At 41.3% G+C, this 72,089-nt stretch overlaps 1 protein-coding gene and 1 long non-coding RNA gene across 6 annotated transcripts; one reads left to right on the top strand and one right to left on the bottom strand.

Annotated features, from left to right (window-relative positions):
* Nucleotides 1–26,416: 26,416 nt before the first annotated feature.
* Nucleotides 26,417–29,465, bottom strand: LOC144295903 (uncharacterized). Its single transcript, XR_013363023.1, has 2 exons — nucleotides 28,652–29,465; nucleotides 26,417–28,268 (listed from the first exon to the last, which is right to left on the bottom strand). It is a non-coding gene; the product is annotated as an uncharacterized LOC144295903 (long non-coding RNA).
* Nucleotides 29,466–29,907: 442 nt separating this feature from the next.
* MFAP3L (microfibril associated protein 3 like) lies at nucleotides 29,908–67,975 on the top strand. Of its 5 annotated transcripts, none has more exons than XM_077868553.1 (3): nucleotides 29,908–30,040; nucleotides 50,394–50,818; nucleotides 62,239–67,975. In XM_077868553.1, the coding sequence occupies exons 2-3, from the start codon at nucleotides 50,524–50,526 to the stop codon at nucleotides 63,168–63,170; spliced, it is 1,227 nt and encodes a 408-aa protein (XP_077724679.1). In that variant the 5' UTR covers nucleotides 29,908–30,040; nucleotides 50,394–50,523; the 3' UTR covers nucleotides 63,171–67,975. The 5 variants fall into 5 exon arrangements, with proteins under 5 accessions (XP_077724679.1, XP_077724682.1, XP_077724678.1 ...); XM_077868552.1 differs by lacking the exon at nucleotides 29,908–30,040 and adding an exon at nucleotides 49,583–49,746; XM_077868556.1 differs by lacking the exon at nucleotides 50,394–50,818 and having other exon boundaries at nucleotides 30,020–30,040.
* The last annotated feature ends 4,114 nt before the right edge of the window (nucleotides 67,976–72,089 follow it).

The following is a 72,089-nucleotide window of genomic DNA, read 5'->3' as shown; positions in this document are numbered from 1 at the left end:
TTAATTTAAAAATACTTTATTTTACAACTGATGAATTACTGAACTCTACATCTGAAACTAAGGAGGCACTATATGTAGGCTAATTGAATTTAAATTTAAAAAAATACTTTATTTCTAAAAATGCTAACCACCATCAGAGTTTTCAGCAAGTAGTAATCACTAATCACAGATCCTAACAATTATAATAAAAGTTTAAAATATTACGAGATATACCAAAATGTGAGTGAGCAAATGCTGTTGGAAAAATGGTGCTGACAGACTTGCTTGATGCAGGGTTGCCACAAGCCTTCAATGTGTAAAAATGCACTATCTGCAAAGCACGCTAAAATGTATGCCTGTATAAGCGTACCCACCATAGTTACAAACGAGATGTCACATCTTCCAGCAGCTAAATTTATTGAACAAAAGTCTCACCTCAAAGCTCACCTTAGCTGGCCCAAGCCCAAGTCCTTATGTTTAAGACAACCAGTGGTAGTTATTTAGGAGAGACTGGGAAGACATGGGGCCTGGGTGAGCACTAAGATGAACCTAACAATTCCACTCCCATGAGATGAAAAGTATACATTAGATTTATAAAAGTAAAAACAAAATAAGCCTTCTGCTTACTTTATTCGATAGTTCCAGATATCAAATTTCTTTGCCATCAATGTATAAATATTGCCTTGCATTTTTTAAAAATCACTAACACAGAGTAGTTGGCTTATAGATTGATTTATAATCCCCAGCTTTCATCTTCTAACATACAGAACTTAATATACTCAGAACCAAGAGGATCACCCTCTAGAACCCGTCAGGTAGACTATTTTCTCCCTCCACTACAACTTTGTCACCACCACCATCTCCCAGTCCACCCCCTTTTTTTCTCTTCTCCTTTCTTTTCTTTTCTCTTTTTCTCTTTTTTCCTCTTTATTTATGCTTTTTTCTCTTCTTTTTTCTCTTTTTTCTCTTTTTCTCTGGGAATCTTGGCCGCCTATTATTTACTAATTTGTCTTAAAATTGTTTTTCACTTCACTGGACCTTTTGTTCTATTTCATTCTGATCTTTCTTTTCAATTTCTGGTCTCTGACCTCGACACTAGGGTAAAATTTACTTAGGTCATTGATATTCTGAAATCAGCCCACTCATACAGCCAGTCTGCACTGAGCAAAATGACTAGAAGGAAGAACCCACCACAAAAGAAAGAATCAGAAACAGTACCCTCTGCCATAGAGTTACAGAATTTGGATTACAATTCGATGTCAGAAAGCCAATTCAAAAGCACAGTTATAAAGCTACTGGTGGCTCTGGGAAAAAGCATAAAGAATTCAAGAGACTTCATTACTGCAGAATTTAGATCTAATCAGACCGAAATTAAATATCAATTAAATGCGATGTAATCCAAACTGGAGGTCCTAACGAGGATTAATGAGGTGGAAGAAAGAAAGAGTGAGCAACATAGAAGACAAGTTGATGGCAAGGAAGGAAGCTGAGGAAAAAAAAAGGAAAAAGACCATGAGGAAAGTTTAAGGGAAATAAATTATAGCCTCAGAAGGAAAAATCTACGTATAAGTGGGGTTCCAGAGGGCGCTGAGAGGGCCAGAAGGCCAGAAAACATATTTGAACAAATCATAGCTGAGAACTTCCCTAATTTGAGGAGAGAAACAGGCATTCAGATCCAGGAGATAGGGAGGTCCCCTCCCAAAAAAAAATCAATAAAAACTGTTCAACGCCTCAACATTTAATAGTGAAACATGCAAATTCCCAAAGATAAAGAGAAAATCCTTAAAGCAGCGAGAGACAAGAGATCCCTAACTTATATGGGGAGAAATATAGATTAACAGCAGACCTCTTCACAGAGACCTGGCAGGCCAGAAAGGGCTGGCAGGATATATTCAGGGTCCTAAATGAGAAGAACATGCAACCAAGAATACTTTATCCAGCAAGGCTCTCATTCAGAATAGAAGGAGAGATAAAGACCTTCCAAGATAGGCAGAAACTGAAAGAATACATGACCACCAAACCGACTCTGGAGGAAATATTAAGGAGGACTCTGTAAAAGAAAGAAGAAGCCCAAAGAAATAATCCACAAAAACAGGGACTGAATAGGTATTATGATGACACTAAATTCACATCTTTCAATAGTAGCTCTGAACGTAAATGGGCTAAATTATCCCATCAAAAGAATCAGGGTTTCAGACTGGATGAAAAGGCAAGACCCATCTATTTGCTGTCTACAAGAGCTTCACTTTAGACCTAAGGACACCTTCAGCCTGAAAATGAAAGGTTGGAGAACCATTTACCATTCATACCCCTTCCTCTAAAGAAAGGGGTAGCAATCCTCATATCAGATAAAGTTTTCACCAAAGACTGTAGTAAGAGATGAAGAGGGACACTATATCATACTTAAAGGGTCTATTCAACAAGAAGACCTAACAATCATGAATATTTATGCCCCTAATGTGGCAGCTGCCAAGTATATCAATCAATTAATAACCAAAGCAAAGTCATACTTAGATAATATACTAATAGTAGGAGACTTCAACATGGCACTTTCTGCAAATGACAGATCTGCTAAGCACAACATCACCAAAGAAACAAGAGCTTTAAATGATACAGTGGACCAGATGGATTTCACAGATATTTACAGAACTTTGCATCCGAACACTACAGAATACACATTCTTCTCAAGTGCACATGGAACTTTCTCCAGTATAGACGACATACTGGGTCACAAATCAGGTCTCAACCAATACCAAAATATTGATATTGTCCCCTGCCTACTTTCAGACCACAGTGCTTTGAAACTAGAACTCAATCACAAGAAGAAATTTGGAAGAAACTCAAAAGTGGAGGTTAAAGACACTCCTGCTAAAAGATGAAAGGGCCAACCACGAAATTAGAGAAGAATTAAGAAGATTCATGGAAACTAATAAGAATGAAGATACAACTATTCAAAATCTTTGGGATATAGCAAAAGCAGTCCTAAGAGGGAAACACAGCACAATACAAGCATCCCTCAAAAAACTGGAAAAAACTCAAATACACAAGCTAACTTTGCACCTAAAGGAATTGGAGAAAGAACAGCAAATAAAACCTACACCAAGCAGAAGAGAGTTAATAAAGATTTGAGCAGAACTCAATGAAATAGAGACCAGAAGAACTGTAGAACAGATCAACAAAACCAGGAGTTGGTTCTTTGAAAGATTCATAAGATAGATAACCCATTAGCCAGCCTTATTAAAAACAAAAGAGAAAAGACTCAATAAAATCACAAATGAAAAAGGAGAGATCACAACCAATACCAAGGAAATACAATGATTTTAAAAACGTATTATGAGCAGCTATATGCCAATAAATTAGGCAATCTAGAAGAAATAGACGCATTTCTAGAAAACCACAAACTACCAAAACTAGAACAGGAAGAAATAGAAAACCTGAATAGGCCAATAACCAGGGAGGAAATTGAAGCAGTCATCAAAAACCTCCCAAGACACAAAGACCAGGGCCAGATGGCTTCCCAGGGGAATTCTATCAAATGTTTAAAGAAGAAACAATACCTATTCTACTAAACCTGTTCCAAAAGATAGAAAGGGACAGAATACTTCCAAACTCATTTTATGAGGCCAGCATCACCTTAATTCCAAAACCAGACAAAGACCCCATCAAAAAGGAGAATTATAGACCAATCTCCCTGATGAACACATATGCAAAAATTCTCAACAAGATACTAGCCAGTAGGATCCAACAATACATTAAGAAGATTATTCACCATGACCAAGTGGGATTTATCCCAGGGATGCAAGGTTGGTTCAACACTTGTAAAACAATCAATGTGATAGATCATATCAACAAGAGAAAAAACAAGAACTCTATGATCCTCTCAATAGATGCAAAGAAGGCATTTGACAAAATACAGCATCCATTCCTGATCAAAACCCTTGAGAGTATATGGATGGAGGGAACATTACTCAGCATCTTAAAAGCCATCTATGAAAAGCCCACAGCAAATATCATTCTTAATGCGGAAACATTGGGAGCCTTCCCCCTAAGATCAGGAACACAACAGGGATGTCCACTCTCACCACTGCTATTCAACACAGTACTAAAGTCCTAGCCTCAGCAATCAGACAACAAAAAGAAATAAAAAGCATTCAAATTAGTAAAGAAGAAGTCAAACTCTCTCTCTTCACAGATAACATGATACTGTACAAAGAAAACCCAAAAGACTCCACCCCAAGATTGCTAGAACTCATACAGCAATTCGGCAGTGTGGCAGGATACAAAATCAATGCCCAGAAATCAGTGGCATTTCTGTACACTAACAATGAGACTGAAGAAAGAGAAATTAAGGAGTCAATCCCATTTACAATTTCACCCAAAAGCATAAGATCCTTGGAATAAACTGAACCAAAGAGGTAAAGGGTCTATACTCTAAAAACTACAGAACTCTTCTGAAAGAAATTGAGGAAGACACAAAAAGATGGAAAAATATTCCATGCTCATGGATTGGAAGAAATATTGGGAAAATGTCAATGTTACCCCGGGCAATTTACACATTTAATGCAATACCTATCAAAATACCATGGACTTTCTTCAGAGAGTTGGAACAAATCATCTTAAGATTTGTGTGGAATCAGAAAAAACTCAAATAGCCAGAGGAATATTGATAAAGAAAACCAGAGCCGGGGGCATCACAATGCCGGATTTCAAGTTGTACTACAGAGCTGTGGTCATCAAGATGTGGTACTGGCACAAAAAGAGACACATAGATCAATGGAATAGACTAGAGAATCCAGAAATGGGCCCTCAACTCTATGGTCAACTAATATTCGATAAAGCAGGAAAGACTATCCACTGGAAAAAGGACAGTCTCTTCAATAAATGGTGCTGGGAAAATTGGACAGCCACGTGCAGAAGAATGAAACTAGACCATTCTCGGGATCCCTGGGTGGCGCAGTGGTTTGGCGCCTGCCTTTGGCCCAGGGCGCGATCCTGGAGACCCGGGATCGAATCCCACATCGGGCTCCCGGTGCATGGAGCCTGCTTCTCCCTCTGCCTGTGTCTCTGCCTCTCTCTCTTTCTCTCTGTGTGACTATCATAAATAAATAAATAAAAATAAATAAAAAATAAAAAAAAAGAAACTAGACCATTCTCTTACACATACACAAAGATAAACTCAAAATGGATGAAAGATCTAAATATGGGACAAGAATTCATCAAAATCCTAGAGGAGAAAACAGGCAACACCCTTTTTGCACTTGGCCACAGCAACTTCTTGCAAGACACATGTATGAAGGCAAGGGAAAGAAAAGCAAAAATGAACTATTGGGACTTCATCAAGATAAAAAGCTTCTGCACAGCCAAAGAAACAGTCAACAAAACTAAAAGACAACCTAAAGAATGGGAGAAGAAGGGGTTTTATGGGGTGGTGGGGGGGGTCAGTCAAATAGATATACAGTGCCTGCATGATGGACCTCATCATGTGTACTGAAGCTGCACACCCACAGGGGAAAATCAGGTGTTCACCGTAAATCACATTGTTAGTATAAACTACCTAGAAAACAGTTACTGCTGCATGGCTCAAGACCCCAGAGATGGAATACACTCATCAGTGAGAATATTCCAAGAGCTCACTTCCCAGGAGCCAGTCAGGGGCCAGTCACAAAAACAGTGCTTTCTTGGGAATGTGCCTTCTTGGAGTGACCCAGATCTGCTGAGTTAATCCTTTCCCACCCACTAGAAACCCCACTTATGGACATTTTAGAGAATTTCCCAAAATATGGAAGAAAGTAAAAAAATAAGAAGATAGCAATTGTAATTTAAAACAGCAAAAAGCTAGGGTTAGGGGTAGAGGTTTCCTCCCATCCAAGTACTAACCAGGCCCGACCCTGCTTAGCTTCCGAGATCAGACGAGATCGGGCGCGTTCAGGGTGGTATGGCCGTAGACGGGGTAGAGGTTTCCTGACTAAAGGTCTCACAGTAAGAAAACAATTATGTCATTCACTTATGAATCATTAGGATAAAATGATTACATATAATATGGAATGAAGAATCAGGGTATGAAACTATATACTGTAGCTACAACTATATAAAAACTGAGAACACATCTACCACAAAAGTAACAACTGGGTAACTTTTTTTCTTTAATTTCAAAATATTCTGTACTAATTTACTTTCATAATTTAAAAAATTAATTTTTAATACCTCAAGCAAACTACTCATAGTTTTTGTTTTTTTTTTCAGTTGGATAAGCAGAGATTCCTAAAGGCAATGATCAGAAGATCTAGGGACAGCAAGAGGGCAATGACCATGTAATACAAAATCAAAATGAAAGTCATATCCATGCCACTGCAGTTGATTTGGATCTGGTTAGAAGTTACATAGGTTTAGTTTCCTAGTATTAGTCTACAGAGCTTCTATGTGGAAACCACGGTGTCACCAAACATTGTCCACAATGAATGGAAGCAGCTGGAACATTGGGTTTTGGTGGAAACCAATATGAGTATTTCAAGTTGACCTAAAATAGAAGTTGTCACTTTGCATGGTTTCCTTTTGATTTAAATTTGAATGTTTGTCAACTTTAGCAATTTCCTCTCCTCCATGTAAGAAGGTCTTTAATACTTTCCACATAATACTTGTAGAGCACAGTATATCTTTAAATTCCTTTTCAAATGCTAATTAAATCTCACATGGGTGGAAATTATTAATCAAAAGTAGGCTTAATTAAACTTTTTGGAGATTCTAAAAGTCTTGATAAAAATCAAATATCAATGAACTTTTAACTGGTGATGTATGTTTATTAAGGTTTTAAGTTACCTGAAATAAAAAACCACAACTCCTTTCTTCAGAACCCAATGGTAATTAGGAGAATTCCATTAAAAAAAAAAAAATGTATCTGTTGATGAGCATTCCTTTCCAGTTACCTTATTTCTACACCTCAGGATTTAAAATTTCATTTATTCATTTTATTCATTCAGGGAGCAAATATTTGTTGAGTGTCTACTATCCCAAGCATTCAACACACAGCAGTGAACAAAACACAGAGCCTACAATTGGGGCAAAAGTTGGTGAACGAAGACAGACAACAAAGAAATTTAGTAATAAAGTATTTTACATAGTGATGAGTGCTCACAGGGTAAAAGGATAGGTAAAGATAAAGTGGGGCATGCTACTTTTTAAAAAGGGCTCAGTGAAGCCCCTGAAACAGGTGATATTTGAGCAGAAAACAGACTGCAGTGAGGGGATGGGCCAGGCAGGTATCTGTGAGAAGGACTCCATGCAGAGTGAACCGGAGGCTCAGCAGCCCTGACAAGAGACCACACTTGATAAGTCTGAGGAGCTATACAGACTTCAGAGATGCTAAAAAGTAAACCAAAGTGTATTAGTCTGCTTGGCTACCATGAAAAATTGCTGCAGACATGTGGCTTAAGAGAAATTTACAGTCTCACAGTCCCAGAGGATAAATGTCCAAGACTGAGGTGTCAGCGGGGTCGGTTTCTTCTGAGACTTCTTGGCAGATAGATGGTCACCTTCCCCCTGTGTTTTCACTTGGCCTTTGCTCTATACGTGGCTGTGTCCTAATTTCTTCTTCTTATAAGACATCAGTCACACAGGTCGTATTGGATCAGGGCCCATCCTATGACCTCATTTTAATGTAATTGCCTCTATCTCCAAATACAGTCTCATTCTGAGGTACTGAGGGTTGGGACTTCAATGCATGAATTTTAGAGGGACACAATTCAGCCCAAACAATAGGAAAGTGGTAAAAGATAAAAAGTCAGAGAAGGGGCACCTGAGTGGCTCAGTCAGTTGGACAGCCAACTCTTGGTTTTGGCTCAGGTCATGATCTCAGAGTCCTGGGATGGAGCCCTGCATCAGGCTCTGTGCTCAGCATGGAATCTGCTTTGGATTCCTATCTCCCTCTCCCTCTACCCCTTCCCCTGATCACGTGTTTTCTCTCTCTCTCTCTCTCTCTCTCCTCTCTCTCTTTCGCTCTGTAAAATAAATAAATAAATCTTTAGGAAAAAGAGAGATGGGAGGGTGAGAGGAGTAGACTCAGTAGGGCCTCAAGTTTGAATTATTCTGATAAAAACAGGAAGCCACTGGAGGGTTTTAATCAGAAGAACAGCATGAGCTGTTCTTGGATTTCAAAAGGTCACTCTGACCCCAAGCACAAAAATGGATGGGAATGGAGCAAGGTTAGAAGCTGGGAGATGGCTTAGTAGTCTGGAGACAAGACTTTCTCTCTTGATTAGAACAGTCAAGAAAGAACTCCCTAATGACGGCATTGAATGGGAGTAAAAGAATAAAGTAAAGGGAAATTCATGGAGATACCTGAGGAAAGAGAGAAGCAAAACAATTTTTCAATAGAAATTGAATATACGGATGCCTGGGTGGCTCAGTGGTTCAGCATCTGCCTTTAGCTCAGTAGTGAATCCAGGGTCCTAGGATCAAGTCCTGCATCAGGCTCCCTGCAGGAAACCTGCTTCTCCCTCTGTCTGTGTCTCTGCCTCTCTCTCTGTCTCTCATGAAGAAATAAAAATTTTTTCAAAAAGAAAGAAATTGACTACAAAGAGGCTACTTTAGGTGAAATAAGTATTAAAAGATTCCTACCCTCACATGATTTGAATATGTAACTTATTTATTAATCTTATTAGTTTGACTTGGCTAATTTGCTTTTCTTTTCTATTCCTGCTATCAGAGTTTTTCATTCTCATTTTATTTCACTGCTTTTGCAAACTATTTTGTGTCTTCTTCTACTTAGAATTTACAACTGAAGTTGAAAATGTAAGTACTAACTTGAAATATGGTCATAATTTCAAGAACACTTTGTATTCAAATAGCTACATTATCCAGATACTACAACCATGTATTCATTAGAGTCATTGAAAAAGCAATCAAAATTAGAACCTACTGAATGAAGCCCTTAATAATTTTATATGTAAGGAAGAAACTACATAAAGAGAAAATAAAAACATTTCTTACTACACTCAGACATATGGGAAGCTGCTTTGAAAGTTCAGATTCAAAAAAAAAAAATGTTCAGATCATTTGATACTCTCCATGTTTGTGGCATTTCAACCTTCTGCCAACCACGGCTCCCAGACCTGCCATGGGGTTTTCTTTTCCAAGATTCCTTGAACCCCATCTGAACCTCATCTTGGGAAGAAAGCAACAAAATAACAGAGGTCCTGGAATCCCTAGACACCAAAACTTCCACCCTTCCGGCAATATAATACCTGGAAAAAATTAAGAAAGAAGAGGAAGAAGGAAGGAGGGACAGGAAGAAGGGAGGGTGAACCTGCATACATTTTGATGTAGCAATTTTAGTTCTAAGAATTTACCATAAGAAAATGTTTTAAAGATCCTCATCATAGCATATATTTGTGAAAGAATGAAACTGCCTAGAAGTCCAGCCATAACAATCTTTCTTCTAGTGCCCCCACTTGGCCCTACTTCCTTCACTTACCTAATTCCTATTCATCCTATAGGCTCAGCTCAAATTCCACTTTCTGAGAGAACTCTGCCCTGAGCCCCAAGATGAGATTAGGGCATTCTGCTAATGACTCACATAGCACCCTATCTCTTTGCCTTTGTAGCACTCACAACAGTAATTCTTTGTGCAATTCTTAGTTAATGTTTCCTGTGCCTTTCTCTTCCCAGATGATAATCTCTAGGTGGACAGAAGCTTATGCCCATTTTCTTCACAGCTCTATTCTCAGAGTATATCACTGTTCGGCAGACAATATGCTCTCAATAAATACAGCAGTCAGTATGCTCTCAATAAATAAATGCCAACACATATTTATTCCACTTTAAATGGATAAATTTTATGATATGTGAATTATATCTCAAGAAAGCTTTTTTTAAAAAGATGTCACCATCAATACATAAATTAGGGGGTGCCTGGGTGGCTCAGTCAGGTAAGTGACCAACTCTTGATTTCAGCTCAGGTCATGATCTCATGGTTATGAGACCAAGCCCAGCGTCAGGCTCCTCACTTAGTGGGGATCTGCTTGAGATTCTCTCTCTTGCCCTCTGCCCCTCCCCATTGCATGCTTGTTCTTTCTCTCTCTAAAATAAATAAATAAATCCTTTTAAAAAGAACATAATTATTTAAACAAACTAATGAAAATTGCCAGACAATGGCATACAATGTAGTTAGAAAAAAGTATTTGAGCTGTATGTCTACTGACATGGAAAAATATTCAAGAAATATTATGCCAAAGAGTTTTATAAAAGTTTATACAACATGATCTCCTTGTTTTGCTTGACAAAAGAATACCCATATGTATATTAATGTAACTAATATTTATTGAATGCCCATATTTCCAGACACGGGTCTAAGGGTTTGTGATACTAGTGAATAAAGATCTCTGTTATTGTGGAGCTTACATTCTGGCATGGGAGATTGGCTATAGTAATAAACATAACATATAAGAACATTATACAGTATGTTAGAAGGTAAAAAGGCCATGGGGTGGGGAGGATGCAGGGGCTTGGTAGATGAGGATTTGATAGTGCTGGAGAGAGGCATGCTGCAGTTGTGTTGTGTGTGTGTGGTTTTTTTTTTTTTTTAAGATTCATTTATTTATTCCAGAGAGAGTATGCAAGTGGGGAGAGAGGCAGAGGGAGAGAAAGAATCCCAAGCAGACTCTCCACAGAGCACAGAGCCCATTTGGGGCTCCTACTGCAAGATCATGACCCTGGCCCAAACCGAGAGTGGATGCTCAACTGACTGAGCCACCTAGGTGCCCCCTCCTCCACCGGGCAGCAGTCTCAAATAGGGAAGTTAGAATAATCCTTTGAGAAAGTGAACAAAGACTCAAGAAAGAATTAGCCAAGCAGGCATATGACAGAGCAGCAAGCCCTCAGCATGTTTTAGAGTCTTAGCCTCTTCTGCTCAAGGAACTGTGAGACCAGCATGGCTGTGGCAAAGCAAACAAGAGGGAGTGCCTCAGGAGAGGAGGGGGTGGTAGCTATTGTTCCTGATGCCATTGTCAGGACTTCAGCTTTCACTCCCTGAGGCATGCGGGCCATTGTGGGATTGTGACCAAGGAGAGGGATGATCCCTGTTTGAGAGGATGGCCCTGGCTGCTGAACAGGGTAGAGAGTGGAGGATGGGGCTGAGTGAGAGAAGGAGAGAGACCATTTAAAGATTAGTACAGTAATCCAGGCAAGGGAGGATGGTGGCTCAGACTCAAGAAAGAAGAGAACAGGTGGCTAGGAGAAGTTAAGTGTCCAGATTTCCAAAGATAGAGCCAACAGGATTCCCCAATGGACTGAATGTGAGGTGTGAAGAGAGGAATCAAAAACCAAAGTTTGGGATCTAAGCAACTGCAGGATGGAGTTGACAATAACGAAAATGAAGGCAGAGGATGAAGGCTAGTTTGAAAAGAAAGAATTGGAACTTAGCTTTGGATGTGTTATTTTTGAGCCGTTTACCAAACATCTGTGCTAGATTATTTTCAAATGATCATCACTGGCACGTTCTGCTAAAGTATCTGCTCAGAAAAGGCTAGGACTATATTCCTCAGAATCAGCCAATGAGAGACCTGAGCTTTGAGGCACCAGTTCTATGTGCGTGGTGCAGCCACAGTGAAGTTCCAAGTGGCTTCTGGGTGAGCTTTCTGAAAAATGCCCACATGGGGATAGGTGCTTGTGATTCACAGTAGCTTCAGGACATAACTGGATGTAGCATGAAGGAGCTGGTGGGAGGATCTTGAAATCTGCCACAGCTTCCAGACCTGTGCTTGCTGCAGGCTGAAACACAAGTGACAATTTTGTGTCTTTTCTCTAATCAATGACCTTCTATCCATTGTTTAAGCTTCCAATTCATAATCAGCATGCATAGTTTTCTGTTTTCCTGCCCAATAAACCAGGCAAATGGAGTTGTGCAGTGGGTAGTTGGAAATGTCAATGTGGAGTCTGGGGGGGGGGGGGGGGGGGCGGGGTTGGGGTTGGAGATGACATTTGCACGTCATGAGCAAATGACAGCATGTAAATCTTGAGCTTGAATGATCACCAAGCATAGAGAGAGACAAGTTGAAGGACTAAGCCTGAACAAACCAACCTGGACAGGCCACGTCAGCTGAAGAGGAACCAATAAGGCACAAACGTCCAGGCCAGCCTGGCACCCCAGAAACCAGAGGAAAAATATCAGCAAGGAGGAGAGAATGGCCACCCACGCTTGAGTGTTGCTGATCAGTCGATTAGCTGAAAGCTGAGAACTAACTGACCCATTGGATCACATAAAGTGGAAGTCATTGGTGACCTGGATAAAAGCAGTTCTGTGAGAGGGTGTTTTTTAAAGCCTGACTAGAGTGGTTTTTAGAAAGAATGGGAAGAATGGCACACAGCTGTGCTCATTGTAAGACGTCTGGTGACTTACATGAAAATTTGGACAAGCAGTATCTCTGGGTCATGTGATTATAGGTGAAGGTTTTTGTTGCTTATATCTTTTTATTGATTAGCTGAAATGAACATGGACTCCTTCTCTAATAAGTAAAAATAAAATTATTATCAACATCTATCTCTAAATGCTTCAACTACCAACCTGCCATAGCCCGGGGCTGACCCTGAGTTCCAGGGGGTTCAGATCTAAGAAAAACAAGTTCTTGGGTGTCAGTCTCAGTTCTCAGACATTGCCCCATCTTCTCTTTAGCCCCAGTGACACCAAATGATATACATACTGTCTGCTGTTCCCAAACTTCAATTACTGAGCATTTTCAAATTAAATAGTACTCTTACAACTTCAAAATTCTTTTCAATAATTAAAATAAATGTTTATGGAACACTTTGCATGTAGCCGTAACTTGCTAAAAACACTGCATTTAAAAAGATGAATGTGATTGCCAAGTGCTTAATTTACACTGTGAACACTATTTATGCAGGATAGCCAAAGACCCATCTAGCAGATACACCTGTCAACTATACTGAGGAGAGAAGGGAAATATGAGAAATTTCAGGCACGTGAAGCCTGTAAAAGAGAATCTTTGGGAAACCCAAATGTGACATTTTATAAGGAGTGTTAACCTGTTACTGGGATTAAAACAATTGAGAAATTTTTCTGAACGGCTTCTGAACGAAGGCTCTTTTCTTGATCTTCTGTACCCAGCACCTTTCCCAGTAATGCATATGGTTAGCACTGAATTAACATGCATTGAACTAATTACCTCACTTGCTCTCCTTTACTGAAATAGTCATAATGATTATCCTCTCTTTCTAGCAAATACAAAGTTAGGCTTAATGAGTGCAGGCTAATTAACATACAAGTAAAGCTAGAGAATCTTCAAATGTTTGGAGGACCCATGGGGGCATTTCTCTCCAGCCTCCAGATGATTCCTGTCATGTTAATGATGATGTGCTCAATATCTAGTCCCTGGGGTTGCAAAGTCCATCTGCCAATGAAGGGGGTCTTCAAAGTAAAAAGGGCAGAAAACAAGGATTAAAAAAATGGATATGGCAAAATAGCTCAGGTGAAAAGTCATATTGTTATATCTTCATGAATCCTCTAGCTACTGATAATAGGCATACATTAATATCTTATAAGGTTAATAATAATAATAAAGCTAAGTGCTTTCATGCATTACCTAATTTAATGCTCAAAACAACTGGAAGCAGAATTGTTAGCCCCATTTTACAAAGGAGGAAACTAAGTTTCTGGATGGCCTGAGTGATGAATGACTCCAAGTCTGGGCTCAGGGCCAGCCAGATGAATGGGGGTAGCTACAGGCTGAGGTCCCACAAGGGGACACAGAAGCATTACCTGCAATGTTTGTACAAGAGTGGTCAGGAAAAATAGCGGCAGAGGAGTGCAATTCTGCAGGATGGTTAGAAACATTTAGGGACCTTTTACCTACAGGCAGATTCTTGCACACAATGGCTCAATGGAGAAGCAAGAATCTATATCAAAGACCCAGAAATACACGGCTGTAGATTTGTTATCAATGGTCGTCAAAAGGGAAGAATTTTCACCTTTGGGGGGCAAAAATTGTTAGAATGCCCAGGCTTCAATAATTTGTGACAACCTAGGAAATCTCAAGTCGACATATAGAATTGCTTTATATTGTATTACATTCCTACGCTATAATGAAAAATGCCAAAGTTATTATGAAATGTAAAGTGAAGTGACAAACCTTGAGCAGCAGGTGGCAGGCTCACCTCATGATGATTTCTTAAAAACCTTGCAACAGGATTACGGTAAACTTTTGATTCTAATATCATTACAAAAATTCAAATATATCTCATACTTAGCAGAAATTAGGAATACAACATTATTTAATCATGCTATGTCCTGTAACTTCATGACTAATGTTGACTAAGTTTATTCATTCAACTTAGTGAATACAAGAGAATACATGTATTAAGTGAATTCATCATCAAGACATTTCTACACACTAGACACAAAGTAAAATGTCTAGACTATTCTAAATTATAATAGGGGGAAATACTATGTTTAAATATTGGTTTCTCATTAAGATATTTTATATGTTCTGTCTTCCTATGTGAGACCTGTATAATTTTATATTGCATATTCCTGTTTCACCTAATTTTTTAAAAAATGTTTAAAGTTTTCATTCATTCTACATTTAAAAGTATATTTCTCACACTATTAAAAATTAAAATGGCAAACCCCATCAGAAAACCATGGTAAATTTATGTTTACTCTTAAAATATATGTTGAGGCGAGCACAGTAAGATAATGCATTGTGCTTTATCAAAAAGAATCTTTCTTTACCTTATTTACATTAAGACAATTTCTAGCTTCACTAACTAATGTATTAAGTTCATAAGCATGCAGTCACCCAGCAGTTTTGTTGGGTGAAGGAAAAGAGAAGGTTCTTGCCCTTGAGGAGCATATAACCATATTATAGAGACAAGACCAATAGAACCGTATGTTTCTGGGAACCTTCTAAAATTTCTAAATGTATAATTGCATATACATTGCCTTCAAAAGGCTTACATTATCAAAGCGCAAAATGGGAGCTAGTTTGACTTTTGAGTAAAGAATGGTCGACTAGGCACTCATTAACTCAGTTACTCATTATCACCTCACACCACAGCCCGACCCCCTCACATTCACACATCCACACTTCCAAATTCAGGTGATTACAATTTGTATCTCAGAAAAGCTTCCAGTGTCTGGGTACCTGAGTTCCTTTTAGTTAGAGAACCAGAAAATTTTCAATCTACAAATGCCAAGCATCTAATAAACACACGGTATAATAAAAACATAAGGAAGTATATACATTCCAAATGTCATCTAATAAAAGTCAGGAGACAGAATGGACCAAGTCACTGAAGGCTAGGGGTTCAGATGACAAGTACGGAGCTGACAGTGTGCCTGTGAGAATAGCTAGGGAAGATGTCCTGATGGCGATAAAGGTGAGCTGGACCTGGGGTGATGGCAGAGACTCAGAGAAAGAAGAGAAGGGTCATTTGGGTTAGAAGAGAGACGTGAGAAAACATGAAAGAGCTTTAATTATTATAGAACATTTGGAAGACACTTCACCTAATTTAATTTTTAAAATAATGTGCTCTTTACTCCCCATTAATCTCATAAGAGGGTTGTATCTCATAATTAATCTTCTAGGATCCTACTAGTGCTAACCCTCCATAAGCTGATTTTCTTCATGCCAATCGCACTGTTATGGACTGAATTATTTCCCCCCTCCAAATTCATATGTTGAAGTCCTACCTTCAGTTAGCTCAGAATGTGACTTAATTTGGAAACTTGGTGGTTGCAGATGTAATTACTTAAGAAGAGGTCACAATGGAGTAGGGGGGGCCACTATGACTGGTGTCTTTATAAAAAGGAGACATTTGGACACTGACACACACCCAAGGAGAACACCATGTGAAGACTGGAGTTAGGCTGCCCAAGCCAATGACCCCTCCCTAACGCCTCCAGAGGGAGCATGGCCTGCTAACTCCTTGATTTTGGACTTCATGCCTCCAGAACTATGACATTAGTTTCTGTTTGAGTCACTCAGTTTGTGATACTTTGTTACAGCAACCCTTGAGCAACTTGACCACACACATCAACCAGAATTCACTACCTTGACAAATGGATATGGTGAAATCCAGCATGAGTATTCAGATGTAGCATCTGTTAGAATTGCATATCAGAAGAAAAACTATTTCCTGCAGAGGCTGTATACATCCAAACACTCTGGGTAAATCTTCCTTTGCCAATTTGAAATGAAGTGTGGCTTCTGTTTCCAGTGGAACACCAAGAGGGGCCAGAGGATGCTTCTCTCTGGGTTCCACATCATGTGGAAGGAGGGCTGTGCCCCTGCTCTATCGGTCACCAGCTTGTTTGGAACAACAGCCTGACGTGAGGCACACTGCTCTCCTTGAGTTACTCTTCTTGTTCTTGCTCTAATGGCATATCACTTGGCAGTGAACTACCTTGCATGGTAGAACTAGGCTTTCAGCTCTAATTGCCAACCTGAAAAATGATCCAGAATGCTCCTGACCATGATCTACACATCTATGACTCTCTATCTTTGGTGGCAGTACTGTGCTGATTCTGAAAACACACACACACACACACAAACTGTCTACATCTCTGCTTAATTTGGTGAGTTATTTATTAACTGACATCCCCATCTCTGAAAAGAACTTGAGGTGACTTCAAACAAAACCACCTGGCCAACATGTACATTATAAACTCTATGATCTGAAATGGACAGGGTAGCCACCCATTCTATAGTCTATTTTTATGGAATTGTCTGGGCTTCCCAGATACCTGATGGAAACACATGGCTGTGCTATTAGAATGATGTGTGCTTTCATATTATTCTGAAATAAGTTTTATCTGCTATCATGTTACCTTTTACCCATAACAGATAATCAAAGGTAAATGGATCAGTGTAAATCATAGAAGTAGGCGGAATTCCCATTTCTCATTCTTATTATCTGCTGATTACATTTCCCTCTAATAGGCTCAGTAACACAATAAACTCCTCATGCAGCAATATTCCCTTTGTGGAAAATGTTGCGTGTGTGTTTCTAACTTGTTCTTGTATATACTCTAAAGGTGACAGAACTTCTAACAGAGACAGAAAAAAACTATGGTAAGAGCCAAATATATAACAGAAGGGTGTAAAAAATAGGAGAAATAAAAATGACTTGAATCATTTTTTCTAAAGAAATAAACATTCAAGCACTACAACTCCTTACAAATCTTTTTACACAGAGAACTGCAGCTCCAGAAAAAAGGCAGGGGTGGGAAATGACTGACAACACTTAAAACTTTGTAACAAATTGAGTTTTTAGAAAATTTTTCAAGAAAAAAGTCAGAATCCAAGAATTTTAGTAAGAACAAAAGACCTTTACTGTAAGAGATGTTTTGAATTATCCTGAAGAGTCTCAAAATAAACAAACAAAAAAGAACCATTTCTTTAGAAAACATACATATACTGCAACAATACTGTTCAGGCATTCAAAACCCAATCCCGTGCATGCCACGCTCAGACTGCATGGCAAAACAGCCACTCTCTCTTGAAAGATTAACTTAATTGCATCCTTACAAAAAAGAAAACTCAGGCGCTCATGATAGAAGCACATTGCATCAATGTGACACTAATGTTGGTCCCTTCCGAAATTGTCACTCATTTGTCCTGCTGTAAATTGATTATTCCATATAAGGAGAAATGAGTCAGCATTAAGACTATTACCCTGAAGGATAACACTATGTTCCAGACAAATGTTTTCTGGAAACACATGGCCTTAGTCAGCTCTGGCTACTACAATGAAATACAATAGGCTAGGCAATTTAAACAACAGACATTTATTGTCCACAGTTCTGGCAGCTAGAAGTCTGAGACCAGGGTGCCCACACAGGCTCTGGTAAGAGTCCTTTCCTGGCAGCAGAGGGCTGCCTTCTGGCTGTGTCCTCCCATGTCAGGGAGAAAGATCTTGTGTCTCTCTTTATAAAAGTGCTAATCCCAGCAGGACCCTACCCTCAGGACCTAACTACTTTCCAGCCTCACTCCTGACACCATCCATCATGTTGGGCATTAGGGCTTCAACATATGGATTTGGGAAGGACATAACTGAGTCCACAGCAACACACAGGATTTTTCCAGTTCTGCTCACCTTTTGAAGTCCTCTCTCACATACATGACATAACTGAGTCTACAGCAACACACAGGATTTTTCCAGTTCTGCTCACCTTTTGAAGTCCTCTCTCACATACATGACTCATCTCACATACATCACTCATCTGTACACAAACACAGCAGAACTCAAACCAATGAGTGTTGAGCCTGAAGTTTGGGCTAAGACAGGGCAGCACATGCACTCAAAAGTGCTGTGGGCTGTGGACACTTGTGTATCTACAGCTTCTTAGTAAACAGGAAAACACCATAGACAGGCATCACTTTCCCACACCAGATAACAAGCACTTGAAGAAAGGATCAGTACACACATTTTGTACATGAAGTAGAACTCAAATGGTAGGACACACGGATGAGAGGAAAGGAGCACTTGTGGCAGGCTGGCCAGAAGACGCCAGCAGGAAAGGTGGCATGTAGGACTCAGTATGTGGAGGCCCAGCCCCCATCGAATACCAGGCCTTTTGGAAAGGGGTTCATTATATTCCACTCTGGGTTGGAAATATTAAGCATAATTAAATGAGAAGAGCACAAAGATTCATGGAGCTCATGAAATCCACGCTCTCCATCATTCAGTTTTTATCAACAAGATGGCGAGTGTCAGTGTTCTTGTAACCTTCTTAAAACATTGGACACTCCTCCAAAAACCAAAACAAGGTGAAATCAAATTCCAAACATAAATGATATCTTGGTTTTTCCAGCACGCTGCAGTATGTTGTTGATCTGAGACCGGTAATCAACCAAACAGGCCTTCATCAAACAGCTCAAACTGGATCAAAACCTCTCTGTGCAACCCCATCCAGCATGGCTACAGCATGGAGCCCCAGCAACTCTCAAATAATTTGACTGAATCAAAGAACCAAAGTTTTCTTTCACACCACAAAACCGCTATTTATAGGACAAAAGGCAATGGAACCTCTGACGTCAACATCCAATCCCTGTAAGATACAGAATATACAAATCTTTGTTATGTTTAACCCTCATGGTATTTGCATTTCTTAGACATTACAGTTACAGAGATTTAATATTAAGCCAGAATGCAGACATTCCTGTGGGCAAGCAGGGGCTTTTGCATGTCTCTCCCTAGGCTCCATTCACCTGGGAATTTGATTGGTATCTTCAAAACAGATGGATATGATGCCCAGATGTTTACATAGAGACTTCTCTTTCATCCCTCTCTTTGGAAGTACATTATATACTCAAACAGGTATGTTAAATTTTATGGTTGAAGGAAGGAACTTTCTAGATTGAGTTTTACTATATACTGATTTTAGAACCTAACTCTACATGAGAAGACACCTCCCCAAATACCAACTTTTTTCTAACCAAATAATCATTCTTTTTTTTTTAAGGCAAACAACTATTCAAAATGAAGTCATTGCCTATTTTCCATATACCTCTTCTCTTAATATAGACTACTTTATTTGAAGACTATATAAATCACTATTAATCTCCTATGTTATTCAACAGACATTTAGCAAATACCTACTATGTGTCAGATAATACCCTGGATGCAGGGTCTGCAAGAACATGAGACATGGCCTCTATCCTTGGAAGTTTTAACTAGTTTGGGTGGCTAGGTAATGCATGTTAAATGTAGCTTGCACAATAAAACAGTTTTAATATTGTACTAGATAAAAATAAAATCACCACATTTGACGTTTAGGAAAATTCTTTAGACTGATTAAAAATATAAAATTCATTGTATTTTTATTGTTGCTGATATTTATTCTTGCTATAAGCCTGTCACTGAAAATTCATTCATCATGCTTAATGGTTTTATTAATCTTCCACTATAAATAACTCATGGGATAAGAGTCACTTTCCAATTTGCTTTATAGCTGACAAAAAAAAAAGGCAGCCTAGTTCTTTTGTAAATGAACTGTCACTATAAATTATGCAATGTTCCTGCACTGTAGACAAATCTGGCATACATTTATTTTATAATAAATTAAAATATATGCATTAGACTTGATTTCCCCTCTTATTGCAATATTAGTTTCACTGATCCAAAATATTACACCTAATTCATTCTAAAACTCATGAATTATATGGCTAATTTATTGTGATGACATTAAGAACCAGTCATACTGAAACTCATAAAACATTACTCAATTTACCACATCATCACAGGTGTGCTGGTGAGCCACAGTCACCTTAATATTTAATGTTTAGGACGATACTCTTGACAGTTAATGCAAAGGATAAAAAAATTATCTCACTCTAAAACAATGTGCATTTACAGATATTAAAGATCATTATTAAAGATCATTATTCCATTAAAAAGTTGCATTCAGTTGATAGGGTATGAAGGGAAGATATATATACATAACCTCTTCTTAAATCCTCATTTCTATCACTCCATGGCCCCACCTCTAGACCTTCAAAGAAACTCACAGCTCTAACCACAACTCCAGATAGAGCTGTGGCTCTGAGTCCTACTGGTATTTGAGGAGCTCTGAGGAAATCCCCAGGAGTGATCCATGGGATGCTAGATACCTTTACTAGGACTGGGTCAGGTGTAACAGTGCCTCAGCACTAAAAACTACCAGGTCATCAGCCCATGCTTGGTGAAGTGGAGATGATCAGAGCACAGGGAATCATTTCGGCCCTAACACCAGGCTTCCATCTGGTGCCACCACAAGGGATTGGGAGATGGGGGCAGGGGTAGTTAAGGGCAGTGGCAAAAGACTACTAACTACATTCTTTCATCACCCTCAACCCTGATGACAGAAGACAGGAGCCAAGAAAGAGCTGGAGCATAGCAGGGACCTACCACACTCCCCATCCAAGCTAAACCTGAGCACCTGTAAGCCTGTTTTGGCCCTTGTATTTGGACTTCAGCCTCTTGGCCCCTAAGCACTGCTGAAGAGTGGTCCACTTCTTTTTTCTTTTTTTTTAAGATTTTATTTATTTATTCATGAGAGACAAAGAGAAAGAGACACACAGGCAGAGGAAGAAGCAGGTTCCCCGCAGGGAGCCCAATGCAGGACTCAATCCCAGAACTCCAGGATCACACCTGAGCCAGAGGCAGATGCCCACCCACCATGCCACCGAAGTCACCTTGAGAGGCCCTTTCCTAAGAAAGTGAGACCCTGGAGGAGGCAGGTGTATGGGGAGCAGGGTTGGGGGAGATTTAGGGGAAGCTGGGGAAGTTAAACAAGGGAAGCCTAGGAAAGGATCTGATAAAACAGCAGCCTCTCTGAAGCTGCCTGTTAATACTACTTTCTTACTGTAGTTTCTTAACAATTTAAATGCATTCATAAGTAGGTCTCACAAACTAAACACTGGCATCAAAGAGCCAGTGATCCTTGAATTGTGTGACTTATATGTTTCTGACTTGCCTATCATATCACATTTTAAATATTTTAGGTTCAAGAACAACTACTATTTAAAGGAAACCTATGCCAGAGCCAGAATCTTATAAGAAATAAATTGATCTACCCATTTAAGCATGTGGTCTTTGGGAATGGTCCTGGAAGTCAGGCGACAGGAATGGGGTTGGAGAACTATAGCCTGGCTTGTATCCGAGAGGTCTCTCAGATTCTTCCCATAATGTCTTCGGTTCCCCATTTCCCCATTAGTTTTCTCATGAGCCTTCTCTTAATATTATAAAAGGAAGGCAAATAACACCCTCAAGAAAAATAGTGTGAGGGTAAATACAAACAAAAATAAGAGACAGAGACAGATATCCAGATTAAGACCTTTATAAGCAAACCACCCTAGTTCCAAAAAGAGTATCCAGTGACTTTAAAATACTTAACTTTAATCTATAAAATGAGCATAAGGCAGGGTGAGGGAGTGTGATTTTCCTCTGTATGCCTGTTTTGGTGCTCTTTTGTAATACTACCACCTTCAGAAATCCCTTTGGTTCTCCTGCTTTACCCTTAGGAATTGGGGCTCAGTGCCAAATGAATTATAGGCTGGTAAAGGCTAAGGGATGACAGGTAGTTCTGCTCTGAGTGAACTCATTACCTACTGTGTCTCTTATGGGCAATAAGCAATAGTGGACTTTTAATGTAATTAAATGTAATATTCACGTAACAGTAGAAGATTCCTAAAGATGGGCTGGATACTCCCCTTTCAAGCTTGATCCATTTTCAATAATTAGTCCTACAGGCCAAATCACACAGACAGAATTATAAATCACTGAAATCAATCACATCAAGACAGACATGCAGAGTGCTTTTATACTCCACTCTGTTCTCTCCCTGTCATTGCTAGCCAATGCCATTATACTTATTAATGATTCTTAGCTGTACCTCTGAGCCACCTCACCCTGCATTCTAGCCTTGTGAGTACCAAATTGTAATTTCAGCTCACTTAAAGGAAATTGGCCCATTTAGTTCATAAATATAATCACAGAATTCCTCACGTTTTAGGGTTGGTTAATTTCAAAATGAAGCCATCTTTAAAATTCCTACAAAAGCAAAAAGAAGACTTGTTGAAATTATTAGCAGAAATGCTATTACATATAATTAATAGCCGAAATTACAAGAGAGAACCCATAAACCACAATGCTGAAAAATGGCCACTAACTATTCCTCAGAAACCTTCTTCAAAATGTTTCATGCTTTTGACCCTACACTCACCCACAATTTATTAGCAGCTTTGCCTTTGTGCCAGTTGACCCAAATCGGGGAGAAACATGCTGGTAACAGATCTGAAACACTTCATCAGAAAGAAAAGCAGAATCCGAGTCATGCAGACTGAGCCCAAAGTCTGAATGACATTTCAGTCCAGCCAAGCGACTCATGGTATTTGTATTTTAAGATGCCTGCCTCTAAGACATTCCAGTGTGTAGTTCTAACACCAATACCCAGCATGTAATTCAACAAATTTATTGGCATCTATTGTATGCCAGAAACTATACTAGATTAGATTGAAATACTAAAGAGAAGCTGGGAAGCTTACACAAGCCTGAAAAGCAAGTATGGTTCAAATGGAGAGACCTATTCCCTTAGCCAGATGACCATAGGTTTTGTTTTTTTTAAGATTTTATTTATTTATTTATTTATAAATAATAATATTTATATTGTAAATATTTATTTACAGAGAGGCAGAGCCACAGGCAGAGGAAGAAGCAGGCTCCATGCAGGAAGCCTGATGCAGGACTCGATCCCAAGACTCTGGGATCACTCCGAGCCAAAGGCAGACACTCAACCGCTGAGCCACCCAGGCATCCCCAACCAGTTATATCATAACCCCACATGTCCCTAAGTGAAAATAACGATCTGTAAACACACTGAACCATGGTGGAGAATGAACTAAACACTATGGTTCCCGTAATTACATGCAGAAATTGTATTTATTATTTGGGAGAGGGAGCGCAGGGATCACACTGAAGGCTATAGGACATTGCCCTGTGTCTTTTGTGATGGGAAAGAACAGAGTTTCAATCTGTTAGAAAACTTCATTCCTAGGGTTGGCTCAAACCACCACTGTAAGATCAAGAGTACATTTCATTACCCTCTCAGCCCTCTCAATCCTCTCGAATTGTCAGTAGTGACAATTCAGTTGTTGGTGTCCAAAGCATTCACGCTCCCCACTATGAAGCCTCTCGAGGAAGCACCTGGACTTTGGACCACAGCTTTAGGGAAACCTGGCTTAGCAGAGGGGAAGGCCCCAGAAAGGAAACCAGATATCCATATAATGAGGGCCTTCTTAGCCTTCTAGTGTCCTTCAAATCCTACCAAGTGAAAACCAGTTCTTTCTACCTACTGCGGTACCAGCATCTTACTCTCGCCATTCTTTTTTTTTTTTTTTTTTTAAGATTTTATTTATTTATTCATGAGAGACACACACAGAGAGAGGCAGAGACACAGGCAGAGGGAGAAGCAGGCTCCATGCAGGAAGCCTGATGTGGAACTCATCCGGAGACTCCAGGATCATGCTTTGAGCCAAAGGCAGATGCTTAACCGCTGAGCCACCCAGGCATCCCCTATTCTCTCCATTCTTATGCTTCTAGAAGTTCCCTAAGCTCCCCAAAGAGCTTGTACTCCCCTATCACCTGCCTCATCCTCTGCCCTTTGCCCCACCACACCCTGGGGCTTCTTCCTGGCTTCTGCCCTCACAGAAGTCCCTGTGTCTACACAGAGACATTTGGTGGCACATTTCACAAGATAAAAAGAAAAAAATGTAGAATTTCCTTCCCTTCCATCTCAACTCTAGTATATTCACTACTCAAAAGAGAGAGGCACAAAAATCACCAGCTCAGAAGCAGACAATTCAACTTTCTGAGTTTATTTTGGATTTCTCGTTGTACAGATTTAGCCGGTTACTCCAGCTGAGGTCACAGTGATGCTGAGGATGTTCACCTGGGCTTGAGAGCCCCACGGGCCTGAGCAGCATTTTGAAGTTGGTACTGTGACCTCCCTGTCAAGTGTCAGGGACAAAGGATTGTACTTGTGGGGCTCCTGGAGAATATGCTGCCTTCCTTCAGATGTTTGCTTTCCCACTTGTTGCACAGTGATTTGTTTGGATATTTGGGTCACCCAACACTGACCTCCTCCCCCACTATGGTGGGAAGCTGGATGTTGGGCCTTCCCTCCTTCCCAGGGAAATCATAAACTAAAACAAAATTTTAAGCCATGTGCAAAACATACCTTTCCTAGAATCTAAGAGAGAAGCACCTGTGAGGTCAAGTTTTTACAAAGGGGTCCCTCTAGGACTCACCCCATCTGCCCGCCTGGCCTCTCCAGGGCTCTTTTCGCACCTCTTACCAAGGGGGTCCCCTCTTCTAACCTTCCTGCGCAAATGTCCATCTACCATTCAGAAAGCCCCTACACACAGGAAACGAATCCGAGATTCATCCTTTAACCTGCCAGTAATTCCTCCCACAGGTGAATCACTGTGTGCACGGAGGCCCTGGCCAGTGGGAGGCTTGGCTGCAAAGGTCATTAATGTTCCAGACTGGCAAAGGGTCCAGGAGGGCAGGGCTTTGGTGCCGCCTCACAGGGAGTCTAGGAAGGGCATGACCCCTGAAGCTGAAGCTTCTGCCCCACGTGAGCTGCAGGCACGCCATCTGTTCTCTTGATTGCTGCCGCTGGCTAACAGGTTGGACCACACACACACACACACACACACACACACACACACATACACACACCCCTCCAAAGGACCGACGCAAGGGCTCAGCCTAAACCCTTAATGAGGAAGGGAATATTTTTCTAGTACTGATTCATACTTCTCAAGATGCTTCCCTCTCCTTGGCCAGCAAATCACAAGATTGTGGAGAGATGTATTTTTCTTTCATTCCTCCTTCATGCCCCTTCCTAATTGTGCCCTTTCAGACTTGCAGGAACAAGGAAAAAGCCTAATGCAGAGTCATAGACCTCTTACTGTCCTCTTCCAGGAAGAGGGTAAGGTCAGAACTTCCACTGCCCTCCTCACCTTTTGTCAAAGGAGGCTGAACTGGGGATTAAGGTGCTGGTGAATAACAAGTGGATCAACACGGTCACTGAGTAAGATCCCTGGGTGCTTCAGCACAGAGAAAAACAAGAAGCTACCTTACTATGTGCTCTTCCATTTTCTTCAGACTATAAAATAAGTCAAGGCTATTTAAAAAGCACAAAGGATGACACTTTTTGAAACAGACAGATACCCTTTCCACTCATATATATCTGTCTGCCCAAGAAAACCAGTATCTGGGCTACTTGAAGTTCTAGACTAACAGTTACTATTTTTCCTTTTATCCATATGACATAGAACTACATTTCTCAAATATGGTGTGTGAAATCCCTTGAGGACTTGTTAAAATTGCTGCCCCAGAGACCATTCTTTCCCTGAGGTCTGGAATGTGTTCCTCATCTGCTGGGGGGTTTCTAAAGCAGGTGGTCAGTCCCCTCCACAGGAAGCTCTAGGTGCTCTGGGCAGACAATGGGAGCTGGTAAAACTGTAAAAATTATGTTCATTCCTAAAAGGTTAATCTGCTTTCCAGAGGTGCCAAACTTTCAACAGAAAAAAATAAACAAAATCTATTCTAAGGATTAAATATATAATTAGAGGATTTTAACAGCCCCATGGAAGAAAACACAGTGATAGAGAACAATGGAATTTGTGGATTAATTAGCAATACAATGCTGAGCTTTGTGCAGTTTCAGACTGATAATACATCTGGCTCACAACACACTTCCTGGATTTCTGAAACCAAAGAAAATGCATTGGGTTTAAGGTCAAATCTGAGATTTTGCTTATATTCCTCAAAAAGGCATAACCATTCAGCAGGTTGTATGTGATGTGACTGTTCTGATATTTTTTCTTTGCATTCTATTTACAATACTCAGGAAGGATTTTAAAAATTAATGAGCTTTAAATATTGTATGGGTACAAATGTCAATCATTCATTTATTAGGTAAAATGTTACTGAATACAAAGATACAAAGATATCAAGACAAGCCCTTGCTGTCACATTGCATACAATGTAGTGGAGGAGTTAAAAAAAAAAAATAAGCCAAGGTTAGGTGTCAAAATGAAGACAAAGTACAAGGTATACAGTTGAAATATTCAGGAGGAGGTCATCTTGAGGAAGTCACAGGGACCCAGCCTGAACTGGACCCTGAGGCTTAACAGTTGTCAAGGGGTGAACAAGAGGAAAGAGGAACAGAAAAACTAAAGGAACATGGAGGCATGAATATGCATAGCAAGTAGTACAGATTGGCTAGGAAATGGGACACCAGCAGACACCGGCTGGAGACTAATCTGGAGAGGGAAATAGGGGCCAGTCTATGCTTCAAACTTGGACTTTATCCTGAAGGCACTAAGAACCCATGCTCTAAGGGCTCAGCAAAGACACTAAAATATAATTTGCTTAAAAAGAAAAGTCTGAGGAGGCATGGAGATTGGATTGGAGGAAATACAGAGGGAGAAGACTCATTTGGAAGAGATGATGGGCCTGAGAAGGCAGTGCAGGTGGACAGTCCATTTGCAGAGACGTCTCAGGGCAGGGTGGACAGTACCACTAACCAGCTGGATGACAAAGGAAAGGCAGATGGGTGGATCGAGGATAGCATCCGCATTTGTGGTGTGCAGAACTGAGAAGGTGGGAGTACCAGTAACCAAGTTAGGACATGTAAGTAGAAGAGCAGCTATAGCACATGAATTCTGTTTGTGACATATTGGGCTCCAGTTTCCTGAGGGTCACAGCCATTAAGATACTTGGTAGATTACATATAAGAGTCTGAACTCAGGGAGATTTGGAGAGGAGTATAATATCTGGGGCAAATAAAATATTCAAAAATATTAATAATCAGTAGAGACAAATGGTCAGGCATAGACATGGGCCAATCAGAATAGGTGCCTGATGGACCAGAAAGAATTGCAGCAATTAACAGCTATCACAGCCTCATGTGCACACATCGACTGAACACCACCTTGCTAGTGACAGTCATCGGATGGGAAGAGCAGAAGGGAAAGCAGAAGGGAAGGTGCCACAGGACAGAACACTTACAATAGGATGGTGCAAAGGAAATGAACCTGGAGAACAAAGATGAGAAGGAACCATCAGAAAGACAAGAAAACTAAGAAAAACTGGGGACCAGGAAGCTTCAGATGGGAAGGAAAGGCGGTATGAACTATTAAAGAAATGTCTTACCCATCTTTTCCTCAGCCAGAAATTTGCGGTGTAGATGTCTATAGGGATCAAGAGCAGTGCTCAGGAAGTACCAAGAGCAATGGGGTCTCAAAGCCAAGGGATGAGGGTGACCCAACACAAGTCAGAGCCTAGGGGGAACACAAGCTCTTCCCAGGGGTGACCTTCCACTAAAGATGGTGTCTCCAATCATGCTGAAGCTGAACCTGGGCTGGATGAGAAGGAGAGGTCGAAATGAAGCCAACTCTTAGTGAGGGTATCTCCCACTCTCATACCAAACGTCACTGGGCAGCTGACCCATCTGTCTAGTTTCTTCCTCCTCAGACAGAATACGGACATCTATCTACTGACCTGCCTGGGCTCAGTGCAAGGCTCTCTCTGGGTTCTTGGGTCTATTCACCTCAAGCCTGTAAAATCTCTTTCCTGTAATCTTTCTCCAATTCAGTCTTCTCTTCTGTGACAGAGCGTTAAAAGCAAGTTTCCCCCACCTGCCTCAAGCCTGTTTAAGATAGCACGAGAGCATTCTGCTGATCCTCTGAGAATCTGAAGAGAGGTGGACAGGAGTCGCAGTGAATGGTCTGAAAGAAGGAAAAAAAGAAAGGTACGTAATACCGTGGAATTATTTGAAACTGAGCACAAACATTTAATCTTTGATAAAGAGAGTTAACATTTAGGGTTCTAGTGCAAATGTAAAGAATACTTGAAAAAAGATGTAGGTTTCTCGAAAGAAAGACGGGCTGAGAAGTTCTTAGAGCTAATATGTGTTATTATTGGAGATGCCGTAAAGCCAATGTTAAAATAGTTCCAATTTCAAAATTTTAGGAAAAAATCCGGCTTTTTGGGTCCCTCGCAAGCCAGACCCCATGCCCTCGCCTCCCCTACCAGGGCCTGGGTCGAAGCGACCTGTGCACGTGTGGAAGCTACAGCACCTCCAGGGCCCGGCCTCCACCTGCCTCCTGACCTTCAGTGTCGTGACGGGAGCGCAGCTCCATCCACCTCGGGCAACGACAGGCGGCCGCGTGCGGCATCCCGGCCCCGTCCGGAGCATGCTCAGTCCAGTCCTGACCCACTTTGCAGGTCCCAGCTCGGGGCGGGGGGTCGGAGGTGCTACTTTGCTTGGTTTGCCAAGGACGGGGAGAAGGAGGGGAGAGGCTGGGAGCGGCTCAGAGACGCCTCGCTCCTGGTGAGCCGGCCCTGGCCCGGCGGCGGAACAGGCCCAGCGCGCACCGGAGCCGCCGGGATCGGCAGGTGTTGAGAGTCCACCCTTCCGGGTTTTCCCAGCAACCAACGGAGAAGGGGGCGGTCCTGGAGTAAAAGGGTCGGTCTGGGCGGGGCCACGGGGCGGCCCGAAAGGAGGGGGGAGGAGCCCGGTCCCGGCCCCAAATAGCGTCTCGCAAGTCTTAAAAATAAAAACTAAATAAATGAATAAATAAAAGGTGGGGGGCGGGGGGATGGGGGCGCTGCTTGCATCGTAGGATCGCGCTGCCGAAGTTCTGCAGCTGTTTTTAAATAATAATTTTAGAATAATATATCTTATTATAAAAGCTCCATATCGTCCACTAGAGAACACTTAGAAACTGTAAATAATCAAACCAGAAGAAAATTAAAAATCCCTGGAACCCCACCGCTGAGAAGCCAGCAGAGAAGGTCCTGCCGCGTCCTCCTCCACCTGCTCCTGCGCGGCTCCCGCACGGACAGCGGAGCCCCGGGAAGGCCTCCAGGTGGCCTCGGCGCCGGGGGGAGTCCGCCCCGGGGTGCGACCCTGGGGCACCTGTTCTCGGGCCTCCCTGCGCCTCGGGCGCCGCGGCACCCCGGGAGGGCGCGCTGGGGCCCCGGAGCCCCGCCCCCGCCCCCGCCCCGCAGCGTCAGAGCCGGTGCCCCGGGCTCCCGCGGCAGCCGCGTGCGCGAGCGGGGGCGGGACCCAGAGCCCCGGAGCCCGCGCCCGCTGGAGGCGGACCCCGCACCCGCAGCCCGCCCGCCCCGCCCCGCCCCGCCCCGCCCCGCCCCTCCCCGTGGCTGCCGCGAAAACCCGGCGGCGACACCCCGGCGGCGACACCCCGGCGGCCCCGCGCCGCCGCCGCCGCCGCGCCCCCGGCCGCCCGGCCCCCCCCGCGCCCCCTCCGCGCCCCCGCGGGCCGCACTGGGCATGCTCGGCACCGGCCGCTCCGGCTGCCGCAGGTGCAAGCCCCGCAGCGCCCGCCCCCGCCCGCGGAGCTCCCCGGCGCCGGCGGAGGCGACTCGCCCGCGGTAGGAGCTGCCGGGTCGGGCGCGGGGCGGAGCGGCGGCATCCGCACGGGCGGGCCATGGCGAGGGGCGCTCGGCGGCCCCCGGAGCGGCGCGGCGGCGTCAGGTGAGCTGGGGCGCGGAGGCGGCGCGGAGGGGGCCGGGGGCGCGGGGGCCCGGGCGGGGGCGCGGCGGGGGGCGGCGGGGGTGGAACCCGCGCGCGGAGGGCGGCCGGGTGGCTGCGGCCGCTGGGGCCCAGGAACTTTCGGGCGGTGCTGGATGGAGGCTCCGCCAGGTCCCAGTACGGGGGTCCCGGGGGTCCTGCGGGCTGCGGACAGGCTTGTGCCATCATCTTCTACGGCCGAGACCGCGGTGTAGACAGGATGCTGCCGAGTAGCCTCCCAAGCCGCCGGGGCGCCGGGGAACGCCGAGCGGCGGCGGGGGCCTTCGGGGGAAGCCAGGTGGCTCGGATCAGCGTGCCTCAGTTTCCCCGGGGCGGGGGTGGGGGGGTGGGGTCTACCGTCCCGTGGCCCAGAGGCCCTGAGTTCGGGTGATGCGTGCGGAGCCTAAAGAGTGCAGCGTCCTGGTGCTGCAGGCGTGCGGGAGGCTGTGGGTGCAGCAAGCCGCCGCCTCGCGACGGGAGCTCGCGGAGTTTGTCGCATTTGACTCCATAGCAAGTTGACATCGAATTGCTTCATGGCGTGGAATGGGGAAAACGTGCTTCATCGACTTAAAAAAAAAAAATAATAATTGCAAAGCCGATTTATTTTAAGCTCGACTATTAACTTGCCTTCGCCTCCAAAAAACTTGAGTTTGCAACTTGCAAGATTTATAAAGCAAGCTAGCAAAAAAAAAAAAAAGAAGAAGAAGAAGAATGTAGGTTCATTATCTGCTCACACTGTAGAAAATAATCTATTATGGTTGAATTGTCATTGTTTTTAGGGAAACTTGCTAGCAGAAAAGTTTGGTTACTGTAGCAATCTTTATTTTGTGTTAGCTTATATGAAGAACTTGGAAATCTAGCATTGGAGAAGCTCAGTGTTTTTTGTAAAGGTTTCTCACTTCTGCTTCTAGATGAAACACATTTGTTTCAGTTGCTACTATGCTGAACATAGTAAAATTGTTCAGGATGAAATACAGGATGGAAGAGGATTTATATTCAAGAGAGAGAACATTAGAACGATGTAGTTCCTCGTGGTATTTTACTTTTACAGAAAAATGCAATTTGTAGATCCTACTGGGGTTTCTGCTCTTGGTTCTTCCTAAACATTTAGTACCATTACCACTCTTAGGATTGTTGGATTTAATGGGAGCGAGGTAAACAGTCCTTGTTCTAGTAGGAACCGGTTCTACCCCTAAGGCTATATCCTCAAGCCTGTTTCCCTAAGTACAACTTAGTAGGTTCAGTTGTTTTATTTATTAAGCTTATTACAAAACTTCTTGTTTGCATTCTTGACAGACCTTAATAGACTTTGGAGATGTGTTGACTTTTCAATGGTTTGTGAATAGCCTTTAATGTTTGTTCTGGCCTGAGATGGTTCCAGCTCTAATTCCAGATACTCAGTGATTTCCCCAGTGGGCTTTATGCTTGCCTGCACATAACCAAGATTTAAGAACAGGAACGCTTGAAATGTCCAGACAACAATAGCAACAGCATGATTAGTGTTTCTACAAATTGGGCCTGAAGTCTTCCATGTTAGCCAAAGGGTTTGGTTGGTGGTGTTCATTGTTCTTAAATGTACTTCTAAGTACATTCATAGAAAAATTTAGAAGTTTGAGAAAAATCCATGTAAATATTTGAGAAATTGCGCTTCCCTTTTCTTTAAAAATGTGTCAAGTTTAAAGTCTGCCTCCAGGTACTGCATACCTGTGCAACTTATCCTGTGTAGCAGGTCTTGGTTCTCAGGCTGCATTCCCAAGTGGCAGGCAGTAATGTCTCCCTTTAGCTTTGGCTTCTTCTTAACCTAAAGGAAGCAGCAAGGCCTAGGAATATGTGCATATAGGTTTAGTAAAGGCCAGTAGGTCCCCTTCTGGATCTAAAAAAAAACCTCATTTTTTTTCAAGGTTAGGAAAAGCGGTGAAAAAAAATTTTTTTAAGATTTTATTTTTATTTTATTTTATTTATTCATGAGAGACACACAGAGAGAGGCGGAGACATAGGCAGAGGCTCCTCCTGCGGGGAGCCCCATGTAGGACTCTATCCCAGTACCCCAGGATCATGATCTGCGCTAAAGGCAGATGCTCAACCACTGAGCCACCCAGGTGTCTCAAAGCAGTGAAATTTAACAAAGGCATGTTTAAACACTGCTTGCTGCCTCAGGAATTCCACAAGAAAATGGCATCTTCTAAACTAAAATGACCCAAACTGACAGGATTTAAGTTGAAGAGGGGTTTCATTATTGCTAATTAAGAAAAAATAGCAAAGTAGACTGTATTCAAATTAGGAAACAGGTGATCATTTCTTTTTTGCACTTGTTGCGTTCTTTCAACTCAACTGCTAGGCATGTAATTTTTCATTTCATTTCCTTGTTATCCAATTTCTAAACTGTATGTTATTGGCAGTGACATTAGATATTCATAGCAAACCACTGGCTTTTAAAAATAGATCTTCCTGGATTCATGTGGCCATTATGTATTTAACGTGTCATTTGGCTTGCAATTTAAATAGTTGAGTAGTAGAGGCTATTTAATTTTGTTTAATTTCGAACCTTTTGTTCTTCTTCTTCTTTTTTTTTTTTTTTTTTTTTTTAATGACAACTTCCCAGGTACTAAAATACTAAATACATAGTGTGGCAAAGTCGCTTTTAACCTCCAACGTAGTATAGTCTGATTTGTTAGCTGAGTGTCATTTTTTGGAATTCAGAAATCATTCCAATAACATCACTTGCTAACCTCACCAAGCCTTGGGGGTGCAGCTTTCCAGGGGGATACTTAAAACTGACATTTTGTGATCAATGGCAACTCACATTAAAGTTAGAAATATCCTTAAAAAAGAAAAGAAATATCCTTAGATGTAAATGGTTAAGTTTGCTATAATGCCTCCCTGGAATGGTTGAAGGATTAAGGGGTTTGGTTAATAACGTGATAAGACCCAGTGAAGAGCTGTTGGAACTAGTATCTAAACTGCACTCAAAACAGAAGCCCTATGAATTTATTGTCTTGCCTTGGCCTTCACATGAGGTCTTCACTCATTAAAATGTCATATTCGTTTTTCTTCCCCACAGTCTTTAATAGTTAGGCCTCAAGGGTTGCAGAAATGAATAAGACTTAGTGACTCAGAATCTACTTGTCCATACTTGAGGACAAATAAACTATAGTGCAAGGTAAGTGCTCCAGGAGAGGCATTTGCATATGGGACTAAGGAGACAAGAGAAATGAGCTCCTTGGGTTGGAGGAGGGGGGAGCATGAAAATAGTGACATGTCCATAGGATCTTAAGGAATGCTCCAGGAATTTGGATAGAAGTCTTCCAAGCAGAGAAGTGAACTTTCCAGGCAGAAGGAACACCATTGTGGTAGTTAGAAGAATAGCCCTCCCCCAAAGATGTCCACTCTGGGACATTGCCAGTGTGATTAAGTCGAAGATTTTGAGATGGAGAGATTATCTGGAATATTCAGTGGGTCCAGTGTAATCCCTGGAGTCCGTGTGGGTCAAGAGGAAAGCAGAAGTCCATGTTAGAGTGAAGCCATGTGAAAAAGATTCGACTGGCCATTGCTGGCTTTGAAGATGGAGGGGGGCCACAAATCAAGAATGTGGATAGGCTCTAGAAGCTGATAAAGCAAGGAAGCAGATGCTGTTCTAGAGCTTCCAGAAGGAACACAGCACTGCCAACTCTCCAATTAGCCTAGTAAGATCCATTTTGAACTTTTAACCCACAGAACCGAAAGACAATACATTTGTATGTTTAAGTCACTAAGTTTATGACTTAGTGTCATAGAAAGGAGTGATAGAAAACTAGTACAACTGTTATGCAAAGAAGGACTTGGTATGATGGAATAATGAGCAGAGGCAGGAGAAAGGGTATGAAACTGTCCTTTCATTGTGATGAACTTGATGCCATGCAAAGGAGTTTGGAGTTTATCCTGTTATAGATAAATGATGGGAAACCAGCTAAGCATTTTTAAACAGGAACAGACTGCTGCTAGATTTATCTTCCTAAAAAAAGCAGTGTATGGCTAAACCCCAAGTTTCATACAGCTGTTTGACAAAGGGTGTCCAGCCAGACGTGGTTAGTGACAGAAATCTGGAACCCTCATGGTATATAATTCAATTCTGAATTGATCTGAAATGGCATTCACATATATCTGTGAAATGAATAGCTTAAGAAGCTCTTATTCACAATTTGTGATAGAAGAAGGGCATAAACAATAAAGCAGAAGGGCTAAGTCACATTTTGACTACTTTGTTTCTGCCCATTGTCATCTTAGCAGACAAGCTGCTCTACTGGCTGTATCCCATGCAGTCATGAACAGAGAGCCATGAAAGCTCAAATCTAATGCAGTTAACTTGAGATGATGTAATGGCACCTGGGCCAGCTCTGACCAGTTGCTCGTAGCTTGTGGGGTGTTGTGGGCTTGTGCAGACTCAGCTGGGAAATGGCCGAAATCAATTAGCAATGTTTGCCATAGGGCCCCGTATTTGCCAGGGTATGGATGACAGCTAGAATACTAGATGACCTAACTTCTGTGTTAAAATTTAAGAAATTCCGTCATTCTTTCCAAACATATTTATTCACTCTCTCTTAAATATAGGGCTTAATTTCTGTCCTATAAAAACTTATAGTGTGGTCAAGTTGACATCTCTGTGTCTGGAAAACCTAACCTAAAGAAATCTATTTTAGTGTTATGAGAGGGGCTCTGCATTGAAACTATACTATATGTCAGAAAAACTTGGTAAGAGAAAAATACACTTTTCAGACAACATGGTAAAGGAAGACCTGAGCTGGCAAAATCTGAAATTGGAAACAATAAGACTTGACTAAGAATCATTTCAATAAAAACTAAACTGTCTATGTTGTATAGCTCCTGTTTGTATAACTTTATAAGATTTTCCCCAAAATGTCCTTATAAAATGATGGAATAATTATTGTTTAAAACCACTGTAAAGGACTAGCTTGGTGCAAACCATTCCTCTTTCTTGAATATCCTCTGCCTTGGTCTGCCAAGATACTGCCCCTAGTTCTCCCTATGGTTTTTTTTTTTTTTTTTTTTTTTTTTTTTAATGGTCTTTCCCTGAGGGTTTGTCACTCTTTTCTCTGAGTTCTAACCTTGGTCTTCTCATCTTGTGGTCTAGTTTGTTCTTTCTGGGTGATTTCTTTTTCCTCATGACTGCGTCACTAGCCCACATGCCAATGTCTCTGAATCTGTATCTTCTGATAAGTGTCTCTCACCCATTCATTAATTAATTCACCAATCCATTTGACAAATATTGATGACCTGAGAGCTTAATGGTGGTGAAAAGTAATTGCAGGGGAAATATGAAGGTATGGGTAAAAATCAGAAAAAGAGTGTCTGGGGCTACCTAGGAGAGTCCTAGAGGGCTTTTGAACCAAGACTTGAAAGCCAAGTAGGCGTTTGCCAGACATGCAAGGTTATGAAAGGCAGCATAGCCAGCTGGAGGCACAGAAGTGTTGTGGGGAACACGGGGAAGTCAGGAAAGAAGAGGGACAAGAGAAGTTCCAGAGATGAGGTGAGAAAGGTGAGTAGGAGTCAGATCATGTCATGTATGTCCTACCAAGGACTTTAGTTTTATACTACTGGCAAAGACATAGAATATGTTTTAAGTCAGATCTTTTAGAGTCAACTGATTTTGGCAACAGTGTGGCTTGTGGATTGGAGGCAGGCAAGAAGTAGAGGCAGGTCAGTGAGGAAGGGGTCTAGTAGAGTGGTGCCAAGTCAGAGATGATGAGTACATAAAGCTGGACAGACCGGGGATGTGGTGGCCATGTGGGCAGGGAAGGAGAGAAGGCATCTGAAGCAACTCCCATGCAATCAGATTGTCTGTCAGATACTGTAGAATGTGGAAGGCATACTCTCTCAAGGCTTCTGCTGAGCACAAGACTTTGCAGGACCTGAGATGCTGACTTCCACTGCACGTCCTTCATGAGAGGGACCTAGAGCAGCAGAGAAGTAGGAAAGCCCAAACTCGGAGCTGTGTGTGGAGGAGAAAATCAGAATTTCTTTGTTGGGCATGCATTCTGTAAGAGAGGCATCAAAGAAAGAAGGAAGGAATTGATTCCCTAACGGTTTTTCAGCTTCTGGGCAGAAGTATTTGGGGATGGAGTGAGGCTGAAATGATATTGCTAACAGGGTAGACTTCCCTAATTCTGGATTATAAGGTAATTTAGAGGTTGGGCTGAAATTGGCTCTTTGTAATCTGTGAAAAGAGGAAGTTTGCTGAACAGGTCTTCAAATATAATTCAAAATCTTTCCTTTCAATGAGGATTTGAGTTGGCTGATGGTGCCAGAAGTGTGAAGGGAAGGCTTTGCTCCTTAAGGAAATAAATGAGTTGGAGTAAAGTGCTCCAGAATTACTCACTGACAGGTCCCACCCAGTTTAGGATTGGAGGGCCCTGGCTGAGGCTAATTCACTTCATTTTCATTGGCTTATTAGAGCAGTACCTCTCCTAGACAAGATAGGATGCATCTGTCCCGGCGTCTGTACTTTTCTGTACCCTCTTGGAACTAGCAAGAGCTCTATACTATTTGTGAAAGTGGGAACTATTCCAAATTGACTAGTTAATTCCTTTCTTCCCCATGGCCAAGCTCCCCTGTAAGGAAGTAAGGAGATGTGTAGGGATCGGGTTTTCTTAAAGATGCAAAACCCACTTTCCCTGGTCCTCAGCATGGGGAGGTATTTGAGTAAAGACTGCATTAGTATTTGGCCCTAAGCTTCACCCAGGACTTTCTTCTAGGTCATTAGACTCCAGGATGGCCAGGGGATGGTTTAAACATCTAGTAACTGTTTAAGCTTTCTTGCTTCTCAGCTGCTGGTGTTAACTTCGCTTTGTAAATTTCTGCTTCGATTCCGGAAGCCAGGCGCTGGGCTGCGCTGCCCTCACTAATCATGCCTGTGCTTCTACTCTTGGCTCTCCCCACCCACCTTTGTGCTATTCCTGCTGTCGGTCCCAAATTGGAGGGAAGGTTTTTTTCCTTCAGAGCTAGGACAACCCTAGATTACTTGGTCTCTTGAATGAGCCTTGCTCTTGTTAGACTTCCCAAAGGTAACTTGGTTTTCTCCATCTGAAAACATTTTTGAGGAACTTGAAATTAGTTTCTAGAAAACATTTGAGTATTATCAATACCTCGCTTCACTGAGGGCAGAGCATTTCTCCCCGTCTGTTTCCTTCTCACCTTCCTACAGCATCTCATCCCTACCTCCATGTCATGGCTGTCTCCCCTTCTTTCACTGGTGTGTTAGTTTTTATTTCCTAAGTAATGGATCATTCGTCCCAGAATCCTCTCTATCATTTCTCCTAAGCAGCCCTTATTAAATAGAATTTCTGAAGGAGTACCCTAATATCCCAGAGTTCTTGAGATGATGATGCCCATCTCATCCATTGTATGAGACTTGCAAAAACATACTATAACATAGATTTTTATTTTTAATTGGCATGCTGTGTTTATTTCCATCCCTACTTGTCTAAACTAAGCCATTACTCCTGCTGAGAAAACTATCCTGTCTCCTGTATTCATCCTTCAGGATTTGACCAACCCCAGGGAACATTCTATGACCTTTCCAGCTGGCCTTCCTCTGAATTTCTGCGGTATTTTCCTTGTTTAGTGCTTAATTACATATTGCTTTGTATGCAGTTATCACCAAGATTCTAAGCACCATTAGGGTAAAGAACTGGTCTTAAAAATGTTTTTAAGCCCATAGCAATTGGTAGTAAACTGATAATAGTGGCCTCATAAATACTTTTGAGTTCAGCTTAACTGATATAACTGGCTCCTGATTTTTTATCACTTAGCTGCATCTGACTGCACAGGTGAGAAATCACTGAGAACATCTGGCAAGTGTACTCAGAGCCCTTTCCCATCAAAGCTGAGGGAATAGCAAAGCTTCCTTCCAAATTCTGTGTAGTAACCACTGAATCCATATTTTCAACTTTTTTCTGTTTTTGTTTTTTAGTTAAAGTAATTTTCTGTATTGTCGCATTGAAAAACACTTAATTTGGGGGCAAGATTGATCTTAGGATATGCACTAAAGTCAAGTTAGAAGATTATCTGGATTTAAATCTTTTGAAAGATATCGATTTTATGTCCAAAATTTTAAAATATTTTTTTAAATGATAGCCATGTTTTGAAATAATTTTAAATGACAATTATGACAGAGCAGACATTTAGACAATTTGGCCAAGCTGTGGTTTTCACTTGGTGATAACTGCATAGGGAGTGAGAGAAGACGAGGTTCTGTGAGGAGCTTCTGCTCTCAGGTTGACACCTTGGCCTCTGCTGCTTCCACTGTCAGTGTGGACAGAAAGAACCATACAGGCCTGCTTGTGGCCAAGGGTAGTATGAGACTCAAATGGGATACCATCTGTGGGAGTGTTTTATAAACCATAAGTGCTAGGTGAGCATAAGGGACATTGTTACTGAGTTCTTAATAACAAATCGAATAGAGTTTGAATTACAGGATCTCTTCTGATCCGTTTTTCACTGAGATCCAGTTCTTAGTGTCTATGAAAAACGGCATATGTGATTCAGAGAAATATTCATTATGCAATTCTGCTTTGTGATAATAAGCTGGTAAAGGAGGAAGGAGGAAAGGCTTTTGTAACTACCCTTTTCAGTTATTGAGCATATTTTTTCAAATAGATGAAATTTTACTCCACTGAAAGAAGAAACCCTCAGTAATCCAGTTCCTACACTGGGAATTTGAATGGTCTTAGTCAAACAAGCAGAGAGATAAGGAGTAAGGGACGGTTTCAACATTTGATGTATAAATTAAGTAGGCAGTTGCTTTTCATCTCAACAATAAAAAGAATGTATGTTTCAGGCATAGAGAATAGTCCCCAGATTCATTACTCATGTCAGACAGCAGACCCCAGTCCTCTGATAGACCCACTTCCCTAAGCCTCTGCTCCCAGGCTGTGTTAGGAGCAGCTCCACCTCTCAGAGCTCTCTATAAGGAAGAATGTGTTTCTGAAGACTGACTTTTTAAGAAATCTTGGTTCATATTTCAAAGTTAGTTTCGTGGTAAAGAATAGACCTAGTTACCCAGGATTTCTAAGAAATGGGTAGAATTTGCAGGATATGTAGGGCAAATGTAGATGCCGAATAAGTTAGTAATATATCTAAATGAGAGGGCATAGAACTAGTATAAATTCACTCAGCAGATATCTAAGCCCTCACAATGAGCAAAGCATATATCTAGACACAAGGATACTACAGGAACAGTGTCAACCACAGAAGTCCATCTATCCAGTAGCTCACATCTTAGTAAGAACAGGGTAGTTAATGGGATGAAGAAAAAGGCAAGGTAGAGGTGACAAGAAGTGATAGAGGGTGGAGAGCACTATTTTTGTAAAATGACTGGATAACCAGAGACAGCCTCACTAATGAGGTGACATTTGAGAAAGGAAATGTAGGGAGTGAGTCTTGCAGGCATCCCAGGGACTTATTTCAGACAGAAGGAATAGTAAGTACAAGGGCTCCATATACTTGGCACATTCCAGGATTAGCAGGGCCCAATGTGGCTGGCAGGGAGCAAGAGGGGGTTAGAGGTCAGAAATGAAGATTGCAAGACTGCTAGGGGCCAACCACTGTAGTGTCCACAGGAAGGCCTTCTCTGGCTTTTTTACCCTTGAACCAAGGACCTCTGGAAATGTACATTGTGATAATTTTAAAGTGTTTGTGTTTTATTTTCATTTTTTTGAAGCTTTCTCATGCATAGATTGTTACTAGTCATTAAAAAGGGGGGAACGCATGGTTCCTAGGATAGTCAATAAATATTTGAGCACCCACCACGTTTTGTCACAGTGGAATTTCATAAAAATTATACCCCCAAATGGTAAGAGCAGACACAAGAACTCTCTGTAGTGAATTACCAAGTGAAATGAAGATTTCAAGGCTGCAGATAGGAACTGTAGTATGCCTCGATCAGCCTCTCAGTGGTACAGCGCCACAGGAATATGAGCTGATTCACCTCAGGAATGTGGTGAGGGTGTCTGGAAGGTCTAAAGGCCTTGGGAGCTTGAGTAAGTTTTCTTTTTCATTATATCGCTTAGGATGTGAGAAACACTCAAGAAGTTGCCTTCCCTATGGAGAACGAGGTACCATGTGCCATATGATGCCCAAAGCTGGTTCCTGGGCTATCACCAAGTCACGAATGGCTGAGGGGCAGTCACAGTTCTCTGTCCTGACTGGATTTCCTGCAATGGGATCTTCATTGTACACAAAAAAACTCCCTGCTCTTTCCCTCTTCTTCTCCACTCACCATTCCATCCCTTGGCCAGCCCCAGTCACACTCCCACTGATCCTGGTCATAGAATGTAGGTCAGAAGAGACCTACCAGCTGGGTGTGCAGCTAAGAAGGATCAGCTGACTCCCAGAAGTCATCTACTGGTAAATGGCAAAACTGAGGAAAGGGTTTGTGGGTTTTAATACTAAAATGATAAACTAGTGCCCTCTTCACAGATCACCCCCACACTCCTGTTCTCGACTTTAACCCTAGGGCATGCCGTATTTCTTATCCTAGGAACCTGATTTCAACCCTTTGCTGTATTATTATCTGATTCCTCTGGCTGCAGAGAGTCCAGTAGCAAATTCCTCTTCGCATTGGCCATCACTTGAAATACTGGATGTATTCCTATTAGACATTACTCTGTGTCTTGGTTGGGTACTATTAATGCTGTCCTTCATACTCAAAATAAGTGAAATAGCTTTATCACAGGCTGTCCAAGCACAAAATATTCAACCACCCTTACATCACGTCAATGGAAAACTGCCCACAAATGCATTGCATCTGGCCAGTTGGGAAGCTGTGTACAATCAAATGGGGAAACTGAGAAAGGCACTTTCACTACAAAGGCCTTAAGAGTTTGCAAAGTATACCGGAATCCACAAGAAAATGTATCTGTTGGCAGTTGCGTTGGGCCGTATATCATATTTAGGAAAGCGTGTTAAGAATATTGCTTCTGATTTATAGAGCAGTATACTCTGCAGGCTGCACAGTGGACATGTATCTGCCTCCACTCTCCAGGCAGAGTGTTGGCCAGCCCGGGTTTGCAGGCAGGCAGCTAGGGGTCAGCACCTCAATAAAACATCTCCCTGATCCCATGGGATCCTCTGGCCATTTTTCCAGGCCAGAGAAGAGTTCTTACTCATTGATGTGTCTAGGCTTCCAGATGCCTGTCAGCCCCTGCCTGACTTCACTCTGGGTATAGGGGCTTATATACTGAACACATCAAGAACTGAGGAAATGGGGCTTGAGATGAAATGAAGATGAGAAATGAAAGTTGGCAGAAGTAGTGCTATAGATTAGCAGGTAATACAAATTAATTGTATTAGAAAGAGAATGTGAATCTCCCTATGCACATACTCCAAGAGAGTAGGGAAAATATTTTGAAAGGACACATTTTTAAAAGGGAGGAGATACTGGAAAAAACATCTTGTGATAGGGACAGGAAGAGAAAGGCATAAACAGAGGTGCTTCTGAACCAGCTTTAGGTTTTACAGGTGTAGAGAATCCAATAAATGATGATGTCAGAGATTCAAGAAAAATGCCAAGACAGCACCTTAACCCTTTCAATCTGCATTGTAATGTGTTTTGGGTATTGAATTGGTAACATAAAGGCACCATCCACCAGTGCATCTATCCTATTTGTATTCATTTTCCAGGTTTGCTTTGTTTCCTGGACTATCAGATTCTGGAGGAAATATCTCTCTCATCAGTTAAGGATTTGCATTAATTGGGCCTAAAACTATTTTAGCCTATTCATTTAAAATGAGAATTTGAAGAAGCTGAATACACACCGAAGAATCAGTAAACTCTTCCAAAAGGTGTATCTATGATAAGAAGATCCCTCAGTGTATGTTTCAGCTACTGGGACAACTCACAAGTTCCCTTATGGAACCTAGAGGTTGTAATGTAATTCAAGCCCAATCTGGGTGTAAGCTTTTCATCCTGGTTCTAAGCCACTAAATTGTGTGGTACTGGGTAATTGCTCATCTTCTCTAATATTCTAGTTATGTGAACAAATATGTATAATAAACCTGTTTTTATCTTGCCTAATGATAATTGTAGAGGAAAACCTTTACTATAATTCTTTTTCTCTTCCTCCTTTTTTACACATTATATTTGAGAGCTTTATTTATTTTTTAAAGATTTTATTTATTTATATCAGTCTTACTTTTAATCAGAAAAACATTCCATGTGGGAAAATTGTGATGAAGATCCAAGCATAGTTTCTTAATATTGTGCACCTACAGTATTACAGTATTACAAAGATGGCATCTCTGGGCCTGAGTTCATTTTCAGGCTTTATAAACAGTGATTTGAAACAGATCCATTTGTCGAAAAAATAACAAAGCATAAAATTTTGTAGAGGCCTTAACATTACTGCAGTTGAAGTAAGATTGAGACCTTTTGTTCTGGCTCCTTCTAAATTGTTTGGGGAGCTTAAAGAGCTCATCTGGTGGCTATTCACAGCAGTTCAACAAGTCAGGGTATATATTTTGTTCTACCCATTAAGTAGCTATAAATTATCCCAATACCATGCAGTTAATAGACAAAGGGTGTGCCAAGAATGCCATGAGGGCTCTTAGTCTCTTTTTCCTTCTAGGGGCTGACTACTTTCATAAGACAGCCCTACTTCTTCCCATGATATGCTCCCATATAGCTCTCAGTTTGTGACAGTTCATAAATTTAAGTGTCTCTGCTGCTGCTCGTCCTCACAAACCTTCCATCAGCCAGGACTTTCAGAGCAAGGAAAGAATGAAGCCAGGAGAGGTGAGTGGAACAGGCAGGAGCCACCATGGGCTCTGCTCAGCCCCATGGGCAGCAGACAGGCCTTCATCCAAGTGTAGCAGCAGCTGGGCAGTGCAGCCCCAGGGAGTTGTTGGTTGAAATTCCTGGCTCATGTGTTCATATGTATTCCACGCACAGTGCCAGCATTTGTCCTTAGGCCCTGCTGCTGCAGAAGTCTGGACTTACTTCTACCAGTTATAGAGTCAGGCACTCATTAAATCCTGTACGTTCTAATTCCTGTACCTCAGTTGGACCTGCCCACGTCTTTGCTTCCCTGTTGCTTTTAGTTCGTGCCCCTGTTCTTTCCTTCTTGGATATTGTAGGAAGCTTCTAGCTGCCTCTACATCATCAGCCTCACACTCTGAGAAAGGTCATCGTTCTGCACACAGAACTGGCCATGTCACTTCCGCCTTCCAAAACCTGTGAGTGCACGCCATCCTTGGTATGATGTACCATTCCCTTCACTATTGGGACCAGCCTACCTTTCCTGCCTTCCTCCTCCTCCTTCCTTCTACATACTTCAAAGTGGTGCCTAATCATACACAGCTAACTGTGCCTGGTTCCCTCCAATCAGCATTTTCTTAAATATGCTCTTCCTCCTTTTGGGTCAGTTCCAGTCCCTTGCTCTATTTGGTAAAATCCTTTATAACTAAAGGGCCACTTCTTATAGAAGTTTCTTCTCAACCCTTCAAGACCACTTGGGTGTCCTCTCCTGTACCCCTAGTGGATCTTTGACCTTTTTCTGATGGGTCAGTTGTCATATTGTCTTCAGTTGTTGCTTTGCTTTTCTCACTCCTCCTACTAGGTTTGTGGGTGACGTGGTTAAGGACTGTGTCCTACTCCTCACCCCTGGCAGTGTGGCCAGAAACATTTCTCTGTTTACTATGTATTGATTCGGGTTGAACTGACCTATCTGTGTGCTTCTAAAAGTGACCTAAAAACAGTATTCTGTCCTTCTTTGATGTGATGATCACATTTGCCATCCAAGTGAGGAATTATCTTTGTGTTACTAGAAGCATCAAGAATCTCTACATGGATAGATTCTGGAGTATTTATAAGGAAGAAACAAAGACAGTATGGATCTTTCTGCAATATGATTGGACATTGAGATTATACTTATTATACTTAGCACTTAAATTACTTGATTCTGGAATATTCTCGTTCTACACGTTCTTGGGGGATATTCAGACACTACCTTACCTACCTAAAAACCCAATGTATGTTGATCTTAAAAGAAGTCATGGGAGTCCAAAATGGGACCATAACTTAAAATGGCCTCAGTTGCCTCCCAGTTTTAAAAAGGTAGTGTTTATGATGTAATGAGTATTTTAGTGTCTCTTGTCATTTCCCATGAAGTTGGGATTTTTTTTCTCCTTGCTGCATGAAGAGAAAGCTATCCAAGAATATGTTCTAAACTAAAAGGCAGCCCTTGTGTCTGTGGCATCATTTATGCACAAATGAAAATAGTGGTGACTCTCAGTAGATGTTGTGACAAAATCTAGTTATATAACTATAAAATTACTCATCATAGTTGATGGGGAAATGCCAGCTTGAGCTGTGCCAAGAAAAAACAACAATGTATATTCATTTAGTTCAAAACACCCTTAAACAAGGGGCCCTTTCCTCCCAAATCCCAAAATACACGGTCAATAGTCATGTTTTATTATGGGTGAAGAAACAAAAATAAAGTAAGATCCAACAAAGCTTCTTACTACTTGTTTTTAAGATAAAGTACAATCATTGGGAAATAGGGAAGAAGCTGGGTAAAGAAAGGACGTTTGGTGTCTGCTAAATATTTTCTCTTTTATTTATAGAAAATACTCTATGAAAGTTTTCCCAAGGGCCATGAGCAAACACATGAAGCTTAACAATTTGTCCATTGTAGCTTTTGTTAAACCCTGGTTTTGGAATCTATGGCCTTTGTTCTTGTATTTTGAAGGACTGCCTTTTAAACTGCTGGATTATGGTACTCCTGGTTTAGTCTTTGGTAGCTAAAATGTCTTTCACAATGTTACAATGTTATTAACTGAACTTTTCACAGTGCTGTCTGTCATATCCAACAAGCTTCGCAAAGTACATTTGTAGAATATTTCCCCAGTACCCAAAATGACATGATGCCTCTATGTTTTTCTGGCAATACACTGTGAATTTACTGTAGTTGCCACTGGATCCCACGTAAGTGAGGCTTCGTACAGCCAGTGCGTAAGCATGACTTTGGGTACTCACTATTAAGGAAACTCTACAGAACTATATGCCAGAATTTCTGCCATCAAGGAGCTCTCCTTGTAATTGAGAAGTTTCCTCAACACAAAGCTAAGAAAAAAAAAAAAAAAGCAAAATCATATGCCAGAGAGGAGTGTCACAAGTTTGGTACAAGCTACAGGTGCACTGGGAGATTACAAGGATCGGGCTGGCTGTGAGCTGTGAGCTTTGGGGCTGTAGGAAGGGGAAGGTAGAATTGGGTTTGGATGTGGGATAGGCAGTCAATAAACATCTCCTCCAAGTGTCAGCAGACCAGCCAGTGCTTCTTCTACATACCCACCCTGAAGCTCATTGCACCTAGAGAACACATACTGAAATTAGCTGTATCTCTCTCCCTAGTACATTATAAGTGGACATAGCCTGTGGCTTATTGAGCTCTGTAGCCTTCTCACACACCCCAACCTGTCCCAGACCCTTAGCAGTGTGGCCAGCACATAATCAGTACTTAAAAAAAAAAAAAAAACTGAAAGAGTGTGGTATGAGATTTGGTGAATTCCTACTAAAAACTTGTAATTCATTAGTGTTGATTAATTAAATGCTTTATTTTCAAAAAGAAATGTTCAGGGATCCGAGTGGGTCAGCGGTTGAGCAACTGCCTTCGGGCCAGGGCGTGATCCTGGAGTTCCAGGATCATGTCCCACATCAGGCTCCCTGCATGGAGCCTGCTTCTTCCTCTGCCTAAGTCTCTGCCTCTCTCCTTCTGTGTCTCTCATGAATAAATAAATAAATAATATTTTTTAAAATGTTCACAGAGAGTTTTTGAGTAAAAATGCATTGATACAAACAACCTACAAATTACACATTATGATTTCTGTACTTTGATAACTTTTCAAAATGTGAAAGGATGGGAGTATGATGGAGGAGGGAGGAATGAATTTGCTAACTGAAATGCCTGCATTAGAATCAAAATCTCTGCCTCTGTACCTGTGAAAGTCTCTAAGGGAACTAGTTAAAGTTCTGTAACAGTTGCTGTGTTTCTAGTGCAAGGTACCTACTGACATTATTACAATAGAACAGCAGTGTTCCATTCTCTTTAGTCTTGCTAGCACAAGGTGTTTTAAAGTTGAAAACCAACAGCCTTTGTTTGAAAACAGTTCTAGAGTTCTGCATTTTAAAACTCAGTTTGATCTTCCATTGATTGCATTCTTCCTAGTTGTGAAAAAAAAAAAGTTATATTTACTACATATATGTATTAGAACCTACCTTGAATTTTGTCTTGACTGTCATTCTCCCCAAACTATTTAGTCAGGCATCTCCTCTGGTGTAGACATCAGGGAGTCAGAGAAGAGTGACTCCAGATTCTGTCCTGAGGATGCTCAGTGCAGTGTCTCTGCCCAAAGGGGCCTTGTGTGTTTTCAAACTCGAGTCCCCGAGAAAGGACCCAGTACTGAAAATCCCTTGTGATTACTTCTGGTGGCGGGAAGGCAGTTAATATTGTCTTAAGTAAAAACAAAAACAAGGTATGTCTTTTGAATGCTTTGGTAAAAATCAATTTGAGAGGCCTGATTTCAGCAAAGGATGCCTTATACATAGTTGATAATTCTTGTTTTCAAGCTGAACGTTATAGAAGTGCTTTATGTACATTTGATCATGAATCCTTATAATTATCTTGTACTTCCTGAGTTCTTGGCCAAAAACACACAGCCAGTAAGGGTGGTCAGATCCCAGATCCTGGCCCAGTCCACCTACAACTCGAGGCCATGCTCTTAAACAACCATTCTGTATTGAATAGGTCAGTTTTACAACTTCCCTATTAAAAGGAAACCACAAGTTAGCCAAGTAAAGAAAACATTTACAAAGTCATAACAGGGTATGTGTCATACTGTTGCAGCCTATGCTATCTCCCTTAGACCACGATTCCTGCTGGTGGAAAAATGTGTTGGCCTTCCTGGGGCAGGAAGGCGCTCAAGTCCACGGGGGAGTAATGGAAGCCTGCAGCACCAAGAAAACTCTTTGTCCTTTCCACTGAAAAAGTATATGGTCTGAAGCTAATATATCACCTCTAATTTATTTACCTCTTCAGTTTCATTGTCTACAGAACTGGAATAATTATTTCTGCCTTTGGAGAGAGAATCGTTTGTTCAGTAACTTATTGTCAGGGCCAACTTCACACACTGCAGGTGCCAAGATGAATGAGGCAGACAGAATGGTTAGTGTGGTCCTGGCACAGGATAGACATAAACATAAGTGCAACAGAATAGAGTTCAGAAGTAAACTCAATTGCTTTTGACAAAAAGGCAAGGTAATCCACTGGTACTGAAACAACTGGATTATCCATATGGGGGAAAAAGGAGTCTCAATCCTTACCTCACGCCGTATATCTACACACAAAAAAAAATACTGGAGTGGATCAGTGTAAAAATGGGGCCCAAGGCAACTTTTGGTGATGATGGAAACATTCCATATTTTGTTTATTGTGGTAGTTACATAATATATAAATTGTCAATACCCACTAAAATGTATACCTAAAATAGGCACATTTTATTGTTTGTAACTTATACTGCAATAAAGTTGGTTTTAAAAAAGAAATCATATCCCATCACCCCTTTGTTTAAAATTTTCCAGTGAACATTAGGTGGAATCCAAAGTCCTAGGTGATCTGGACCTGTGTACTCCTGTGACCCATCTTACAGTGCTCCATTTGCTTTTGTAATTCTTCTTGGAATGCTCTTCTCTCAGATCTAGATGTGGCTGATTCCCAAAGAGACTCCAGCTTAGGGGCCACCTCCTTAGTGAAGTTCCCACCTCCTCAGGGAAGTCCTCCCTGATTGCCTAACTCACCACTTGAGTACATGTGTCACTAGCTGAAATTCTTATTTACATGGTATTTATTGTCTGTTTTCCTCCATGACAATGTAATATCCACATAACAAGGAAGATCTGTCTTGTCCACTCTTCTGTCTCTAGGCCCTACAATAATGTCTGCCTAGTAGTTGATGTTCAGTAATTATTTTAAAAAAATTAATATAAAGTAATGAGTAAGGAATTCAGATTCTATTATGTAGATAGTGCAGAAACACTGAAGGTTGCTAAATACAGAAACGGCATCATAGAATTTGTATTGCAGAATGGTTATAGGGATTGGATTGGGAACTGGGGTAAAATTGAAGGCAGGCAGATTATACAGGAGGCTACCACACCATTCCTGGTAAGGAAAAGTAAGGAGGGTAAACTGAGGTTCAGTCAGAGGACACAAGGGCTGGAACAATCCAAGCAACATTTAAGAGGTAGAATCAGCAACCTATAGTTCTGAGGGGACGAGGGTCATAGTGGAATTGAGGATTATATCTGTGCATACCTGAGTTAATGGTGGTGTCCTGAACTGAAATAAGGGATGCAGGAAATGTAGCACAGTTAGCAGATGAGTTTGGCTTGGGAATATTAATTCTGAGGTACTTGCAAAGCATCCTGCTAAAGTGGTTTGGTGGACAGTTGGACAGTGCGTAATACCAGTCAGCAATTCAGGAAAGAGGACCGAGGACATGGATTTGAGAGTCATTAGGCTGTAGGTGGTAAATAAAGGCATGGGAGTGGCACTTTGGTAAGAGCTGAGGGTAAAAAGAGAAAAGGCCCAATGATGAAACTCTAGGGGTCAAGTACCTCTTAAGGACTGGGAAGAAGAAGAGGAACCAGTGAAGAATGATGAGAGCAGTTAGGAGGAGCAGAGTGTGGAAGCCACGGAAGAACTTTTCTCACAAGTTAAGAGCAGCAGCTGTTGCCAGAGATCTGGCAAGAGAAAGACTGAAAACTTGGCAACTCTGAGGGACCGGTGGCTTGAGCAAGAACTGTATCTGTGAAGAGCAGGCAAAATACAGAATGTAGTCTTCTGAGGAGGGAGTGGTGGGGTGGGGGAGAGAGTTAGGATGAGATGCAGGGGATTCTTACCAAAAGGTGGGAAAGCGCGAATTCATGGCAGCCTGCCCTCGGATGAGAAAGCTATCTTTTGAGAAAGATAAGGATGCCACTGGGCTAAGGTGCTTGATTCAAAAGCTTAAGGATCTTGGGGAAAGGAGGATGCTGAACTGACTCAGCATGGATACACAGATTGCCATATGTCACCGAGGGCCTGGCTGGGGTTGGAGATGGTTCCTTTAGATATAGTTGTAGGGTTCTCTCCAGTAGGTGCTCAGCCTTCTGGGCACAAGAGCCAGGATGACAAGTGATCAGCTTGATCACAGGTGTATACTGGAGAGTAGTTGTGGCAGAAAGAGAAGGGCGTTGTGGTCTACATGACTGGGTCTAGACTGAGACAGAAGTGGAGCGTGCAGGTCGGGTGGCAGAGAGGGGGAGGTAGAGATAGAGACTGAGGGAAATAGAAGGCCTAGAAAGTCCAGCGAGAGCAGAGTAAGAGATCTCGAAGAATGGTGGGGTGCAGTTAAAGATGGTAGAACTTCAGAATTACATGGAACTTGGGAATTTAGAATTCCGAGAGATGAGAGGTCCAGGGTGTGGCTGCGTGATTGGTGGATGAAATGGAGGATAGAGATGTAGGTGACAGTTAGATCTTTGGATATAAGAGGCACAGCCACCATAATGTCACCCCATTCACACTGATGTCCCCCTGCCTCCGGGAGTCAGATGGAGACGGAAACAAGAGAATTCCGTAAGTGATCCCAAGTTGGTAGATAACAGTTACGGGGAACAGAGAGAGCTAGATGGTACAAAGCTCAAAGGAGCATGGGCAGTTGCTTCAAAGCAGGGAAGGCATATCTAGAAGCCATAAAGGGAGCAAGGAGAATGCCAGACTGATGTTGGTGGAGCCCTTCCAAATGCTGGTGGCACCCAAGCCATGACCACTGAAGTAAACTGGAAGGAAAGAGGTTAGGAAGGATCCAGGTCAACAGGTCATCTGCAATAGCAACAGGTGATGGGATAGAAGGAGACCTTATAATGCTAACTGAAAGAAGCCTGAATTGGTTTTGGAACTCTCTGAAGTCATGTGATACAAATTTCACATACAAAATATAGATTTGGGTGTTGGTGGTATAGTGGTGAGCATAGCTGCCTTCCAAAATATAGATTTGTTCCTACTAAGAGAGCTCTATGTTTCAGTAGCAAAAATGATAAAATTATATTGTTACGATTTCTGCGAAAAATATAATTTAACATTCAGAACATCTTCTGATTTGTGTGTTTAAAACTTATGAAGGTGTGTATTTTAGCTGGGTTTCTAACGTTTTATAAACAATACTGTTAAAGTAATAAGTGCTAATATTTATGTGTGTGGGTTTTGTTTGTTTTTTTTAACAGGTTCTTAATCAAGAACCAACTCTATGGATCCAGGACAGGTTTGTCCCATGGTCTGCTCTGAAAGCGTGTTGTCCGATAGAAGATTTCATTGGCAAACCATCTCTGTTGCCTTATAGAGCAAGCAAAGAAGATGGATCGATTGAAGAACCATCTGCCTGTGTGCTTTCTACCTACTGTGCCCTTTGTAGTCCTAGTATCCACTCTAGCCACTGCTAAGACTGTGACTAATAGCACTTTAAATGGCAGTGACGTGGTCTTGGGCTCTGTGCCCGTAATCATTGCCAGAACCGACCATATCATAGTCAAGGAAGGGAACAGTGCCTTGATTAATTGTAGTGTTTATGGCATCCCCGATCCACAATTCAAGTGGTATAATTCCGTTGGCAAGCTGCTGAAAGAAGATGAGGAGAAGGAGAGAGGAGGAGGTAGGCTTTTAAGTTGTGTCAAATGTCATAAAATAGAAACCCAGACTCTGGAACCCGTGCTGAGAATGTTACTTGTTTTTATGCAAGTCATTTGAAGATCTCATTCTGTCGTCTTTTCTAAGGCAAGAGAGAAATATATATCCTTAAGGATCCAAAGCAATAATTAATTCATAGTTTTCACTCTTCGACTCAGAAGACAAAGGGCAAACATAAAAGTCTCTTAAAAGGCCTCTTGAAATTTTGTAATATAATGCATACAAAATGTTACAGGGATGAATATAAAATGGATCTTCCATTAGTATACGTTCCATTTATAAGGGAGTTTTATTTTGTTTCATGGAGCTGGCTCCAGGAAACAATCTAGCAGTTGTTTATGGTTAAATGTCAGCTTAATTCATTGACCATGGATTTAAGGACCACACTTCTTAAAGGAAGTCTCTCTGCAAGGTTGTCAGCCACCGGCTAGACATTGTTCCATGTGCTCCTGAAGACCTGGCTGAAGTTTCTAGATTGTCCTGTTACAGCTGAGGCCAAGAGGGAGGGAAGATTCAATAGCAAAAATAACATGTGGCAGTAGGGGAATGTTTGGTTTTTAATGAGTGCATTTCTGGCCAAAAAATGTGAATCACCTACCCAAGCCCCAAGCTCGCTTCAGGGAAGTCTCCAACCAGAGAGAAGATTGGTTGGTCATTGTGAATCAACACATTTCTTTTTTCTGATGTGAGAGGTACTCGTCTTAAAAGCCAAGCCTAAACCTAACTGACCTAAAGGAGTTACAGTGCTTTCTGAAGCATTTACTGTGCGAAGTTAAGGAGCTGGGGGTGGGGGAGTAGAAAGACTGTTGTTCTAAAGTAGCAGCTTGTGAGGTTCTGTCACTTTTCATTCAGATCCTACTTCCTGTCCCACAGCCCTTCGACCAATGAATAAACCCCAGAGACTTTCTACTCCTAGAAAACCTACATTTTTAGCCTCTTTCCCTCATTTCATCTTTTTTAACCCTGAAAAAGAGTAGAGGCTAATGCCTTATGTCTTGTCCAAGAGCTGAGCAAGTGGAGTTTTCTTGCAATTACATGCTTCTGGCTCACAGCTGTGTTCCTCATAGTTAAGGCCGCTGGCAGTCCAGCTGCCTGGGATGTGGGGTTCCTTGTAGTGCTCTTATTACATTATTTTTGGTTAACCATTCAAGGTTGTGCAATATGACAAAGCCTCTTCCCTTCAATGAAAATACTGTAAATTATGTATCCTATGTGTGCCTGTCAGTTTAACCTAGGAGAGTGGAACTCTTTCCCGACCAAGTACGAGTACGGGGCCATAGAATGTTTAATTGGAAGGGACTTAGAGACAACATCATCCAGATCCCTCTCTTACCCACGTTTTCTCCGAGGTCCTACTGTTAAGTGGCAGTGACTAGAACCTTCACTACTGGCAGTAAGATGGGGCCACTACCACCCCTAGCCCACAGTTGGTTTCCATTCCTCCCGCTCCTTCCTCCCAGACTACAAGTCTAAAGGAAGTGATATCACACTTGTGAAGGGGGCGGTAACCATGGTAACATAGACTCTCAAGTGCCTGTGCTTCATCAGATCTTTCTGTAGCCTGGGCCACTGCAAGGAATAACAAGGTACCTGAAGTCAGGGGAGCATGGACTCCAGACCTGAACCTACCTTTCACACAGACAGTGAAGCCCAGGTCATGCCCAATATGGAGGAGCTGGGGCTGGGGCACTGAACTAGAATTCTAGAGAGGAGGAGGACTGTGGGAGCCACACGGAGCAGGGGCCTGCATGTCAGGCACAACATTTTAAGTGCAGTCCTGAAGTCCCACCTTTTTGCTTCAAAGAGATCACGCATCGCCTCCTTTGAAATGGTCCTTATAACTGTTAACTCAGTCTGGCAAGTACAGCCTGCACCTTGCCATCTCTGTCTGTGTCCTTGGAGGCTGGACTAGATGGAAGCCCCATGGCTCAATTTCCTTTTGTTCTGCGGGTGCTTGGGTGGCCCTAACGTAGCAGCCTATCCCAGGACTCTGGAACCAGGAGTGGCCACTGAGAGCCTTTGGCGCAGACAACTGCTCCATCAGAACCCAGCGCTTGCATCATGTGTGCTGCCAGCAGTCTTGCTAAGTCAGTTAGCTGTTTTTAAATCTCATAAGGAAGATGCACTGCAAATTTTTAAAAAGAACTCATGATACTGGTACTTGATGTTCTATCTCAGCTTTTGTGTTATGATGCATAATAATAGTAATCTCAGAACATACATAACACAGGGTAATACACAAAACACTGTGCCTAACAACCTAGCAAGACATAAGAAGTAGCAGAAATGAGACTCCTGGTCATGAAATAGAATTTTAGTTCTCACATGGCCTATTAGAGGACGCATAAGTCTTTAACTCTTCCTTTCTGATGGGAAAAAAAATGCCCATATTAAAACCATAGACAAAACTTTCAGTTTTTAGGTTGACAGCCTAGAAGTTTAAATGGAGCCATGTTTCATTTATAACTCAGCAAAGAGGTAATTGAATACAGTGTGAGAAATGGTGCTAATACCCCAGAAACATTACCTAGATACAGAAGGCTACTGTTACAACCAAACTAACAACATCAATGTAATTTTCATTCACAATGCCTACCATTGATTAAGCCCCCGGACCAAGTTGCAGATATTATTTCTAATTCTTACCATAAGCATGATGGGTAGATATTACTAGTCGTCATATATACAGATGAGGGACCAGGTGAATAGAGAGTATATTGTACAACCAGTGTGGCCCAGTTAGTGTTTACCCTCCCTCTGTAGTCAGATCAGCATCTGCTCATCCTTTAGGTCTTCTAGGTGAAGAATGTTGAAGAGCATCTAACCCAGACTAAGCAAATGAGAGAAGCCTTCCTGGATGGAAAATGCATGATGACCACCCACATCCCAGTCACAGTGTTAGGTTGTGTACTGCCGTGTGTATACATGGCACATACAGACACACACACCTTATCAGAATCGTCTGTTCACTTTCTCCAGGAGCACAATACTGTTTACTGTGTGATTAACATGGAAAGGAACAATTTCATTGCTTGCTTATGCTGAAAAAGTGAGATCGCTATTATTCATTCCAGTACTGGCAGTCCTAGAAAGAATGGGGCTATTTCCTGTCTCGGACAGGAGCAGCAGCTGCTTTGCTTTGCTTTGCTTCCCTGGTGCTTGTTACTTCAAGTCCACAGGATCAGGAGAGGCTAACGCATAATCTATTTCTGGAGGAGGGTTTTTTTTTTTGGCGGGGAGGGGGGTAGTTCACCAAAGGATGTGTTTGGGGTGGTCCATCAACCACATTACAGAAATAACTCAGAATTCGAGTAACATGCATAACCACAAATGGCCACAAACTGCATTGTTTTCAATATTTCTTTTGCGAGAGGTGAGTAGAAATATATAGTTGTCAGAAAGTATTCTGAAAAAAGTACCAGTTATTTCAGGTATGAATTAGCCAGTGTATTTTTGCCATGCCTTCTTGCTCTGACTTTAAGCCATTCAAATGCACATTAGCACCTTTATCAGATGATAAATAACAAGAATTTCAAGAAAGTCAACTGGCACAGGCCTTGGTAAACATGTCTGTCTTGTGAGCAATTACATTTGCAATTCTTCAAGTTTAGATTTGGGACTTTTCTGTGGGTTTGTTCTCCATACTGTTGCAGCATTTTTTCACCAAAAATGATTATGAATGGTCTTTCAAAGTAAACACGCACAGAGTAAACTGGACCGCACAAAGTTCACAATTATCACAACTGCTACTGAAGCTTCGTGGGGTTCATGGTTGTAAATTTTGCATTTTCTTCACATCACTGCATTGTTTTTACCTCCAGTTTTCAAATTTTTTGAATAGACGATGAAATGCTTATTAAGTACTTCTGCAAGGGACAACACACTGTGCCAGCCCAGTTCTCAGACCATAGCTTATGACCTCTCCACTTACTGCCTGCATGAGAAGGTCAGTTCCCACATTCAATGTAAATTATCCTTTGCCTCTAAGATCAGCATTGTGGGGCATTCAGAAGAACCACACAAGAGTCTTTTCTTTGCGTAAGTGTGTCAACTTCCCTGAGCCACAGTTTTCATGTCTGTAAAATAGAGACAATCCTTTTTCGCTAGCATGTGGGACTGAGAGTCTTGAATAAACCACTGTGTATGAGATGTTTTGGATAGTTACCTGGAACATACCAAGCTGTCCATAAATGGCAGCTGCTGTTACTGTTACTGGTAATACTGTCCTGTGTCATCACAGTCACAGATTCCAAGTGCTTAAATCCCTATGTCAGAATCCAGTGTGTTTTGAAAAGACAGGAAGTAAGTTTCAGGGTAATTTCTTATTCTCTAGCTCAGTTTCTCAACCTTAAAAGCTTTTAATTGATATAAGAGCTTTTATATCCCTTAAAATTTATTTGAAATTTCAAGACCATGTTGTTCCTGCTCTGACAGCAGGTTTGGAAGCCTCTCCTGCATCAGAGGTTTGCCCCTGCCCCAACATTGCTCTTGGGTACAAAGGGCAACTGATATCCAATATGTTTCTATCTCTGAAAAGGCACTATATGTGGCAATTACTAAGCATAGCTAGCATACACAAGATAAACTTTATATTTGTGTAACTCAGTAGATCTCAGTGGGTCGGTCTGTTTTCCACCAGAGGCCATTTGGCTAAGTCTGGAGATATTTTTCAGTTGTCATAACTTAGGGGAGGAGGGAAAGGCAGGGGGGAATTGTGCTACTGGCATCTGGTGGGCAGAAGGAAGAAATGCTGCTAAGCACCCTATAATGCACAGGATAGACCCCCTACAAAGAATTATTCTGCATAAAATGTCAGGGGTGTCAAAGTTGGGAAACCCTGATCTAACTCAAAGAAGCATTATTCAGCTAACCAAAGAATCATTCTAAAGTAGATCTTCAGGTCAGTTGTTTGAACCTTCTGTATTTCCCCATAAACGTGGTTTAATTTAATTTATTTTGGTTCACTGAGCCATATCAAGAGCCAAGCTGATAACTACCCACCATTGATTGTTTTTCTTTAATGAGGTGTGCTCCATTTGGGATATGAGTTCAGAGTGCTCTAGTCTTAGCTGTGAAAAGACCCTTCCAGATCCATCTCAGATAAAGATGACAGCTGAGATTCCCCAGATGGAAGTTATTTATATGAACCCAGCGTAGGGTGCTCTTGTCTTGGAAAACCACCTGTAGCTATTCTCAGAAAAGACCATTGCTAGCCTCTGTGGAATTACATGCTTGGCACTTTTTTAAAAATTAGGATCATCTGATCAAATTAGCTAGAGGGTCAGATGTTTCCTTTGCCAGGAAATGAAAAGACAGTAGCTTCTTTTCGGATATTATTTATACCGTTAAGGAGAGTGTAACTGGAGGCTCTGAACAGCATAGCCTTCCACCCCCACCTTCCTGCACCAAAAGCTGAGCTAAGCCCGTATTATCCCAGGCTACCTTTGCTCCACATGATGTAGGAAATAGCTTATTAGAGCTGCCCTAGTACACTCTGAAGAGGTCTCTTGGGAGGACTGGGGCAGAAGGCTGGCGGGGGGTAAGGGAGGGCACAAGAGCACTTGCAGCCTGCAATGTTATGACCAGAGTCTTTGCAGTAGCTTTAAGGAGCTGTCATCTACTGCAGAAGCCCTGGAACAGGTGCAGCTATGCAGTGCTAAATTTGTTTTCAATTATGTTTTGTAAAAAAGGCATGGATCCTTTCTCTTCAGTGGTCTATATTTCACATATTGGAAAAGGAGTGCCATGTTTATAGACACCTACACACACGGGCATTTTTTTCCTATTTAAAAGAATGTCAATTCAATGTGATACTCCTTGAAGTGAACCTCATCCTCCCATTTATGTTTGCATAAACTCTAATTGGAACTCTTACCGCATAAAAATGTTTAAACTTGGTTTCAAGAAAGTAGCCTACTTATTTTGGCCAGTTGAACCCTCCTCCTAAAAGGCATGGGTATGTAAGGCTCAAGAACCTACGTATCTAAATGGGATTGTGAACAGACTTTTAATCTTTTCATACTACTAATTGGAGAGATAGACAAGCCATATATCAGCTTGTTTGCACATTCACAGAAAGATATCTCCAAAGAAAAAGAAATCCTTATCGCCTAATAAGTAATTGAGGGGAAATTCTAAGAACTTAGTATTTGGGCATTAATTGTTAATGTCAAATGCTCCATGATCTTCAGGAAAAGCTGGAGAAATTTAGGGTTGTAGTGGACATGATGTTTGAAGGAAGCTGTAATTACAGTATCTTTTAAGTTGTGCTCTCACTTGTTTTATGGTCCTTTAGGCCCAGGAGGTATCAATGCTGCTCATTTCTCCACAGCAATAATTTGGTTAGAAGTTGTTTGCATGAGCTATAGCTCTGATCTGGTGCCATTCAGTGGCTAGACTCTGAGCCACAGTAATCCTGCAGGTTGACTATAGCCATGTGATGCCGTTGATCTGCTTCTTTCATTACTGGATGATCTACCTAACTGACACCGTCCTACTGACCAGACATTGTGCTTTCTGGAGTGACTTCCCCCTGTGTGTGTGTGTGTGTACCCCCCAGTGAGCACCATGGTACCAGGTCACCCACCCTTCTGTCTTGGGCCTGAGGTTACGGCTTCTCCCAAGAATGTTGACAGGAGAGGAAAGCTCTGGAACTATATCCCTGGAAGAAAAACTATCATGAAAAGGAGAATTTTTTTTGTTACATTCATTGTTGATTTTCTTACATTCATTAATATTTTTCCAGTCAATTTTGGCTTATCTGATTTGAAGAATATCAAGAAATCTAAAAGTGGGTCACAGATTACATTCAGTTTGAATTTTGACAGATGCCTCCATATCAACCTCCCAAAGGTTTTACCAGGCCCACTCCCACCTGCAGTGTGTGAGCATACTTTCTCCATTCTCTCAGCAACGTCATGTCTAATCGGTGCCTTCCCGCTTTTTCTGGCACTCTGAAAAGTGTAAAAAATTATGTTTTTTAAAATTAATCTCTTTGAATTCCATCAGTTTTCCTTTATAGTTTCTGGGATTCTTGAAATGCTTAAAAAGGCCCTCCTATCCACAGTTTATAAAAATGCTTTTTTATCCTCTATTAGTTTTATACTTTTAATTTACACTTAGGTCTTCAGAATACTTGGAATTTATTTTTACCTATCATATAAGATAGGAGTGTAACTTTATTTTCTTTTTCTTTCCCTGCTTTGAAATGTCTTCCTTATTTTTAAAATTCCCATGCCTACTGGCATCTGCTTCTGGTCTTTCTGATTGTCTTCACTGGTTTAATCAGAGGGAGGAGAAGGCTTTCTCAGGGAATACGATGAGATGTGAGGTGGGGTCTAAACTGGACTAAGAATGTGTGAGGTAAGGGCTTGGAGTGGGGAGGGAGGAGAGCTTTCCAGGCTGAGGAAACATGTGGCAAGGCCCTGTGGCAGCTCTAAGAAATGAAATAAGGCCAGCTTGTCAAGGGAAAAGTAGTCCTGCAGGATGAGAGTTTATCGTTCTCCCACAGGATAAATATGAAGCTCTTGAACATTCTGGCCCTGCATTCCTTCAGCCCCGTTTCCACCCTAGCCCTTCTTGGTGTTATACATGGTTTGTCAGCTGGAGCAGCACAGCTTCCCTCTTTTGCTCATACGCTCCCGGCATCCCCTTCCTGCCTGCACCACCCAGCCTGCCCTCATCCTGGCCTAGTACCCCACGCCTCTCTAAGAAGCTGGTGCTCCACCCCACTGCCCTGGGCCAGCACACTTGCCAAGTGATCCACAGTTGTTTGTAGCAGTCTGTGTCCCTCCTTGGGCTGGATGGTTTTCTCAGTTGGGGATCTTGTCTTACTCACCTTTGTATTTGCATAGTCTAGAGTGGAACTTGGTGCAAATGCAATTTGCTCAATAATATTTGTTGACTAAATGCGTGAACAAAATTTAAAAAGATCACTGCCCTTCTAAAAATGTCAAGTTTTTTTTGTGTGTGTGCAGCATAATATACACAGCAGCACAGCTACGAAATAACATCTGTTAGCTTTTTCTTTGCAAAGGAGAGATTGTCACCACACTACTTCTGTTCACACATGGGAGATTTTTCACGTGCCTGGAGTTTCTTGGGGAGACTGTGACAGATTCCTGAGCAAACTCTGGTCTCCAGTAGCGTAGACTCTAGCAGCCCTTCTACCGCGTGTGGCAGTACTTTAGCATGAAGCCATCGGGTGAGGGTCACCAGGACCACAGTGGGACCAGAGGAAGTGGGGGAAGGGGTTTCCCAGGGGAGAGCTATGCTCTGAGCAAGACACAGGATATGAATGAACGAATCACCATCAGGGGCGTTGGAGAAACATTTTACACGTCATCTTTGGTAATATATTCAGAAAGTCATGGTTAAACATCCGCCTCTTTCTTTCCTCCAAAGTCATTGCATGTAGAACTGACTTGGCATCAGCTGCTGACATTTTAGGGTTTTATTTGTGCTGAAGTGATGCAGCTTAATGAAAATTCAACACATAACTTTGACATTCCCACTCAATTAACATGGCCCTGTATACCCACTATATGTATAGCACTGATGGCTTCCAGTGACAGGCATTGTGGGTTATATTTGTTTCTTTAAAGTTAAAGTCAAAGGACCCTTCCAGAATGAGTCTCTAGGCAAGGATTTATAGCCTGAGGTGAATGGCAATGTGCAGCATAGAAAATTTTCTCAAGATGATCCCAGCTGCTAGGTTACATATGGAGATTCTTTGTGAGACTGGGCCCAAAGATGTGGGAGGACCCTCCCAGTGCAATTTGTGCCATCTTCCTTATTTTCAGGGCTGCAAATGGTAATAGAACATGCAGAAATCTTTATTTTTCACTAATCAAAAGTCAAACTGAGATTGAGAGGAAATTATACAGAGTCTTAGTATGTGTGTGTGTGTGTGTGTGTGTGTGTGTATTGGCTACCAAAGACTTGCTTTGTGACCCATGACAATTAAAATACAAGTATCACTGAAATTATTCAGTATGAGGAAAAAGCTGTTTGTAGTACCATCGGATGCCTGCCTTAATAGTTTGCTGTTCTTTTCTGCTTTTCTCCTCCTATACCCAGGTTAAGACTACTTTGGAGGTAATTCCTCCTTAACAGGGTGGCCATGGGTTGTTAGGAGGTGACAATTTGACCCTAATTATTCCCCATACCTCATCCTCTCCCATCCTATTCTCTATTATATTTTCTTTTTAAGATTTTCTTTATTTGAGAGAGACAGAGCACAAGCAGGGTGAAGAGCAGAGGGAGCCGCAGACTCCCCGCTGAGCAGGGATTTCCCCCATGTGAGACTTGATCCTGGAACGCCAGGATCACAACCTGAGCCAAAGGCAGACACTTAACTGCCTGAGCCACCAGGTGTCCCTACCTATTTTATTTTCCAACAAAAGAAGAAAGGTAAATTTGAGAAACTACTACAAGTATAGTCTGTAAGTCTTTGGAACCAGATACCTTCCATTTCCATAATCTTCCAATCAACTAGATTTTTTTTCCTGTGCCTATTGGTGTCCACTTTTATGAAACATGTAAATTTTAAGAAAATGAATGGATAATTTCCCTTGCCTCAGATTATTTCCATACTTGGATTGATCTGCAGCTGAAATATCTAAATCCATGTTCAGGGAACAAAAGGGGTAGAAGGCTTGCCCCTGCGCAATCTGAACAAGAGATGTCACAGACTGGGTACTTAGGTTTGTCTGTTAAGAAACATTCACAAGAAACTGAAAATTCACTGGATTTTCCAAACCAGTGTTTTCTACTCCTAGGGAGAATACACTGGCTGACTTGTTAGAAAAGGGTTACTCTGGGACACCAGGAACCACTCTTCACAGATGTTCTTTGAGAAAGCAAAGTAATAGGATGGCATCTACAAGAGGCATCCTGCCAGATCCAGCGTGGCTAGCAAGTAGGAGGAACTGTAGGTCCTTGGAAGATACCTCATTACTTCATGTAGCTTTCTTAAGAAGGTTCCTTGGAGCAGAAGATGCTGGAAAAAAAGAAGGCCTTTTGTTGCCTCATTCCATAGTTCCTTGAGATAGTAGTCATTTAGGTGCTCACAAGTTTAAAAAAAAAAAAAAAGTGGGGAGGAGACACATTGCTTGTTGCTTTGGGGAAATATCAGACTTTAAATAGAATGAAAAGTCACTGCCAGAAGGGGAAGAAACAAGAAAAAAATACAAGTCAATAATAGATACTTAAAAGGAAAACTAAATGTTACATTGCCCCATCTCTTAGGAAGGTTCGGTAGTTGGCTTAGGGAACTGGAGTGCTTTTATGGAGAGATATCTGCCTGCCTGCTCCTCAGAACTCCCAAGAGGCCTGATCTGGACCCCTGCTTTCCCTGTAGGACAATGTAGGGTGGTAGTAGGATTTCAGAAAGGCTCAGACACAAGACCTGGAAGCCAAATGTTTTACCATGTTTCCCAGGGGTCTTCTGACCTGTGAGTATACAGACAGACTAAGAATCAATCCCAACTAAAGAGCTTCTCCTGATTTACAACCTCATTGCCAGAGCAACACTAGATCCTTTCCAGGCCAGGGAGGGAAATAAGAATTGCACTTATCAACAAGCATTCTCTATTATGTGAAGCTTCCTTTCAACTTGATGGGTCTATAATTTATTTGCAAGGCTAAAGCAAATTGATGGTAATTCATACCCAGCCTCTTAATGTTCACATTGTTAGCTTGTAACTTTTAAGTACTATAAACAGTTCATTATAAGTTCTCAAAATTAATGACATCTAATGTTTTAATTAACTGAGGTTATACAGAGATAACTCCAACCTCAGATAGGAGAAACCCAGGTAAACAATTATAATTTAACTGCCTTACTCCAGATTTTACATTGATCCTGAAATACTTTCTATTCTAAGAAGCATTAATCTCCCCAGTGAACATGTATTCAACAGAGTCATGCTCCCAGGCAGGTTAGAAAACCAGACACTATGTTTATGTAATTCTTTAATAAGAACACAATATTTTCCAGATAGTTTATTTTTCCTATTTTTCACAAGGCTGCAGAATTATGTAGTATGGTTTATGGCTTTAAGAGTGTAGCCTTTTTAGCTTGAGTTCATCTTTTTGCTCTACTACTTCCAAACTAGTGACCTTGGGAAGGTGGTCTAATCCAACTGTGCCTTAGTTTCTTCATCCTGTAAAACAGAGCTGATATCAGTACCTACCTTGCAGAGTTGTTGTGACGATCAAATAAGTTAGTATGTGTCACTGTCTGGCACACAGTAAATATTCATTGTCATTATCCTTGGTGGTAGTAGTAGCAGTAATAGATGTTTTTAGTAACGTGAGATTTTGTAGACACTTTGATGGGAGCTGTATGTTCTTGGTTGAATTCTCCACTCTTCCTTCCAACAGGAAAATGGCAGATGCACGACAGTGGCCTCCTGAACATCACCAAGGTGTCTTTTTCAGACCGAGGTAAATATACATGTGTTGCTTCTAACGTCCATGGCACTGTGAACAACACGGTGACCCTGAGAGTCATCTTTACCTCTGGAGACATGGGCGTCTACTACATGGTCGTCTGCCTTGTGGCCTTCACCGTTGTCATGATCCTCAATATCACCCGCCTGTGCATGATGAGCAGCCACCTGAAGAAGACTGAGAAAGCCATCAATGAATTCTTTAGGACAGAAGGTGCAGAAAAGCTGCAGAAGGCATTTGAGATTGCCAAGCGGATCCCCATCATCACCTCAGCCAAAACTCTAGAGCTTGCCAAAGTCACCCAGTTCAAAACCATGGAGTTTGCCCGCTATATTGAAGAGCTTGCCAGGAGTGTGCCTCTGCCTCCACTCATCATGAACTGTAGGACTATCATGGAGGAAATCATGGAAGTAGTTGGACTTGAGGAGCAGGGGCAGAATTTTGTGCGGCATACTCCAGAAGGCCAGGAGGCTTCCGACAGGGATGAGGTTTACACGATCCCAAACTCCCTGAAAAGAAGTGACTCACCCACTGCAGACTCGGATGCCTCATCACTGCATGAGCAGCCCCAGCAAATTGCCATCAAGGTGTCTGTTCACCCACAGTCCAAAAAAGATCACATGGGTGACCAGGAAGCTGTACAATTTGAGGTCAAAGATGAAGAGGAGACAGAACCGTCTGCTGAACATTCCCCAGAAACTGCAGAACCTTCTACAGATATAACATCCACAGAGCTAACATCTGAAGAGCCAACACCTGTTGAGGTACTAGATAGAGTTCTGCCACCAGCTCACCTGGAAACTCCAGAGCCAGCAGTGGCACATGACAGAAACACCTGCATTATTTATGAAAGCCATGTCTAATATCAACTATGAAAAGCTATGCATATCACGAAAATCAGGGGCTGCTCCTTGTAGTGCAGATGTAGTTCGCACTTGCCGCTAAGCCTTACCAGGAGACTCTGATCCCTTAGGTAGGAGTGATGCCATTTTCAAAGGGGAAACACCTGAGTGCAGTTTATTATAAGCCTGGAATTTCCCCAGTAGGAAAGGATGTGAGAAACATCAGAGTGCAGAACTGATAATACTGGGCAGAAGGTGTCTGTCCACGTGATACGAATTTTAGAGGCTCTTCTCTGCCAAACATCTTAATGGGTGATGCCCTTTCGGCAAAGAGAATATTACCGTAAGATATTCTGAGCTCAAGAGCCCTCCCTGTCCAATGCACACTGCATTGCAAAAAAAAAAAAAAAAAGAAAGAAAAAACAACAACAACAACAACAACTATAGGTCTGCTACAATAGCAAATGCACGTACATGGGTTTGTTGCACTTTCTTCTCAGTTTTTATTCCTGTCACTGTTCCTTTATAATGTAGTAGTTGTTGTTATGAACTAATTGCTCTTCGGTTTAGTCCTTATAGCCACTTTGTCCTTATTTCCCCCTAGAATGTGTACCTCAGAGGCTTTGGTATCAGTCACCAGTACTGGGGCTCATATCCACAAGTCAGTTGTAACGTTCCAGAGTACTTACTAGGCTCGTTATTTTTGTCACTTCTCAGGCTTATGTTCATACATCACTTTTTTTTGTTTGTTTCCAATGAAGCTGCTATTGTGAAACTGAGAAAACCTTTGCCCAGAAATAGCACTTTAATAGCCAAATAAAAATGTGTTTACCTGTCCAATTCTGAGAGGCTTTTGATGAGCCCAACTGAAGTATGGAGGGAGACTGTAAAAGGTTGAATATACCGATATTACCCATAAAAACCGCTCTTTTTATGTTTAAGTAACATCATCCTACAAACAAACTGATTCTTTATGTGGAAAATGTATTGCTTCTGAAGACAGAGGCATTTGATGAATCCCTGTAGGTTGTAGAATATTGGCTTCCCAGAAGGGCTTTGCAGAGCCATATGCCATTGGGTGATTCAAACACTGGATTTGGGTCAGCAAAATAAAGATCTGTGAAGCCGTATAACCAGGTCCACTGTTGTGAACTACAAAGCTAACCATTGGTCTTGAAGGGGAGACCGAGGGGTTAGAAAAATGGCATAGGGAACTGTGTCATCAAGTTTCATGCCAGATTGTGGAATCATCTTTTAGCCTCACAGGAAAGCAGTTAGATGTGAGGCTGAATGATGTTTTGGAAAGAAGACAGAAGTCAGTCTATGCAAAGCCCAACATGTTACCCAACTGTGCCAATGACCAAGGCCTGGCTTTGGGCAGGTCTGGGTGTCGGTTTCCTTATTTGTCAGAGGAGACAGACTAGATGGACTCTGAGCACCATCTAAAGAGTCTGACTCTCTCACAGAGCCAAACTGATATCATCATGCTTTCTCTCTGTCCAGTTACTTAACAGATTTTCACTTTTCTCTCTGGATTCAGCTCACATTTTCTTATGCTGCATTACTTATTCAAAGAGGATCAATTTCAAATAATCCTAGCATTTTAAGCAAGTTGTGGATCTTCTTTCCCAAAACATTATTAAGACCACTTCTATAATTGAAATTTAATCTAATGGTGAGAATTAGTGGTATTTCATTTTCACTTAGAAGCAGGGGGGAGTAAACTTAAAGTGGTTGTAAGGGTCGTGGCTATATCAGGTGTTGGGGTCAGGACATTGGAGGTTACATCTTTTTCATCTGCGTGATATGGGGGTTGTACTTGAAGAGTCACAAGATCCCACCAACTCAGACATTTACTGCTTTATGGAAAGTTTATAATCTCCCAAGATGGCCCCACTGCAAGAGACAACATTGGAAGCAAAAATGGATACAGGAGATTGGTTGCTTTTGCTGTCCAAATTTTACCACAAATGTATCTGGCTCTGCAGCCTGAAAGCAGTGGGTTTGCCTTTAAGGGTGGCGTGATAGGCCTCTTTATTCATAGATAACTAGTGTGAGAGGCAATCTAACAAGACATGGAGTTTGGTCAGACATCACTTGGCCAGAATGAACTGCTGGCATCTAGTTAGAAGTGTCTCAGGTGGTTACATAAAGCAAGTAGTAGTATGGCAGTCAGGAGAAACCATGACTTCTATTTGGGCTCTCTGGACAAGGATTTTAGGTATTCAGGTTGCAGAAGAGTTTTATCTCCACTTCTCAGAATATAAACATTTTCCACTCACTATGGAGATCAGCAAATTCCTAGTATGGATCTATATGCCCAAAACAATAACAGAGATTTAAGCTCATTTTACGATATTGTGCGAACTTTTCCCCGTTCTGTTCAATTCTCATTCCACCCAAACCCATGTGCGGATTTCTGCATGGAAATTACAGAAGAAGGCATCAATTCCATCTAGACATTGATTAGGGATTTAAAAAATGTAAAGTCAGATTTTTTTACGAAGCAGGAGCAGAAATGTGTGACCAAAGAATGTTCCAGATTGGTTTTAGCTTCTTAAGACTGGGGAGATTATTATATAGGTTTTCCAAACTTTTCCCCTCTAAGGCATCAAAAAGCTCTTGATATAATAATAGCCAACCTAAAAGGAGGTCAGCTTACAATGGAGATTTCTCCTTCCAGAAATTCTGCGCTCTTCCTATCAATCTTACAGCTTCTTTATGAAATAAGAAAGGCTCTCCTTCTAGAATATAAAATGCAGAAGACCTCGTGACTTTCAGCTGATTTTTCAAAATAAACTCTTCAGCTTCATAGAAATTCATAAAAGTATGGCTGTATGTGTGTGTGCTTGTGTGCACGAATGCACATCAGGCTCCTTTGGGCAGTTTAAAAGCTTAACACTAAATCCCAAGCCATGTCCTGTGGGTCTTATGTAGTCATTCTCAATATCAGTTTCTGGTTTCTGAGTCATATCTACAGCAACTTTTTTTTCTTGAAATTCTGAAAATGATTCAGATATGTGTGCATATTCAATTCACTTAGATGACCTGTAAACTTGGACGGTATTTATTCTAAATGGAAAAAAAAATTTTATACTGAAAATCTATGTAATTTATAATGGTTTTGTTTTATATATTATATTTTCATATCTTTAGGGCACATCTACTGTTATCATCTTTTTGTATATCATACTTTGCAAAAAGAAATACTAATACTTGACTAAAATCTCTAGGAACCAAACATGACCTATAATGGATAGAATTTGCTTTAAAAATATCTGAATGTTCTCACCCGTTCCAAGCATTATTGTGCCATTATATCTGGAATGATTTGTCTCAGATGCTTATGAGCATTCCTCTTTTCAAAAGTAAGGCGAAAAGGCCTGATATCCCACACAACGGATTCTGGAATCTCCTTCCTTCATCTTTTTTATTGTTTGGTTCATTTTTAACTGCAGAAGTCTATGTTAAGTGTCCCTTTGAAGGGCAAAGGTGAGATCAGAAAGCAGTTTGATGAAAAGAGCTATGGCTGAATTGAGCTATGGCTATGTAAATTATTTAACAGACTGATGATATGTTTCAAGTCTAATGCTTAGATTATTTATTGGTGATCTAGGACCTGCTCCGCTCTTCAGCACATGAAGAAAATGTAAGGCACAAAGAGTATTTGCATGTTGTGAGCAGGCACCCTTTCCGTGTAGTGCAGCCAAAACAGATCAGCTTAGCTATTATAGAAACACTCATCCCGGCCACTGGAGACACAGTTTTAGAAAGGCAAATCAGACACCTTTTATTCACAGATTGAAATACAGTGTTGGATCAGTGCTAAACGTCTTTTAATGGCAGCCCCCCATGGTTCTGCAAACAGGGGATTTCCTCTCAGTGTTTTAGGTGGAAAGAAAATGGAGCGTTTAACTTATCTTTCAGATACTCTATTTTGTACTCAGTGCAGTTCCATTACTATTCTGTACCCTTCTTCACAGATCCTTTTGGCATTCCCTTAAAATTGTAATCCCTGTTTCTACCCCTGCTTTTTAAACTCATTTATGGTACTCTTTAAACCTACCAAACCTCATTGTATATTCGCACACATATTTTGAGCACCTGATATCTTCAAGACACTAGTCATTTTTACATTCACCTATTCATTTAAAAATCTCTCAGCAGATAACAAAGGTCATTTTCCTAATGACTTTTTTTTAGAGTTTCTACAGTGATTAATCAGGTTTGGATTAAACAAATCAATGGTGTGGGGGGAAATCAAAACAGAATTGCTTAATATGTTTTCCAAAGGACTGAGTGTGTGTCTGTTATACAAGAAAGTATCATCTGAGGGTGATAATGATCTTTGAGATTTTTTTAGAGATACCATTTTTAAGGGGGCTAATCCTTAGAATACCACAATCAGAAGTGAAGCTCTTAAAGAATGTAAAAATAGAAAACAAATAGTTCTAAGAATATTCTGGCATAAAATCAGTTTATTCAACCAGTAACAGAAGCCTTCTAATGTATCTGTCGGACACCATAGAGCTGCTTACAGTGAGTTAGGGTCAAAGAAGATGCTTGCTTGCACTTATGTTTGGCTTGCTATCTCTCTAGTTTTGAATGTCCTTTGTTAAAATTGGAAAATAAGATGAAAAACGTTATCCGGGCAGAAATGTCAAATTGTTTATTTTGTGAACTACAATTGTTCACTTTTTAAAAATACGTTAAAGATATATACAAATGACTTTTAAGTTGATGTTACAGTAGCAAAACAGAAAACCACGTGCTCCATCCTGTATTTTGATTGTTGCTTTAATAAAGGATTTGCGCAGGTGTGTGGATTATGTGTCCTGTCCCTCCTAAAGGGCACATAACTGTGGCCTGATTTACTCCTTCCAATGGTAGGACACCTGTCACTGATTCTTTTCCCTACCTTTTGCATCCACGACATATCTTGGGAGAAAAGGAAAAAAGAAATAATTTGTATATAAAACTACAATATCTATCGAAATTCAGTAACCTTAACTTCATCCTAACACACCTTATAGCAATGTATTTTTATCTATATCAAGAAATCATTTTTAACATGTAACATCAAGTATTCTGTAGAGCATCCAAAAAGATCAGGAAACTCCCATGCTCAACATGTTTCCACAGAAGGTATGAGTAATAGATCTGCCCAGACACCGCCTAGACAACCAAACCCAGGCCAAATCTAGGAACATGCTAAGTAGTAGGTTCCTTTGGCAATCAGTAAGCTTCTAACGCTAAATCTCTCTCAAGATGAGATGTGGGACATGTGAGCAAAATAAGAAAGGGGACTACCAAATGGGAAAGCAAGATATAAAAGGCAGAAAGTAATTTCCTGTAGACTAAAGTGGCACACAAAATAACAGTTATCCAATAAACTATACATATAACTAGCCATTCCCAAGTTCTCCCAAGCAAACCCCCCAAAAAACAAACAAAAAACAGTCTAAGAGGATTATGCTGGCATTAATGGAAAAATTAACAATTGTGTCATCAAGAAAGAGAAAACAGGAAAGTTTTGTGCTAACCAGGTTATTTTGACTGGCACATATTTACAGACCCAGAACAAAGAGCTGCTCAAATTTTTTTGCAAGTTTTGGAATGTCATCAACCTTAATTAAAGGAGCTATGTAAGGATTAATATGAATCTGAGTGATTTTCAAATAAGCATATAGTCACTGAGTTGGAAAGTAAATGTGAAGTTATCTGATGTACATATATTTTTTTATAGTGTGCCTACAAGTAGCTATTCAGCTCTCCTTGAAAATCTCTGGTAAATAGGGAGTTCATTACCTCATGCAGTAGCATTTTCCACTGCAGCTGGGGTTTCAGTGCCGGTTAAAGTGGTACCACACTTGTCCTTGAGCTTCCTGGAGCTGAAAGTGTGAATGAGTCCTGCCACAATCAAATTGCCTAACACAAAACTAAAGTTACAAATGTATTTGCATAAAAGGATTACAAAAATTGGGGGTGCTCCTGATGCTACTACATTAACACGCTATGGGGTAGACACCCTTTTGAGTGAACGGTTTCTGCCAATGAGTGGTAGAGGCAGAAGTCAGGTGAATGGGGTGCTCCCCCTCACAGCTCCTGACATGTCCTAAGGCTACAAGTTCACTAAACAAAAGGATGGTTCAGCAGCCAGAAAAAAAAGTGAATCAAACAACAGATTCATTGCCTCAGTATGTTAGTATACTTTTGAAGGACTATCAGAACAGACTACTGACAGAAGTATACCTATGTGTTAGGTGGCATATTGAGGTATTTTTAAATAGCAACTGAATTAGAGCTAGCCCCAATTGCATGTATGCTATTAGGTAAAATGAAGATACCAAGAGTAAAATAACTCTGCTAAAATAGTAAATAACAAGCTAAAAACATGAATGAAGATTGATATAACAGTATGAATTTTTCAAAAAACACTTCTTACTACCGGTGGAGTAGGTTTCCTTATACTTATTCATGTTCTAAAGTTCATTATGGAATAGGAGTCCCAGTGAATTATGTAGAAAAATCGCCACACATAGGACCCTAACATTAGGGGACCTTGTGTTCAGTGCAAATGCTGTCCAGCATCTATTTCCTGAAATTCCTCGTGCTTCAAATGAAGCTGCTATGTATTGAGACCCCTGAAGTGATCGGTGCCTCTGGTTTTAAGTCTGACTATCTTATCTGGGGGTGCTACACACTTCTTCCAACCAGGCAAATGGTGAGGTGAACAAAGTTGTCCCCGAACTGTAAGATTCCTAACTCTAACCATCAAGGGAAAAAATAACAAGCATGTGTAAAGAAAGAGGTAAAACTCTCTTCGCTGTACAGAGTGCCTCCACAGTACCTCAGCTGGTCTGCCGAAAGACCGAGTTACTATGCCTGAAGTAAAATGCTTCATTACAGAATAGAGTCTACGAAAAAAATTCATCTACCATGTAGTAGACACTTTATCAGTTTAACATAAAAGAGGTAAATGTTAATGCTGGTTATGTTTGAAATTCTTTTAAAGCTGAAACATTACAAAACTTATGACTTGGCATCTTTTTAGAAGTGTCTTCACCTAAAAAAATTGGAAAAGTGTTAAGATCTTAGAAATTGCAGATGATTTAAACACATTCTATTCGTATGGGGGAAAATGACAACTGATGTAGAGCATCTGTGATCATTAAATGTTTTAATGTGCAGAATATAACCTTCCTAATTTTTTGGTCATCACATTAATTACTGTGATTAATGAGATTTCTGAAACCCTGCCAGGTTGTGAATAAAAATTTAACCCCCCAATTAAAAACATATAAGTACTATTCTTGTAACATTTAACTGTTTTATGTTACCTTCTCTCATTCCACAATGAATTTTAGGTGATTGAGTTTAACATATTGTACTTTCTTTGAGTCCTTTGAAATTGCAAATTGCTGTGTTTCATACAAGCTCACTAACTCTCAGTAACAGGACTATTTTATTAGTCAAACATTTTCCTCCTAATCATTCTGAGTCAATAAGAAATTTACAGTATGATTAAAAAAGCAGAACAGCTGGATGATCTATAAATGCTTCTCTTTATCTAAAGCTAAAAATGGAAGGCCTTCTGCTATACCACAAAAATAAGACATTATTAAGCTATGCTTACAAACAGACTGAACGTTTGTGTCCACCCAAAATTCCTAAATTGAAATCCTAATCCCCAATGTGATGGTGTATGGAGGTGGAGCATTTGGAAGGGGATTAAGGTCATGGAGGATGAAGCCTTCATGAATTGAATTAGTGCCCTTATAAAAAAGACACCACACAGCTTCCTCACCAATTCAGCCATGTGAGGACACAGCAAAAGAATTCAACTGTCTATGAACTAGGAAGGTTCATGCCCTGATCTTGGACCTCCAGCATCCAGGACATTAAAAGAAAAGTCTTTGTTGTTTAAGCCACCCAGTCTATGGTATTTATGTTGTAGCAGCCCAAACGGACTAAGGATAAATAGTGTAAAACAATATAGGAACATATAAAACATGCCACTTAGTTCCTCCAAGTCCTCACATACAGATTTGGATTGCCTATTCAAACATTTTCCTTATAGTGTTTCTTTCAACATTTACTTATAAAAATCAATACATATATAGAATTACGAAGCTTCAGATTATTTTTCTTCATTAAACATGTGCATTCACCAGGATAGGAAAATTACAATACAGTCATGACTGTGATGTCTAAAGAGGATGGCTATGCCTTATGACACCAAATTTAGATTCAAGAATTATCGAAACACAAAATTGTCTCCAATTGGTAGCAAAAACGTATTATGTACCCACTATGGCAAGCTAAACCTTGACTACCGTTTGTGACATGTGTGTTTGCTTGTATGTTGCATGTGTAAATTTTATCTTCCTAAATACTGTGAGCCCAGAATATTAAACGCATTTTAATTAGACTTTATTTTGAGATAATTGTAGATTCACTTAGAGTTGTAGGAAATGATATAGAGAGATCCCAGGGCCCCTCAATGGTAACATTTCACAAAACTATAGTACACCATCACAATCAGGGTATCAACATTTATATAATTCCCAGTGTTACTCAAATTTTCCCAGGTTCACATGTATTCATTTGCATGTGTGTAATTTCTGGATCTGCCACCGCAGCCAAGACATAAGACAGTTCCATCACCATGAGGAGCCCTTATGTTGCTCTCTTACAACCACAACTACCCCATCCCAACACAGAACACATTTATTTTAAATCAGTAAGCAATTTGATAACCAAAATGTGTCTGGAACCAATCATAAGTGTATTTTTCCATAAAAATACGTTCAAATTTATCAGTTTCTTGATAACTGGTTTCCTGTCCCCTTTGAAGGACTTACACAGTGAAGACAAAGAGGAGGTTTCTGAAACACAAAGGAAGAATAGCCATATATTTGAAATTCTAGAAAACTCTTG

This window comes from Canis aureus, chromosome 24 (assembly GCF_053574225.1).
Source record: "Canis aureus isolate CA01 chromosome 24, VMU_Caureus_v.1.0, whole genome shotgun sequence".
In the NCBI taxonomy this organism is placed as follows: Eukaryota; Metazoa; Chordata; class Mammalia; order Carnivora; family Canidae; genus Canis; species Canis aureus.
Note: the sequence above shows the minus strand (reverse complement) of the source record. Positions and strands in the feature narration are given on the sequence as shown.

Coding starts and splice junctions, on each gene's coding strand:
- MFAP3L (XM_077868553.1), top strand. CDS start 50,524: ATGGATCGATTGAAGAACCATCTGCCTGTGTGCTTTCTACCTACTGTG. Junction 50,819..62,238: donor GGAGAAGGAGAGAGGAGGAG/GTAGGCTTTTAA, acceptor TCCTTCCAACAG/GAAAATGGCAGATGCACGAC.